This window comes from Pseudoliparis swirei, chromosome 23 (genome assembly GCF_029220125.1).
Source record: "Pseudoliparis swirei isolate HS2019 ecotype Mariana Trench chromosome 23, NWPU_hadal_v1, whole genome shotgun sequence".
Taxonomy (NCBI): Eukaryota; Metazoa; Chordata; class Actinopteri; order Perciformes; family Liparidae; genus Pseudoliparis; species Pseudoliparis swirei.
Window position 1 is genome coordinate 14,455,192 of NC_079410.1, and position 72,089 is coordinate 14,527,280.

The 72,089-nt window shown below is 42.8% G+C and overlaps 1 protein-coding gene across 1 annotated transcript; it reads right to left on the minus strand.

Annotated features, from left to right (window-relative positions):
- Positions 1-12,616: 12,616 nt before the first annotated feature.
- Positions 12,617-29,351, minus strand: LOC130189039 (neurexophilin-1). Its single transcript, XM_056407656.1, has 2 exons — positions 29,279-29,351; positions 12,617-13,393 (listed from the first exon to the last, which is right to left on the minus strand). Exons 1-2 carry the CDS (start codon positions 29,333-29,335, stop codon positions 12,617-12,619), a joined length of 834 nt encoding a protein of 277 aa, XP_056263631.1. The 5' UTR covers positions 29,336-29,351.
- Between the last annotated feature and the right edge of the window lie 42,738 nt (positions 29,352-72,089).

The window sequence follows — 72,089 nt, forward strand, 5'->3', positions numbered from 1 at the left end:
TGTTTTTACAACGCCTTTCTCGGCCATAACTGTATTTTCAGCTGTAGTACACTTATGTGACGTTTTTCTTTTTCATTATCTCCCTCCATTTCTCTGTGTTTTCCCTCTCCCTCCCTCCCTCCCCTGCCTGAAGCCGACTCTCTCTCCCTCCATCATATCGAGCTGTCCGTCAGTGCGGGGCCTGGTGTCTCTTGGTCTTTGATGGATGGGGAACACGTAGGAGGAGCAGCCGTCCTTAATGGACACGGCGGATTGAAATGCTGGGGAAGTAAATGTTAAGGGCCTCATAAAACATCCACTTCCCCGCCCTCGTCCTATGCTGCCCTCCCCCACAGTCACCCTCCCTCTTTAAATCTCCACCCACACACCACCGCTGACTTATCAGTCTCTTGCAAGTGTCTCTGTTTGCAACTTTATGGAACCAGCTTCCACCTTCAATCCTGGAGGCAGACACAGTCGCCTCATTTAAGAGTAGACTGAAGACGTTCCTCTTCAATAGAGCCTATAGTTGGGGCTGAATCAGGTTCACCTGGTCCAGCCCCTAGAGATGCTGCTGTAGGCTTATAGGCTGCTGGGGAACGTTTTAGGATACACTGAGCACCTCTCTCCTCTTCTCTCTCTCCTTATGGATGAATCTTCATATCTCCATTGCACATTATTAACTCTGCTTCCTCCTCGGAGTCTTTGTGACTTCACGTCTCGTAGGGTCCATTGGACCTGGCTGGGTCTGATGCCATGGCCCTGCTGATGTGCCCCGCCCACTCCTCCTCTCTACCTCCATCATGGAGGTCTGGATCGTGGTCCATGACTACTACCAACTATTCATACACTGTCATATTCATTGTATGGGTTGTAACTCTGTAATGATTCCTTCTGGTCACATGACATCTATTGCTTCTGTCCATCCTGGAGAGGGATCCTCCTCTGTTGCTCTCCTGAAGGTTTCTTCCCAATTTTTTTTCTTCTTCTATTTCTGGGGAGTTTTTCCTGATCCGATGTGAGGTCCTGGGTCAGGGATGTCGTATGTGTACAGATTGTAAAGCCCTCTGAGGCAAATTTGTCATTTGTGATTTTGGGCTATACAAATTGAACTGAATTGAATTGAACTGTTTCTTTCTTAACACTCATATTTCTTTCTATATGTAGGGCTTTGTATATGTGGTTGTGTGGACATGATTGTTTTTATATGCATCAAATCTTCTCTTCCTGTGGTGTGATAGTCGTGGTGGATGGAGACAGAGGAGAAAGGACCTCCTTCCACCTCAATCAGATGGCTGTGAGGGCCGTAGATCAGATTGCATGGCAGTTTCCAGCAGTGAGATGTCACTGCGTGTATATACAGCGACCGTGGCGGCCCTTTGCCCCTGACCCGAGGTAACCCTCTGCTTCTACTGGATTGTCGAGATGTAGGAGGGGGATTAAGAAGACACGGGTAGAGTTGATTTATTTTGTTCGCCCCAGGCAGAGACAAAGAAACCATGTTAAGGAGCCTCCATCAATAAGCCGGCCATGTGGCAACCATGTTTGCGAGAGGCGGGAAGGTCAGCTTTTAAAGTTTTGGCTGCTGGCTAATGGCTGTAAGACGGAATAACTCAATTTTCCCCAAGGTGGCAGAGTCAAGAGGAGTCAAGGACAGTTGTGAGGAGGGAGGAGGGGGAAAAGTGAAGTTGGCAGGAAGGGAGAGAGTTGCTGTTTCATGTGGAGCAGTGACCCTGGTCATAATACCAATTGCCTGACTTGTTTGATGCAGAAAGAAATCCTTCAGTGTAAGGAATTGCCTTCCCCCAGCAGCTCCATGGTGTGTGTGTGTGTGTGTGTGTGGAGGCATTCTAACCGTGATTTAGATCTTCAGAAACACACTCGGAATATAAAACCGCACAAATATTCGAAGCAGTTTTATATGTATGTTTCTGAAAAGACAACCTGAAGCCAATACGAGGGCTCTGCAGATTCAGCCATTAATCATCATAACGCAGGAGGCATCCAGCGATGAATTAGAATCCCCTGGCCCATGCAACTTCAATAATCCAATTATTTAAAAGCCAAAATAGAAGTTTTAGCAGTATGGTAACATATTTAAGGTGAAGGTCGACACATTACAGCTTTAAGAGGTAAATGGCATCAGCTCCCAGTGGAAGTGTTTCATAGCTAACGTCAAGACGTGTACAGCCGGCTCTTGTTGAGGTCATGTTTGCAGCTCAGCCCAGAACAGAGAATGAAGTCACGTTTGGTCGGATCACGTCATAAAATCACGAGACATTCGCAGAGGGTTTTACAACCCTGTCGCCAGAACAGAAGTGTTCGCATTGTAAATGTCTTTATGCACACAATGCCATGTGGTCAACATTTTCAAATGATTGATTAGGTTTAGGCAGCAAGACTAGTTGTCTAGATAATAATAATGTAACTGAATGAATAAAAACAGCGCTTTGTGAACTTTACCTTTTTTACGATACGTAACAATAATAGATTTGTGTTTAACACAGGAGAAGTATTGTGTTTGTTTGATCCTCACACTCACTTGTTATGCTCATTATTATAACACGTAACTTTCCCGATGCTCTGCGTCTCTTGCCTGTTGTATTACGTCTCTTGCTGGGAACAAATGCAGAAGCCGTGACCTTCAACACATCCGTGGTTTGCAGAAACGTTCAATGGCAACATTCTTTCCCGGAAGGGCTGTTATTTTCCGACCAATGTGCTGATTTGGTTTGGAGTTGTAATCCTGTCTGCCAGCACGATGAGGTTTGAGACGGTGCAGGCAGCAGACACAAGCTGACGTTATTCTGCAGGTAATGAGCGCGAAAACATTTGCTGAATAGAGATTATAGATCATTGAAATGAGCAGCGTGTCAGCACATTATAGAGAACACTCTTTGAGAACAGGTACAATGGCAAAACTACCTTGGCTGTAAATACTAACATAAAAGCTGGTCGGGTGGAAAGTAAAACATGCCTGTTGAGGTACTGAGTGTGTATGTACACATTCTGCTGTAGGATATTTGTCATCTTTCACTTCTCTTTTTACTCTCTAGCTGAACTATTTTCGTTCAAGGACTTTTTGCATTATTGTGCCATGTTGTGCTTCTTTGAACTCCTACTACACATTTCATTGTACTATTTATGTAGTATCTTCTCGTCGACCGTGGAAGATTGAAGAAATGATGATGAAGAAGGAAAGTTCGAGCGACTCAGCACTTGATAGGAATACAAAGTTTATTCTACAAGATACAGGTCAACAACAGACGCCTAGAACGACTGGAGACTTTCAGGAGCCGGATTGCGAAAGTCTAAAGATGTGACATTCTGCTACAAGTTATATAGTTAGAAGGAAGGGCCGTTTAAGGTCACAATCTATAGGCCGGCCACGTCAGTTGGGGCTAGAAGTGTGCTTCTGACCCCCACCCTACATGGTCATCTTCTGCACCAAGGCCTTCACCCCGCAGTGGGCTTCTATTCTCAGAGCTTCCCCCGACCTACAGCATTGATACTTGACACCTTTGTACTGAGAAATACACCACATTTACTCCATTGCCTCGACTGAATCCGAGAGCTATAGTTGTTACGTTGCAGTTCACGACTTAAGATTTAAAATGAAGTGTGTATAAAAATGACACTAAATAAACAAATTGAGTCACTCTGTATCAAAACTATTTTTGTCCCTCATCACTTGTTTACTGATCAGCAATAGATGACATGGCATGTAGTGAGAAACCCAAAGAGATTGACTCTTTACTGTCTTTCAGCTCCTTGTGTTGGTTCTAATGACAATTTTACATCTTTTACATTTTAAGTCTCTTTCCTTTTTTTCATAAGCATCGGTCATAGCTGCAGTTTTTAGAAAAAACAACTGTATTCAACACCAAATGGCAGACGGATACATGTAGGGATTATCTGGTAAACATATACATTTCAGATGATAGTATGTCAGTGTTGATGTTGAGCTTTCATTGACTGTTTCATTTTTATTGAGCATCTTTTACTTAAATAAAGGATCTAAATACTTTCCCACCACTATCATTCACACTGGAGGAGCTGCAAAGGTGCCGTTAAGTCGGTGTCCTTTTTTTCGCAGACCTTTTAGACATTTCAATTCTATATGGGAAATAATTAATCAACAGCAGGCTGTGATCCTCTTCTAATTGGCTAAAATGTCAGACTCGGACTGACCGTCCATTGTCATTGAGAGGTCACATTAAAGTCTAGTTTTCCAATTACCTTCCCGCAATGAACCTGCTCTCCATCGTAGCTTTCTCTTTTTACTGAGTTGTAAACGGGAGAGGCGGGCTTCGGATTTCACTTCTTTCATTAAGCCATAAAATGTTGCAGCAGGAAGTTTATTCAGACATTTTACAGAGGGACCATAGCCATGTCTTGTTCATTTGATACGGAGACGCCATCTTAGCGTATGTTGCCACGTCTTTTGGGAAAAAATAGCTCCAGAGGGCAGCCAACTGTTTGTCCATCGAGAGCATTTTAATGCTGCAATGTGAGTGGAGCTTTACTTTTATAGCATCCCTCCGTTGGCAGCGAGTGCCTGTGGCGTGTTTTGGAGCATCTTTGGGCCTCAGACATGTTTCACAACCAGCCTTTTAGCAACACATCAACTGTTCACAAAGAGAAGAGAGAGAGCAACATAAAGCTTCTCACTAGAGAGCTCCGTGTTTCCTCTTCCCCAAATAAGCAGGAAAGTATGACAAGAAAGAGGCAAATGAAGACTGATTGAGGTGTTGTGTGAATGTCTGCAGCTGAGTCTGCACAACATCTCACGGAGGAGGGCTGTGTGTGTGTGTGTGTGTGTGTGTATGTGTGTGTGTGTGTGTGTGTGTGTGCATGTGCATACGTACAGGGGGTAGCTCCCTGTGAATAGACCCAAAGATAATGAGACGCATCAGGGCCCCACAATCTGTCTTTGACATATCAAGCAACCACAGTAAGGACTGGGATGTCAGCAGAAACAAACCTGCAGGAGTGTGTGTGTGTGTATTTGTTATTTTATTGTGTGTGTCTTGGGGCTACTTGGAAACTTAGGGGCAAAAGAGGGAGCTTGAGGGAAATGGAGTGTTGGAGAAAGATAGGAGCCCAACCAGTCTGCTTCTGAAGGACAGTTTCCCAGTGAGAGGCTCATCCTGTCAGTTAAGGGCTGGACTTCAGCCTGGGATCAGCAGAAGATAGCTCCTCCTCCGGAGAGCACACCATCTCTCCGGTTGAAGGTTATCGAGAAAGAAAAAAAAATTGACAAGACGAGGGAACAAGCCGGCAAGAGACAGTGATGGAGCGTTGGAGAGCTAACCTTTACCAACTCTAGTTTTATGCCTTCCTCTCACTTCCTTCTCACGTCTATAACCCGATATGAGCCCGTAACCGAGCACCCTTTCTCTCCTCTGAAGAGTTTGGCATAAACACTTCTCAGTTACATGAGAAAAGGAGAAGCTGTAACATTTCACACCTCCCTCCCTCGCTCCCTCCCGGTTCAGTCAAACACACACACACACAGATACCGACACACTCCTCGCCAAATGCAAGTGCACGCGCATGACCACACATCCACACCTGATCGCCTTCTGAGGGAGTGAATAACTACTTTGCCAAAGGGCACAACTGTGATCGCTGGCTGGTATTTAAAGTCTTGTCAGTGAATTTAAATCACCCCTCCTCTCCATCGCTTCCTTTAGTTAAGTGGAAATGTCCTCTTTTCAGGCTAATGCAGAGATCACAGAACGAATGTCTTCATCATGGCCTCCAGCTAATACTGACACAGACGCCCACAGAAGTTCCACATTGACGTTGATGTGTGAAGGTTTATCTGTAAAAAAAAAAAGTATATTTCCTGTTATTGTGAGAACCCTGAGTTTTTTTTAATTCGTATTTACATCTCAAAGTCTGAATGTCTGTGTGTAAGGATGATCTTTAGATTTAAAGCTATTTTTCAAGCGGAGGTAGGGAGTGACGACTTGATGGAGGTGTGTGTGAAATTCTTCCCCTCTAATTAGTTTATTCAGTTATTCTTTCCTCTACCCACAATGCTGTAGCCCTGTGCCATCTGTGCTTTCTTTTGCAACAAGCTCCCACTGCCTCCACCGCCCCCCCGCTGTTACCTCAACTCAACCCCTTTGCTGAACTATAATTTTAGAGCCTCTCTCACGGCCGCCGTCGAGCATGTGTGCCCCGCGTTGTGTATCCGCTCTGTGTGGAAATACAGCGATGGGGCCCGCAGCACTCCGTCATGAAGGAGCGGCGACGGGTTGAGAGGCTGATCCTGTATTTGTCCTCGTCTGATGTAACTCGTCTCCCATAATGCTCTTTGGCGGAGACTTGGCCCACCTGCTAGTCAGCTCTACTCCGGGTTCCATGATTGGCATGGTGGGCCAGAGAGACTATTAGGATGCTGAAGCATGAAACCACTTAACGTGTGTGTGTGTGTGTGAGTGTGTGTGTGTGGGTCTGCGTGTGCGCGTGTGTGGGAAGCAAGCGAATGTGTACATTTGCTTTTTTCACAATTCTGCCCATAGTCAGAGCATGACCACCCCGACACACAACCAAGAATATCAAAGAACATCAAGTGGATTTGAATTCAGTGAGAGTGCAGCGAGGCACGGCATGACAAATTGCATCTGGATGGAGTTGTAACAAAAACCCTTATCAGCTTCTATAGGATCTGCAGACTTGTGTGCAACATGATGTGGAAACAGATGACAGAGAGTTTGAATGTTTTTTGGCACGCAAACATATATATAGGTTGGTCTTTTCTTTTGTATCAAACATAAGTGCGCCGCATCATTGAAGTGGAGGTACCCTCAGATCCATTAATATATGTGCTGGGGTCTATACCAAGAGATTTAGGGGACACCAATCTGAGGTATATTCTACGTATACTTTTAATGATTGCCAGAAAAACAATAATTCTGAACTGGAAAGATGCAAAACCACCAACCATAACTCAGTGGAGACAGAGATTAAACCAGGTCCATACAATGGAAAAAATGACTGCAAAACTACAAATGACATTAGATATCTTCAGAAGAAGATGGGCGTGCGTGACATTATATCTAGAGTCGATATTGGATGTAGATGTTATAACTGAGAGGGGTTGAGGTTGTACATATACAGTGCAACTGCAAAAAAAAGAGGTCTATGAAAAATCTGGGTATGAAATTAATGTCTGTTGATTTGTTATTTATTTATTTATTTTGTACTTTTCACATTAATGCCTTTTACCTTTCTTTAGTTATTTTACTTTGTACTCCATGCTTATCATTTGGTGGTATGTAGTTTGATTGTTTGGTCCTTCCCTCCCTCCTCATTGGGTCCTACTCTTGGAGGGTATAAACATGTGGGAGGGGATGGGTGGGAATCTTTGGCGGGTGTTTATGTGGATATGGATGGATTTGGATGTGTGCTGATTTTATTTTGTTGTAGATATATATATATTTTTTTCTCGATGTCAAGGAATAATCTGTTTGTGGAAAATGCTAAATAAAAAGTTATAAAAATAAATAAATAAGTGCGTCGCATTTTTTCATATGCGACAAATTTCATTCTTCTCCGAGTGAAAACCCCCTGAAAGCACATTTACACTATAATGAGACACAAGAACCTCTGAAACCCCAGACTAATGAAATTTTCAGAAAGGTTTGCGGCTGACCCAACATGCGTATTCCATACAGAAAGATATGTTGGAATATATTGGTCATTTAAATGAAGAAATAATGTGCAAAAACGGATTAAAAAGCAAAACTCTACGAAAGATTATCCTTATTGAAGGTTTCCAGGCTGACAGAGACACCCGTATCATATTAGTTACAGTTGACTGATGAAATCTGATTTTTAATAAAACCTCAGCAGCACTCTGCTCCTGTATATCATCAAACCGGTACAGCAGCCTAATCCTCGTCTATGATTTTAAATGAGAGCGCAACGGTTAAGATCTGACTCTGGCAACACAGTTTGCGAGGGGATGATGCTGCACAGTGCAATATCTACCGTCAGAGCACTATTTTATTACACTTTGTTGTCTAACATGTCACGGAGGTAAAATTAACCAGATAATTATTATTCTGCAGGCTAAAATTGCAAACCTGATAGTCTTGTTATTAAAAATAAAGCGCTAACACTGAGTCAGCGCCGTACCCTTCTGTCTTCTCTCACTCTCCTTGTCTCGTGTTACATAGTTTCTCCAGACACACACGTTTTCATACCTCAAGGTTATTTTCTGAGCGTCTATTTATCATTTTAAGCTCTGCATGCCTTCTCCCTCCTCCTAACGCCATGACTAGTTATTTTCTCAATTGACTATCGTCCAGCTTCCCATAACTCATGCTGAAATGCCCTTTCCTCTGTGAGAAGCTCACACTTGAATTGTTTTCTCTTTCATAGACAACCAAAAGCCCCTGTTCTTCTTGGAAAGACGTATGTCAAATTATCAACGATTGTTGCCTGCAGTGCCCCTCCCCCCCCCTCCCTCTGTGTGCATGTTGCAGTATGTGTGTCCCTGTACATCTTTGACCCAGTATGCTGCTCTCACATATTTCACATTAACCTCAATCCGGCTTTCTTCCAAATTAGATTTCCATTCCTCTGTCTCCATGTTGACTTATTTGTCTCCCTTTCATCATCTCCGGCAAGGTTATCCCGAGGCAAGCAGCACTTTTTATGAGAACAAGGGGGTGTAGAGGAAGGGTGGCGGGTCTGGCTTTGCCGGCAGCCATGCCTTAATCGATCTTGTTTTAAGGGATGTTGTGAGCTGAATGTTTGAACCCCGGCCCTCGTTAACAGTTTTCTGGAATTAAATTAAGAAGTAGTGTGAATTTAATGTCAATACATTTTTAAAGGAACGGGGAGTACGGAGATGCGCAACAAGGAAACAGAAGAGGGGAGAGGGGGTGCTAATTAGGGGAAGGAGCTGTGTTCATGCATCATTCCAGTGGAAACATTTCCTTCCTCTCAACCACATTTCCTCTCTTTTCCCCCTTTTCTCTCTGCATGGATATATCTGCAAGTGCCATGAGCAAAAAAGAAAAGAAAAAGAAAAGTCACATCTTTTCTTTGCCGTAGGCAGTGGCACAGTATGTGTATGCAAATATGAGAAAATAGAGACTTCAGCATTGACACCCTCTTCATCCACATGAAGCACAGCCAGATATACGAGTCGGTTGCACTACAACGGAAGTGGTTTAAGTACTTCTGGGTACTTTATTGATTTTTAGAATATTGAAAACCACATTATTGTCATCATATCATCCATACAGTATATCATCCACATGACATAGAGAAACAAAACCATGAGGAACAAAAAGTTCAAACAGACAACCTCCACTGCATCACCCACATTTAAATACAACTTTATTCAGATCTGAGGACCTTTAGATTTTATATATATCCATATATATATGGATATATATATACATTTTTATATATATGTATATTTATGTTTTTGACAGTCAGTTTCACTATACCTTGCTGGGGGGACCAGTGTTGTCGTGCAGTCTCGAAGGCCAAATATCCACAAGTCTTTTGGCATCAGATGGGTCAACAGTAAGGCTGCTGCCGTGACAACACTGTCCATCCCACAGCAACACCACTGTTCGTTAGTCTTAGTCCAGCCGCCTTTCTTTACCTTCAGAGAGGCAGAGAGGGTGAGAGAGGATGGAGTCTCAATGAGAGTATTGCTGTAAATCAGAGAGAATCGATGAGAAGCAGAGTTCGGGGCTTCCTCCCAACATGTAGCCCAAGTTGTGTCCTGTTGCTTTGCTCCACAAGTCCAGTGCCGTGGGCTCATGTTGGCCAGCTTTGACTCCCAACATGTGTGAGTATCCAGCTCCCCAACGGACGCCCTGCCGGAGGCGAGGAGAGGAGTATTGAGGTTATTGAGGCGTATCTGTTTCGGGCACTCCGTTAGCATGCTCTCGAGGAGATTTCCTGTCCTCACAATCCAGGGGCTTATGTAAAATGCTTTGAACAGGAAAGAGGGAAATACCTAAACCAGAACATCTTAAGACGGTGTGTGAACACACATTTATTTGATGGGATATAGATATAGAGAGAAATAGATAGATAGAGAAGGGGAGAGGGGAGTTCTCGCTGCTGACGTTCAGTCGGCCCGGCATTAAGCTCACAGAGATTAGCCAGCTCAGCGCAGCGCTGTGCGCAGGAGGGCGGGCGGGGCAGCACTGAGGAACGACCCACAGCGGGGGTTCAACGCCAGGGTGAGGGAGGCAGAGAGGGTGTGGAGGCTTAGGCCAGTGAGCCGGGTCACATACTGGGAGAGGAAAAACAAGGCGACGACGGCGGGGCATGTGGCTGAGTAACATGCATGTAGGGGGAAGGAGGGGAGGAGCTGGAGGAGGAGGAGGACATGAGGAAATGAGCGAGCAGAGCAAGAGGCTTGGTTCATTCATGCTGGTTGAATGCATTTTACAAGCTTGTATCTCATCCATCAGACAGGACCTACATCTATATTGCATGTTCCACTGGGACTCTTTATGCACGTTTGCAAATAAATACTGCATCACTGAGATGTGGCCGGAATCAGAATGTGCTCAAGCTTTCTCAGAGTCTGCACTTGATGGTTTCCATTAAACAATCACATGCACGAGGAGACAGAGGTTTGCCTTCGCCAGATGAACAGCCTTTATCAGACTTGTGCACTGCTGCCATTTGTTCTGGGTCACAAGTTGATTAATTATAGAGAGGAGCTATAGAGAGGAGCTAGAGAGAGGAGCTATAGAGAGGAGCTATAGAGAGGAGCTAGAGAGAGGAGCTATAGAGAGGAGCTATAGAGAGGAGCTATAGAGAGGAGCTAGAGAGAGGAGCTAGAGAGAGGAGCTACGCCTCAAATGCCCCCGCCGACCCACAAAAAAAGCAGAGCTTTGATGTGCAGATTTACAGCTCTTTGTTACTATCTTTAGCCCTGCTACTTTGTGTTTCCCCTCCTCTTGCTCCGCAATCTCACACAAGGCGATGCAATAATATCTGGCCTACCGCTCCCCCCCCCTGTAACAGGAGGACATGTTGACCCGCTCACTGCTGCCCGGGCCCTACTGGGACATAGTGTGCACAGATACCGGCTGAATCCCTGACATCACACTACATTAGCGTGAAACGGGTTACTGTTTAACGACTCTTCACACCTGTCTCGTGACTGTAATCCAAAAGGAAGTCATTGTTCCCTCTCGCCAACCGAATGTCAGGCTGTAATTCGTGGCTCCATTGTGCACTTCTCTCCACCAGTATTGTTTGTGAGAGCAACATGAGATGGGCCAGCCAGTGGCCATTTATCTTAATGAGAGCAGTTAACTCTGGGCTGAGCTTTGGCTGCCGGCTTCATATAAAAAAAACACACCACTGAGCCCGGGAACGTCCTCTTATTCTCCTGCCCGCTGACTTGATTTCGAGGAACACATCTCGCCCTCTAGTTGAAACCATAATTAGTTCGAAAGGAGATTAAATTATATGTAATTATTATGATAATATTTTCATTTATTCAAGATAACGGAGCGACTTCAGAGAACACAGTATTTGTCGGGAGAGAGCAATCTGCCTCACACAGTCAAAGCTATCAAGGCGTGAAATCAGGAATCCTGACGGCAACAAAATGTAATCTTTTTCATACAGAGGGGACAATAGAAGGAGCTGCATACTCTAAGTCTCCTTCCCCACTTTAATTAAAACAGCTCACTGAATCTCTCCTTCTCTCACCACCCAACCTCTCTCTCTCTCTCTCTCTACCCCTCTTAAGTATGGAGGGCCAATTTTATCTCGATGCAGAATCTAGTTATTTCCCGCGCACTGAACTTGTCTTAAGCCCTTGCCCAGAATCCTTGAATTGCTTTTCCTTGCAAATTGTCATCATTCTTCCTCTCCCTCCCTCTCATCCATACTGAAATGCGGTTGACATGAAAGAGATACTTTGTGATTTGATATGGCAGGTGGTAAACTACACGTCGACAATGGACGGCGATGGGCAGGAAGAGGAATTTGATGACTTATAGTTCACATGAAAAAATAATACTGAATAAAAAAATGAAATACTTCAATGATCTTGTGGCTGGTTACACTTTACATTCATCTGCTCTTTGTGAGAAAAACAACACACTTTGTTTTTATCGTGTGATTTGAAACGCTGTATGATGTTGGGAATACGTCTGAATTTGTATACAACCCTCCAGTGGCTTGTAACGCAGCATTTAAATGAATGCGGCCTTGTGACTTAGTAAAAGAGAGCGATATAGTAAAGGGTCGATTAGAAGGACATTCAGACGACATTCACAAATGACTTAATGGAAGAGAGGGTTAGCTGGCAAAAGAAGTTGGCATTTAGAAACTGGATTGAGGTAAGAATGTGCGTGTTTGATTTTCTCTCCCAGTCCAGTTAATGAATGCTGCAGTTACGCATTCTAAATACCTCATTATCTGCATACCGTCGTTTTTGTTTTGCATATATGTTTTTACATCTTACAATAGTCAGGCTACAGAGCGGACTTTTTTTTTAAGGTGTCTTGCTGCCTCAATGGCATTAAGGAGGATTCACAGCCCTGGTTTTCTCCTCATGTGTTGCAGTCACTCCGACTCACCTCCCTTTTCCTCTCCCCTCCCCCCTCTCCTCCCCCCTATAAGTCTAGCCCGAGGGCAGGTAGGGCATCTCATTGTGGTAGTTGTAGTCCGGGCAAACCTTCTGGACCAGGCGGTAGTCCGTACTGTAGAAGGAAATGTAGATACAGATGACCTTGAACGGCTTTGAGCAAATCCAGGACACGTGGCTCTGAATCTGCTCCTGGAAGCAGGTCTTGGACGGGTCGTAGTTGCACAGGGAGGTGCGCTTGCTGCGATCCACCTTCTCATAGTCCACACGGCAGTTGAAAATCTTTGAGTCCTTAGGGTAGACCACGCTCTGGCGCTCCAGGTCAAACTCCACCGCCTTGACAGGTGGCACCAGGCTGACGGAGATGTTTCCCTGGCCCGTGGAGTTGTGCCGGAAGTAGACGCTGAACGTGCCGTTACCGTGGTCCACGATCTTGCCGGTGATCAGCAGGTTGAGCCTCACCGTCTTGATGTTGGAATAGAAGTCTCCCCAGCCAAACATCTTCTTGAACTTGCCGGTCTTGACGATGGGCCGACGCTTGACCCTGGAGCTGGAGGCGTCGGGTTTGAGCAGGTCGCTCCCCAACATCTCCCAGAACTCCTGTTTCGAAAACTCCTGCTTGGAGAAAGGGACCGGGGAGCGGTAAGGCAGCTCCAGAGAGGTGGTGTTAGCAGCTCTGCTCTTACTGTGAAGCATCCAGCGGCTCAGGGGCGAGAGGTGAGCCTGCCCGCTCAGAAGGCCCACCACCGTCTTGGAGGAGTCGTCTGAGGAGCTCTTGGGGATGGAGGAGTCGTCTTCTTGACCCAAGGCCACCTAGAGAGAGGAGGTGGGGTATTGAAGAAGAGAATGGAGAGAGAAAGCAGGAGAAAAAACAATTAAAGGCTTAATCGATATTTCATTTACTGTTCACACCTCTAGTGGTAGTAACCGTGACATTCTATCAATGTTATAAATATAAATAAATGGTTGACATTTCTGAGGTTTTGCTATTATTACATTCTTTTGTTTACCCCGGGCATGAGAGAAAATGCTTCTTTATGTCTCGTTTTCACAGAGCCCATGTAATTCCTTAAGCTCCCTATAGTAATGGGATCATGTGCCTCCTTCAAACTACTCGAGGCCAGAGGGATCAAAGAGCAGATTCAAATAGAAAACCAAAACCAAAACTGAATTCACATAAAGAATGTTACTCCTGTGGTTGTAGGCAGTTTAATCAATATTTGTGAGGGTGGACAATTTTCTACAGAGCCTATAATCCTGTAAAACACTAAAGCTCTGTCATTACAAAATGCTTTCTAAGGGGTTTTCTCTGACAACAGAGGTTGATTTATGTTCTCATAAAATGTCTGGATGAACCAAAAGAAGCTACATTTAAGCAAAAACTATTTCTACATTTCCAAAACATCCTCCTTTTAATGTTTCATCTCATTTCAGTCACATAAGGCCACTTAAAAAACATCTGATTGGAGATAAATTGCTCGTGTATAAAATCTTAAAGAAGGAAACTCCGAGCAAAGAGCAGACGAAGCCGCGTTGCAAGCGTGTTGCTTCTTTCGCACCGCGGTGTGAGTCTGAGAACAGGGGAAATTATTAGCGCCTCGAAAGATTTGGTCGGAGGATCAAAGTGTTTGTGGAAGGGGAGGGGGGGGGAGGCGGGGACCAGATAATAAAGTGTTATGTCCAATTAAGATTTTTTTAATTAAAGAAAATAATCTCTATCGACACACACACAAAGCTGTCAGATGTTAACATCAACTGAGGAAAGGGGAGTGAGGGAGGTACGCTAGTGCTGCTGTGCTCAGCAGTAGGTTTGTGACGAGTGTGTGAACGTTAACGCAAAGTAATGGGTTATTATTTAACGCTATTGATCTATTAACAGGTAGCTTCTGTCTAAGGCGCCATAGCAGTCGGAGTCTTTCTGACTTCACGTCTCATAGGGTCCAGTGGACCTGGCTGTGTCTGAAGCTGGTCCTGCGTCACCCTTGACCCTGCTTCCTGTATCCTCTGTCCTAGACCTGGCCTCCTTCCCAATGGCCCTGCCTCCTTCTCTGTGCCTTCTGCCTCAAAGCCCGACCTTAATTGGTCTGGCCTCTTTTGTGATGCCTCCTGCCATGGCCCTGCTCATGCGCTCCGCCCCTCCTCTCTACCTCCTTCTGTTTCATGGATCATGGAGGTCTGGATCGTGGTCCATGCCTACTATTCATTATTCATACATTTCTGTCATACTCATTGAATGTGTTGTAACTCTGTAATGATTCATTCTGGTCACATGACATCTATTGGTTCTGTCCATCCTGGAGAGGGATCCTCCTCGGTTGCTCTCCTGAAGGTTTCTTCCTTTTTGGGGAGTTTTTCCTGCTCCGACATGAGGTCCTGGGACATGGATGTCGTATGAGTACAGATTGTAAAGCCCACCTGGGCAAATTTGGAATTTTAATTCTGGGCTATACAAAATAAACTGAATAGAAGTCAACAGAATTACTGTGTCCCTTGGACTTGGCAGTGGAGAACACACAGGCGCATAAACACGCACACGTCGCTTTCAATTTTTAGTTGTAAACGTGAACAATAAGTGATGCAAATGCGGGATAAGTTTGTGTTTGTGCGCTCTACCCATAGAGATTTTAAGATGATGCATAATGCATGCACTCCTATCTGTGCTCTGATCCACCGACTGGCTGCCAGGGCTTCCTTATACAGGCTTAGTCAGGATTATTAAGTCTGACTCATTTTTATTCCATTTTATGCAGGTTTTTCCATCCGGCTCAGATTTGTTCACTTGCGCTGCAGTCAGTCAGCGATATTGATTGTCTGTCTCTCTAAAAACACGTATTTCCTTTTATAACAACGTGTATTGCATTTCAACTGAATTTGCGAGGATTCCCGCTGATGTGATTGTGGTCTGGAGTTGAGAGGACCCCCTTCTTCCTCTAATCGGGCCCTCTTGTCGAAGTGTCCTTGAGCAAGACACTGAACCCTCAGCCCACTGCTCCTTAATAACTAAGGATGTGTCAAATGCAGAGAAGAATTTCCCAAATAAAAGGATCAATGAAGGATACAATATTATTATTATTACTCTAGTTACTCATCAGCTGCTTCGTGAAACTGCCGCTCATATCGTGCAGCCTCCCCAGGGGGGCCAATAACTGCCTTGACGAGGACTCCTTCCTCTTGAATCAGATAGTTCTCATTTCTTCTTTGAGAATTCCAAATTCATTAATTATGTACCCCAAAAAAACTGAAGATGTATTGATTTGAATCTTTTCAGACGTGTCTTTGTTGGGAGTGGGAGTTGAGGGCCGGGGATAACTTTGATGACGGATACACCGTTCCCCACAGCTCTTATTGAAGGGCTGGTTTGTGTTTGATTTCTCTTCACAGCACAGAGGCTCGCACTCTGCCGGCCTCCCCAGATAGCACTCCAAACAGGCCCTTTAGGGCTCATGATAAAACGTCACTCTTGATTTCTATAAAAACTGCCCCTTACTTTTAAGATCCTGATTATTCTGCCAAAACTGCCGCTTGTCTAGACTCTAGAGTCGAGAGTGACTCTCAGATGGCGCCAACACTCGTATCTGAGCAAAAACATATTGCAGAAAGCTTTACAGTCGCTGACATATTGAGCAAGGCAGGCCTCCCTCTCTTTTGCAGTCTTCATTAGAATGCCTGAGAGACCCAGCTGCAGTAGGGGATGCAGTGAGCATGGTGCTATTGTTGAACAGAAGATGTGTCTGGCACTGCTGGAGGTGTCGGATTCAGTGTGCAGCATCATTGTCAAGACACATTTCAGAATGAGCCTAATGTGGCTCTGAAAAAAAAGAACTAAAAATACAATTATTACTACATTGAGAGACCACATAATGTGTGGTGTGTCTTGGTTTTAATGCGTTTTAATGGAATTGTGTTTAATTTCTACAGGTAAATGTCAGGTTTTCAAACCCTGTGAAATCTAGTGGACAATCAATGCATCTCTGAGGTCACAGAGGTCACATGTTCTACTGTAGCACACCAGTTATTTTTCATCATTAAATATTATAACAATCACTAGTTTTACACCCCTCTCTGAAAAAAAGGCATACTGCCACAACTCTCTCGCCTCTCTGCATTTAACGGGGGAAGTATATGAGGTGTAAGATTTAACTATCAGCATGCTTCCCTGGTTGCACTTGTGCAATGCAAGCAAGATGAGATGGCGTCGGAAAAACCCAGTTCACTGCTGTTTTCACAACGTTCCAAGATGACTGCATTGCTTCACTATAGTGCAATATTCTCACATCTTAGCATGGACACCTCAACATTGTTTTGTTAACAGTTGAGCACTAGTGTATGGTGTGCTGTGGGTTTTCATACCGCCCACTTGTTTTCATATTTAAAATAAAGCACAAGAAGTTATCCTTTGACGATGCACCTCAAATAATCTATATTTTTCAGTCACCGGTATTGTTTTGAGTTTAAAAAATATAGTATTTCCAAAAACTGTGGCTCTAATGTCAGAGGTTCACTCTTCACTCTGCCATAATGAAATATGCACCGACTACATTGTGTAACATTGTAAAATGTTGCTTTCAAAGTCCAGAAAAAGTGACTTCTAGACTAAGTTTGTTTTGTTTCCGTGAAGCTTGGCAAGATGTATCCCAGCTTTAAGTACTGTAGGCAAAGTGTGGGCGATGGGCAACCGGGTCTTAGTGAGGGGGCGGAGGTTCGGGGTGATTTTGTCATTTGTCACGTGCGCTAAGTGAGTCAGTGAAACGGCTGGAGAGGATGGGAGGTGGCTGCAGGCTCGGTCGCTGTGGTAATTGTGACTCATTCAGCCTCAGCGAGCACAGTCCCCAGGCCTCTCTCCCAGCAGGGAGGTTGGAGGAAAGGAGCGAACCTCACAAGCCTGCCAGCTCCACAGGCGATGATCAGCCTGTTACTGTGACAGGTACAGCGCTTTAACCCCTTTCCCCCGGTGACAAAGGCACACCACGGCCATAACGCAGCAGAGAAATCTGGGAGACACTTAGTTGAAACTAGAACGGGCACTCGGTAGAGCGCATACCTTCGCATATCACAAGATTGGGCATTGAATTATGAACATTTTGGCATTAGTTGCATGCCAATTGGACAAAAATTTATCGTGCTATGGTAAAAAAAAGATGTTGACCTTTCCATGACCTTGACCTTTGACCCGATTGATCCCAAAATCTAATCAAATGGTCCCCGGATAATAACCAATCATCCCACCAAATTCCATGTGATTCAAGAAGATTTGACCTGTTCATGACCTTTGACCTTGACCTTTGACCCAATCGATCCCAAAATCTAATCAACTGGTCCCCGGATAATAAACAATCATCCCACCAAATTTCATGCGTTTCGGTTCAATACTTTGAGTTCTGCGAAAGATTTTGACCTGTTCATGACCTTTGACGCGATCGATCCCAAAATCTAATCAACTGGTCCCCGGATAATAAACAATCATCCCACAAAATTTCATGCGATTCGGTTCAATACTTTTTGAGTTTTGCGAATAACACGCATACAAATAAATAAATAAATAAATGGCGATCAAAACATAACCTTCCGGCATTTTCAATGCGAAGGTAACCAGGGCCATAACTCTCACTACAGAGGTCACGCCGACGTCACAGGTAGCGAGGTGCAGAGGAATCAGTGTAGATAAACAAAAAGGCGCTCTTTAATGAGGCAAACGTTTCCACACAAAAAACTAGAATGGGCACTCGGTAGAGCGCATACCTTCGCATATCACAAGATTGGGCATTGCATTATGAACATTTTGGCATTAGTTGCATGCCAATTGGATAAAAATTGACCGTGCTATGGTAAAAAGAAGATGTTGATCTTTCCATGACCTTGACCCGATTAATCCCAAAATCTAATCAAATGGTCCCCGGATAATAACCAAACATCCCACCAAATTTCATGCGATTCAAGAAGATTTTGACCTTTTCATGACCTTGACCTCGATCAATCCCAAAATCTAATCAAATGGTCCCCGGATAATACCCAATCATCCCACCAAATTTCATGCGATTCGGTTTAATACTTTTTGAGTGAGGCGAATAACACGCATACAAATAAATACGCGGCGATCAAAACATAACCTTCCGCATTTTCAATGCGAAGGTAACAACAAAGTCCAAAAAGGGGCAGGCAGAGAATCGGGGTTCAGGGCAGGCAGGGTCGAAGCAGGCAGGATCAGGTAACCGCATGAAACACAGGACGACGGAAAAAAGACCACAATCCAACAACAGACAAGGGAAAGAGTGGCACAATATATAGGAGGGAAAACAGGTGTACGACATGAGACGGTAACGAGACGAGAGTGGCTGAGGACAGGTGCAGGGAATGAAACGATCAAGGAGACAGGAGAGGCTGAGGGCAGGTGAAGGAGATGAAACGATCAAGGAAACAGAGAAGACACAGTAGACACCGAGGAGACGGAGTAGAACGAGTAGACACAGAACAGACACAGAACAGACCCTTACAACAGAAGCAGCGGCGTGTCAACCAGACGCTGTTGTTCCAAGAGTAGACTCCCACTCCAGTTTGATCATCCAGACTGAGCTGGTGGAGTTCCTGGAGTTGAACGAGGTTTGCAGACATCCCACCGACAGCTGCTCACTTTTGAGGACGTGGAGGCTGGAGCTAAAATTGTTGTTGATTAGTCAATCAAAAACTATTTTGAATGACTGTGATTCAAGTCATTATTTCTGGCAATTATTTCTGTCCCTGTTTTTTAAAATCGTAAATCAAATTTATTTGGGTTTCAGATTGTTGGTTGGACAAAACAAGCAATTTTAAGACATCACCTTGGAATTAAAAAATAGAAATTAAATATAATAAATTACTTAAAGCATCATTTAACGGTACTTATTTTTTTAACAAAAATCGATTCAAATATCATGTTAATTGTTTAAATTGTTAATTTGGTCGGTCAAAGTGATGAGAATCATCATCTTATTCTGCATTTTCCCACAGATTGATATATTATTGAGGGTGGTTTGTTTTGGCCCCAAAAAGCATTAAACAAGTTAATAACTGTTGAACATAGCGCAGCATTAAGCAAACAAAGAGCCAGATATTAACCCCACAAGTTGGTAGAGACCAAACTAGAGCTAAAAAGAGAATGAATATTGGATTTACATCAGATAGCCAGAAACACAAGTCCAGATTAATGCCAATAGACAAAAAAAGTTCAGAGTATTGTAGTAATGGAATAATGGCTCAAATATTTATTTCACCAATTTACATTAATTTAAATTTGCAGTCTTTACAATGTTCTCCCCAAGTTATTGCAGATAGGCCTATATACCAAGAGAATAAACAGTAGATGAACATTAACATCAGCTCTGATGGGGACAGATGTTGCTGGTTTTTCATACTGGTATTTCTATTTGTATTGTCTTTATTATCACTTTCCTGTTATATATGTATCACAATAAGCACTGATTAGGTAAATATTTGGTATAAAGATGTTTCAAAATGTAGATTAAATATAATTTAGTATGTGACCATATTTAAATGTTTAGGTCTGCATGGAACACATTATATGTAAAACAATTCATCATCTCCTTCAGATCTTAAAAGTCTTGAACATCAACACATGCTTAATACGCTGTGTACTGTATGTATGTATTTCGCGTGCTGTTTGAAATTTATTTTTATTTATTTTATAATCTGGATTAAAGTAAATGAACCGATTAATACAGATGGATCTTCCTCTGGAGACACCCAGCAGGGCTGGAAGCCGGTGCTTGTCATGGGGATCTGACAAGTTCAATAAGAACTCCATTTTCCTTTCGCTGTTGAGTTGAACATTTTCTTCATCTCTAATATGACATCACTTTTTAATTAAAGACCCGAGCAGCTCAGATTTCTTAAGTGTTCGGCAATGCTTTATTCTTTTTTTCTCTCTGTCGTCTCTCCTGTTTCTACATCCAATATGCTCACTTCAGGAGACTTCTCTGTTACATGATTAAAGTCTGAAATGGCTGTGCCCTTATAACTAATTATTCTTCTGGCTAGTGTAGATACAGAGGTAAAAAGGTAATTACACAAGAAACAAGCCATTTGACTCTTAATGAATAATTTACTCCGGCTTCTTGGGGGTCACTGGAACTTAGATCTGCAGTCGGAGGACAAACTCACGACACTAATACTTTTTATTCTAAACTCTTGTCCCGATCTTTTCTTTCATCCTCCACCTGCTTTCCCAGCTCATTGTGGACATGTTCAGTTGTGAGGTCCCAGTGGAGCTGTGCTCATTTTGTATGCTGAGAGAGAAGCTGGAGTCTGAATTGACTATCAAGCATTTTACATTGCAGGATATTGACAAGCTGGCGGTGCAAGGAGGGAGCCGAGGGTACTCTTCCTCCTCAGGTTCTCCACAATTTGGCTCCAGGGATCAGGAAGCAGAGCTGATTATTAAAGCGCTGCTCCAGCATTCACGCCTGTCTAGTAAAAGCTGGAAGGATGTTGCTGTTGTCTAATAGACGTTCAGGTATGAGAAGCTTCATTTGAATGCCTTCTTATCATTGCTCCAGTCCTTCTGCTGGATTTTGACACCTGGAGCTTAAAAAGCATGAATATTTGAGGAGTTATTTGTTTCAATCCCCAACAAAAAAAGCTAGAAATGTGTAACTATGTGAACAGGCTATCACTGGAAAGATTTAAATATGGATGTGGTTGACAGATGTGTATATGGTGAACCCAAAGCATCTCTTAATCAGGTTGACGCTCCGCTCAGCTTTACAGGATGCAACATACAGGAATACGATATGCCACGCGGCTCACAGTGACGCGCCAAACTAACACAGCAAACTGCTTCTTTGGCTGAAGTCAAACTTTTTGTGTGTGTTTAGCAGCAGTCTCTAACGGATAACACTAAATGTGAGCATGGAAGTGTAATCTGATCCCAAGTGCTTACTTGTGAAACATTTGACACGCATACTGACAATAGGTGTGAACTGTAGTCCTTCTCAGCTGCATTCGGCTGTCACCAGATGAAACGACGTTGTTCGAGCGCTTCAAACAACGTGTTAAGTGACAGACATATTTATAATTTGTTCACGGAATGTTGTGTTTTGTTGTTATCCGGCTACTGAAGGGAGGAATACTTGGGGATGGATGGTTAGACCTACAAAGAATGTGATCTTAATTTAGGATAGGAATATATAAGCATTTTTTGCTTCTACCAATACTTTTTCAGTCTTTCTGTTTTGTATATTATAGAGAATTATATTGTATTGTATTTGATTGAGTGAATATAAATACACAACACAACAACAACAACAACTTTGACAACGTGTGGTGATCCTGTGTATTCTTCCAAGAGTCAATGGTGGTTAACATTAACCACGTATCCAAACCTACAAAAAATAATGCACCCTAATTCATAGATATACCACTAAATTATACGTTAGATTAATAAACTCAGTTTGCTCTTAAAGTCAGGGGAGCTTTCCAAATGAAGAGAAAACACTGCAGCTCCTCACAGCATGACTGCTCAAACTGGAAAAATAAAGGTTCAGATAATTGCTGTGCTATATTCCATGGGAAATGACTGAACTCTTCAACAAATAAATACATGTTCCTATTATCCATTTATCATAATTAAAATCATTTTTCAAGCTCGGCCAAATCTCTTTGGCTGTGCGCTGCTTTAATTGGAAGCCTCCCCAAAAGACCCCCAGCGGGCCTTGTCTGGACACGTGCACCACCCTGACCCTGAAAAGCACTGAACCGTCACCGGGCCGCACGCCGGTGAACTGCACACCACGTGTTCATTCACGCAGAACAGACTGTTTACAGATTGTAAGAGAATATATGTATATTTGGGCTCTTGCTCCTAGCGGCTCTGGTCACGCCGTGATGAGGTCAGCGTGAACCTCAGAGCCTGCGGCATCAGAAAAAGCCGGAGTTGCCTCTCGTGTTAAACTGGACTGACAGCCTGATGTTCCCCCTTCAAATGAACCCACGTCCCCTGGTCCCACATGGCCGTTCTAATATTGTTTGGATGCCGACTTGAAAAGATGAAAATGTCGTTCTATATTGACAAATTCCACAACATTTTCACAACGCAGTAAAAGCACTTTTATTGTCAGTTCTGGCAGAAGCTCTCCGAAATTAAAACTACTGTTATGGATTTTCCCACCCTTCGTTATTCCTTTGCGTGAAAGTCAAGCGCATCTTCATCTGGATCCCGTGGGAGTTATAGCCACTCATTCTGCCTCAGGCGATGAGTCACTTCTCTTTAAGCTGTGTGCTGTAATCTACCCTCCGCTATCCGAATCTGCAGGCAGACCTACAAATAGTCTTCCAGGATCTGCTCTCTCCCTCCCCTGCAGACTACCAGAGAGCAATGCCACAGTAAATTGTGCTGGTTTTGAGCAGACAACGTATTCTCTCTCCGGACAGCCCGGCGCTTTACTTTGAAGGGCTGTCAGTGTGTCAGCGAGCATACTTCCTCTCTGTCCGTCTCTCTCAGCCTCTCGCTGTCAGTCTAGGTCTGGGAGCCTGAGGGGGAGGACAGGCGTTCCCCTGCCGGCTCCCTTGGCGGGCGGTCCGGAGGGGAAGCACCTCTGGAGTCGCTCGTGCTGTGGTTGTGCATAACTCAAGCTTGTTTTACGCCACAGGCAGGAGGAGGCCACAAGGTTTTCCATGATATCATTCTGACGCTTCTTCGTGTTTTATGTCGCCGTTCATTCCAAAGTAAACCAACCAGATCTTTCCACAATTTCCCTCAGCCAATCGTATCGTTGCTGTCAAATGTCATTATTTTCTTCTCTACTGCTGTCAGTGGTCATGTCAGTATGAACCGATACGAGCCTCCTCCCACATCACACCCCTCGTCCTGCCCCATATCCCATCATCAGATATCCATCCAAATCCCTTCATCACACCACTAGCGTCTCGACTGGACTGCGTCCCGTTGGGGTCTATTCGTCTTATCATGGAGACTGTAATGAATTATTGTCCACTCGAAATAATCTCTCTGCTGAGGGAAATTCTTTCATAAATGCAGATCCACAATGAAAGGGTACAAGCAGTTGGCATTCATAAATGTCACGGCCAAAGCTTTGAAATGATAATGTGAACAATCTTCAGTTTGAGAATTCGGAAAACAGAACTGGTACAATGCGGCTGTAATCAAAAACTATTTCTAAAATCTATATTTCTAAATAACTGATGACTGTTGTCTCGATTAATTCGGTAATTAAATTGTATCTCTAACATTTGCCGTATTATTTTTGTTTGTCTTGTCCGATTAACAGTCCAAAATCTGAAGATTCACATTTTACTGTTGTGTAAAAAAGACATTTTGAGAAGCTGGAGGCTGTGAATGTTTGACTTTTATTATTTAAATGAGTGAAAGGGTTAATCAAAATGTTTGCTGAAATATTTTATGTTGACCGACTATAAATGGGCCCCATTAAAAGTAGGATGGGAGCCAGAGCCTTCAGTTATCAAGCTCCACTTTTATGGAACCAGCTTCCACCTTCAATCCTGGAGGCAGACACAGTCGCCTCATTTAAGAGTAGACTGAAGACGTTCCTCTTCAATAGAGCTTATAGTTCGGGCTGAATCAGGTTCACCTGGTCCAGCCCCTAGAGATGCTGCTGTAGGCTTATAGGCTGCTGGGAGACGTTTTAGGATGCACTGAGCACCTCTCTCCTCCTCTCTCTCTACTTATGGATGAATTTTCATCTCTCCATTGCACATTATTAACTCTGCTTCCTCCCCGGAGTCTTTGTGACTTCACGTCTCGTAGGGTCCATTGGACCTGGCTGGGTCTGATGCCATGGCCCTGCTGATGTGCCCCGCCCACTCCTCCTCTCTACCTCCATCTGCCTGATGGATCATGGAGGTCTGGATCATGGTCCATGACTACTACCAACTATTCATACACTCTGTCATATTCATTGTATGGGTTGTAACTCTGAAATGATTCCTTCTGGTCACATGACAGGGATCCTCCTCTGTTGCTCTCCTGAAGGTTTCTTGCCTTTTTTTCCTGTGAAAGGTTTTTTTCTATTTCTGGGGAATTTTTCCTGATCCGATGTGAGGTTCTGGGCCAGTGATGTCGTATGTGTACAGATTGTAAAGCCCTCTGAGGCTAATTTGTAATTTGTGATATTTGGCTATACAAAATAAAATGAACTGAATTATGGTTACTGTATCATACATTAGATACTATAATACATATCATGTAAATGATCAAGCTTTTGCAGTTGTGTATGGTGTGTGCTCCCCCAGGCTGTATTTCAATCAGTATAACAATAGCTGAGCAAATGATTGTGCTACTCGTGATGAAGATGACGTCATAACCCTCTCATATGAACCCATCGTGGGGGAAAGAAAGGACCAACACACTCTTCCTTATGATATTAATATGTCAATTATGAATGAGTTTTGTGTTTCATGTGTCCGTGTGGAATGTGAGGTAGAGAGGAGGGGCATGCAGATTACAACAGTGATGGCGGAGAGGAAGAATCGAGACGGCGAGAAAGCCCCCCCCCCCCCCAAAAAAGAATAATAATGTACTCCACTGCTGCTGCCGCGGTCTCACATTTGTGTCTCCATGCAATATCAGGAAGAGAGTTTTCCCTATTTGTTTTCTCAGGATGAAGGTGATTGTTCTACAGCTGAGATGTATCTGAGTGGGCGTGGTCAGCCACCCTGCCAGGAGGACAGGTACCCTCAGACACATGAACCTAAAGCTTTGCAGAGCGGCCGCTAATTTGTAATCTTCCACACAAATACTCCGGTGTGCACAGTGTGTGTCTGGGCATGGTGGCGCCGTGTGGTCTGGTGGGGTCGCCAGACAAACTACTGGCACTTCTGCTTCGATTGTGCCTTTTGTCGTCTCCGTTGTTGAACTGCTCAGTTGCGACGACAATGCCCTCTTGGTCATGAAAGGGATTTGGACTCTGGGAGGCTTTCAGTGGAAGAAAATGTTTTGGGATTTATTTGACGTGTGAAATGAGTGCGGGTCTCCTTGCTGACGGCAATGTCAAATAGAGGGTGATGGTAAAAGTGGAGAACAGCACTGGAGAACCAGACACGTGTCATGTTTTCTTTATATTTTTTGAACTTCCTACTTTCCTAGAAACCTTGGAATATATACAAATCTCTTCATTGAAATTCAATCTGCAAAATAAAAACGCCATTCTGTTCAGAAACTGGGCTATCGGGCCCGATGGTCATCGTCTGCATGTGCTCTGGAAGCAATCAGAGGGAGCATAAAGCCGTCCCGTCTCTCACGGCCACAGAGAGGCTACCTGTGTGAGAGAGAGCAGCTGTGAGCTCGACATGAGGACGTCTGAAGAGCCGAGCGCCCGAGTCCCCAGCGGCCTCTGTCTCCGGATGAAGGTTAGAGCACATGCAAGGGTAGAACTCTTTCATTAGTCAGCTTGTTTGATGGCGAGCACGTGAAATAAGCGCAAACATTCACGGGTCCCGAGTGAAAGTATAAATACGTATGAAACATATGACCTATTTGAAATAACCAGGCGAGTTGATTTAGAATGAATACTTTTAGTGGTGTGATTTTGCGGAGGAGAGGGGTTCTGCTGTTCACTGGGGCAGTCGGGTTCAACGGGTTCTGTTGCTCTTCATTCTTCTATTAGTTGTGATTTAGACTGTTGACCTCATCTCTCTCCGATCTCAGCAGCTGGCGTGTGGATTCAGATCTTGTGCCGTGAGCGGATTAGCCATACTGCTGCAGTTGTAATTATATGTGGATTAAGCGCATTTTCTTGGATGCTTTTGTGCAGAGGGAAGGAATAATCTGTGACGACTGTCAATGAGGTGTATTAACCTCTGAGGCAGACGTTTAAACTTGTTCCTTTTTTAGCTCTTTATGCATGCCTCCTCTCACGTCCCTCATCACCGTGTCGTCTACTGGCTCAGTTTCCAATGTGTCAAAGTCTCTCCTGGCATTCCTCAGTTCACCTGCTGCTGCATCTGTTCATTCATACATTTTCCTTAAAAAACTGTCAAAGTTGACAGAATAATCAGCAACTTGTTCCGATAATTGATTAATCAGTGAGGTGATTTTTCAAGCAAAAATGTAACATTTGATATTCCAGCTTCTGAAATGTGATGCTTGCCGATGAACACCTTTCATTATTTTTTGACACGTTATACAGCAAACGATGAGCCATAAATAATTACATTATAACGTGGATTAATTGTCAATGAAAATAATCGTTAATTGCAGCTATATCTAACATCTTGGCTCTGCTTAACAAATAATTGAAAGGACACTAGATTCAAACTATCCTCCTGAATATTCCACGGATTATTATTATTATTATCCCCAAATATGCATAACAGCCACTTAGTTCGCTAAAACAAATCCAGTCAGCTTGCCGAGCATCACAGAAGAAAAATAACTCTAACCGCTGCCAAAAATAAACATAATTTCTCAGGCAGTCAATTATACAATTGAGATGGTTAATATTATTCACAACCCTCTATTCAAATAAAGAGAATAATTAACATTTGAGACACATCATTCATCACATACACAACAACCGGAGTGGCACCTTGTGTTAATAGTCCTCTATATTAGTAGTCATTTAGTAAAGGCCGCTCGAGACCCAAACCCTTTCTGGGAATTGCGTAGCTATTACAACAGAATATCATCCAAATCGAATTTTAATGCATAGTAGGCTTATACGATTATTAATCACAAAGCTGTTGCAGAATAAAAAGTTACTTAATTTATTAATTGCTCCATAATTTATCAATGTCACGGGGCTAATGAATTACCCAAGATCTCCTGCTGAGGGATGTCATGTACGTTTTTCATAGATACATGGTCTGGAGAGGGAGGAAAATACCCAATTATATTATCATTATCATTAGGCGCAGACCTTTTGGGTTACAATAGGCTGGCCCTGCAGCTCCCAGAACCAAGACAACACAAGAGCCAGTGTTAAGCCTATTATCCCACACTCTCGTATCTAGTTATACAATGGCTGCAAAGGCACTCATCCCGCATATTATATGTCAGCGTGTGGTCTCTTCTCTCTCAGATTTGTTGAAACAGCTGCCTCTAGACTCAATAAATCTGTGTGTTTAGTCTTTTACAAGCCTCGTCTGTCAGACCTCAGATCACCAAAAGGCCCATTTCTTCGCTGTGAGCATGCATACTTTAAAATAAAAAACACAAGGTCATCCTTCCAGGGATGCTAACACAAACGGGTGCATCAAACAAGAAACCTCACTTGAATATTTCCACTGCACCGACATTTCTTTTTGGGTTCTTTTTGGGGGGCGGGGGAGTTTGCTCATTTCCTGGGTCCTGTGATACTCAGCCCAGGGGTTTCCAGAGCAGAAGTGTTCTCAAGTGTTCTCGTGTGAATCAAGAGCTGATTTCTCATTAAAGGCTGTTTTTTTTTTATAAATCTGTGTACATGAAAGGAGGAGTGGGTGATCCAAATTTGATAGTATGGTTATGTAATGTTGGAGATATTCATTAAGTCTGCCGAACAGCTCAGATGTTTCCACATCTGGTATTATAGGTCAGTGGAGGTCCTTAGGGAAGGTAACACAGTTTATTTAGGTTAGGTTTTTAGTATTACCTCATTTATTAATAGTTAGCACAATAGAGAACAGAGGTTGTGAAGATCATTTTCATTCACTTCAAAGTCCACAGAAAATCCTGTATGTAATCATATCAGAATAAAGACTTAACTAAGAAGAGCTGCTTGCCTGGTCTTTGTGAAGTATACTTACTCTATCCTCACTGGATTTTAGATATGAGTAAGTATTACCAGATGTGCATCACTCTGCAACCTTATGATGATATTTAAATTGCATGGAGGCTACACACAAATCTCCTGAAAAATATGTGTTCATTATTTTAAGCCAGATATGGAAAACCACTTTTTTCACTTGACATATACATTTTGTTCGCAGTTTCTTTGGCTCACACAAGTTGTGATAAAGTACAATGAATTCACACCTCACACTGGTGAAAGCTTTAACGCGAGTCTGCTCGTGTCACCTCTTGTCTTATTGCCTTAGCAACAAACGGGAAGGTCACACCTAGCTCCTTGCAGTTTAATTGATTTAGACACAAGTTCACTTTTCGTGTAGTTATTTAGGTCGGAATGTGTGACTTCCGTGTGCAGTTACATACCTCCACCCGAACGTGTCGACTGAATGTTGGGTTGACAGACTCATGATGTGGCGATAAATCACGCACACTGGAGATGGACACCGGCGGCACGGTGCGCTAAGCACGCTGCCAGCACGAGCATCCGCCGCGCACCCGCCGTAGTACTTGAGCCGAGCAGGGTCACCGGGAATTGTATTTACTTCGTCATTATAAGTTAGTGACCAAATAGCACAGTGTGGTCACTAAGGCGAGAATATGAGCACTTCGGACGATAGTTGGGCTATCTCTACAAGAAACACAGATGACCTGCACGTCTGGTGAAGTATCATTTCGACCAGCATCATCTCAGCTGTCAATTACCGCTTCCACATGTTTTTTTCAGCTGCATTTGTATCTACTTATATTATCTAGTTTGTAAGTTTATGGCGCAAACGATGGTGCAGACACCTTGCCGTTCCTCGTGACGCAGGTAGTAGGCTTCGAGGTGTTACTTGGTTAACAAAAGGTAAATCGGAGGAAGACTCGTAAAGACTACAGCGGGACTTTCCACCTCCTTTACTTACCAAACAAGCGGTTCCGTTGAGGAGGAGCAGGATGAAGCCGCGGTTGGGACGCATCATTCCGGCGCGTAAAACCCACCGCTCACCCCTCCCGGGTAATATACAAAAATTAAAAAAGAAACTCCCTCACACGGGCTTTTCCTCCTTCAGGTAGAGGTCCTTCCTCCGGCACCGGATCGCTCTCGGCTGACGCACGGTCCCATGTCCACGGTAGAGCTGAATTGCAGTTTCCACAAACCTAAAACACCGCTGGAAACCACTTGGAGTCTTTCTGTTTGTCTTTCTTTTTTCTTTTTTTTTTTCTTTTTTTTTACAAATCCCGGGTTTGAGTCAAATTAGTTGTGGTAAGAGAAATCCATGAATGTGCGATAGGCTGTTATCCTCCATGCAAACCAACACAGTTATCCCAGCTCAGAGTGAAACGGGTTGACTGGGAAGTGAGGAGATGGTTTCTGGTCACTGGTTCCAGTGGAGATCCAGGAGTGATGGAGCTGCAGCCTCCTGCAGGAACTCAGCGATGCTGAGACTGGCACGCGCGAACACACGTTTTAACAGTTTCTTTTCTCTCTCTCTCTCTCTCTCTCTCTCTCTCTCTCTCTCTCCCCTTGTGTGCCTCTCTCCTCTTTTCTCGCCACAAAATCTTTTCTCTCACTTTCCCCCCTCCCTTATCTCCATCTCTCCACCTCCTCAGCATCTCCCTCATTCTCTCTTTCAGACACTTTCTCGGATCCCGTCCACTCAATTAATTGTGCTTACAATCAAGTAAAACAACTATTGTAATCAATAACCAGAAGCTACATGACACTACACATCTGTTCCACTTGTATGAGTGCTTTTGCCTCGATTTTCCAATCCCTAACCAATATATCTGACACTACTTTTTAAGCCTGTCTCACTAATCCTCTGGCAACATCGTTGGCATTAAGCATAATTATTGATTGTTATGGAAAGAATGGGTGCGTTCTGCTTGTCACAACAACACATACCTCCTGTCATATGGTACCTGAGGAAGTTAAAGCTGCAGCTATACAAGAATGTGTCACAAAGCCTGAGCCTCACTCATGCTTTGTTCCAATCAGAGGGTTTGTCCTCCCCTCACTCAGGTCGGCCTGTGATCCGGAGCCCGGCTGGAGAGTATCAACGTTCTCCGAGCACCGATGAACCAGTGACCGTCACCTCGGTGTGGTGTGATTGATAAAGACTTTCCCCAATAGCACACAGTTCATTAGAAGCAGGTTAAAGGATAGTGAAATTCAAGATCTCACTACGTAGGTCCCCAGGCTCCCTACAGCTCCATGTCTGCCTAATTAGCCTCATAGATGAGTTTATCTCGCTCTCTCCGTCTCGCTGAGTCTTTTCATTTGCTCTTCGTCCTCTTCAATCCGGCAACCACCACAGAAGAAGACCGGGGCTGTATCTGTCCGTCACCACGTCAGACCCTTTTCTATCAGTGTTATTTGTTGGGATCAGCCCATCTTAAACCCTTTTGATCTGCTGTTTTTTCTGCACCTGCTAATAAAGCATGGGGTGTTATCGTCTCTCACTTTTGTAAAAGGGTTAATTGGGGTTAATTGGCTCTGTGGGGCCTAACACTGAGGGACATGACCCCCTGGAGGGGCAAGGTCAGGGCTGAGGGGGTCACCAGGCCCTGTCAGTCCAGTGTGACCAAGACATCAAAGATGTTGGCTGCAGGGAAGTCTTCAAGACGGCGGCTCTCTCCATCCCATCTGACTGTGTGCACACATAGAGAAGCACCGCTCATTACGATGCAGGAGACGCTGATGAAAGATGGGAATGAGCTCATCGGCTAAGGAGGTTGCTTGATCTCTCTTCTTTTTTTATGAGATTATTTCAGAAGCTAAACGTGTCTCTGTATAATGCGAGCCAGCCTCTTCAGTTGCCCAGGGTATCAGGGAGCTCTCTGGGAGAGGAAACAGCAAACCTATAAAGGGAGATCCGCTCCCCGGCCTACGATCTGAAGAAACAGCAACTACAATAAAACGCCTTTTAAAACGGAGCATGTTCATTCATACACACACACACTTTCACTCCTGCACATAATTATAGGGCCATAACTCAATCTATGTACTCTGTTGGGAGGAGCCAGACAAGCGGCTGCTATTTTTTACTCGCTTGGAAAAAAAAACCCTGTGTGCTAAGATACCCATCATTTGACTCCTAGGATCGACTTATCTTCTAATGTCTCTTTACAGAAGGCTCATCAGCATGACAAATAGCAATGCATGTTTGTGTATTCTCTTTTTGTTCCGCCTCCCTGCCAAACTACCAACAATTGTGCTCAATCATTGCATTGCTCAACACGTAATCCTATTTCACAGTGTAATTCAGTTTGAATGGGGAGCTGCAGGCAACAGACAGGCCGGCGGGGTGTCAGAGAGCTGGACTGCAGAGCTCATAGACGAGTGTTGGCTGCCCTCTAGTGGTTGATGTCGGTTCTGCAGCCCCGGAATGCACCGCTTCAGAAGTGGTGGTAATGGGGGATGGAGGCTCTTTAAAGGGTCAGTTTCACCCAAAGTAAAATACTCCCTGTGGTATTTATGCATGCAGATAGTTTGGGTTTTATTCGTCCAGGTTTTGTGATTTTTTTCTGCTGCCTCTAAAGCTTTTGAAAACCACCCGATTGTTGAGGTTTCTGCTCGAAATAACATCGCCAAACTAAAAAGGGTGTAGCTCTGCAACCACAAAAGCTATTTGAATAATGTTGGTGTTATAATAAAGGCGACCTATGTGAGCTTTTGTTCAGATGTGTATGTATGAGTATATATGTTACTGGCTAAGAGTAAAAAAGATGAAACACAGCAAAAATAGAAGTTTCAGGTTCGCCTAGAAAAAAAAAATCACTTTCAAGATGAATATCTTTTGGAAGGATGCACAGCAAAGGAAGTGGATTTAGTTTATTGTGTGGTGCTCACAGCATTGAACATTTACATTTAAAATGCAACAGCAGCATCTCCTTCCAGAAAAAAAGTGTTCGTATTATTCTTATACATAGAAAACCAATTCAACAGTTAAAGTCCACAACACTGTTTACTATGATGTGAGAATTAATCAATTACAAACATGAAAGGATTAAATAGGACTTTGTTTATATTCAGTATAACATTATTTGGTCCAACAATGACTATGGTTTGTCTCACAACCAGGAACAGACCAACATAGCAACAACCCTGGGATGATTTAGGTAGAATGTGTCTACTCTTAATGATTGGACAAGAACAAAAGTGATGCAGGCCATTTCTGGCCCTCTGTTTAATTGATTTGTCAGGGACAAGCCTGCAACATGGAGGCTAACCTTGCTCCAGAGCAGGGCCAGCAAGCCCTGGGCTAAAGTCAGGGTTATCCAACTGTCCTGAAGATTCAGATGATTCTGAGGATGTATGGCCTCGTGGGACATTTGAACTGGGCCTATTTCTCCTGTTAAAACTAGATCCCATAAGGAAAAACAATTAATGGTTATTGTGAAATGTTAAGTGGGACAAGATGGGTTAAATTCATTGTCATTTGGGTGGCCCTTTAAATACCACAAACAATCACCCCATTGAATCATACATAAACATTATTAACTTTCTTTTTGTTTACATTTGTTTTATGTTGAGGATTATATTTATAGTTGCAGATTGCTCTAACGGTGCGTATTCAGATGTGATACAGATGTGCTTGTAGTTTGAAGTATTGCATTCATCCAGATGTGATTGAAGAGTGAGGAACAAGTGTGTGCTGTTGTAACCACTAGGGGGCGCTGCAATCAAAGGAAACCAGCAGGAGTTCATGATCTCTCTGGCTCTGTGGACTCCTCTTGCATGGATATCAATAACCATCCATCAGACATGGGAGACTGATGTCTGACAACCACACAAACACCAACACGGTGTTGTGTCTGTGTGTTCATTTGCTGCAACGTTTTCCTTCATGATGAGAAGCACATTGGCTGAAAGGAAATACATCTTTCTATTTCTGGCTGCACCGGGATTAGGACATTTAGCTCGTATCAAGCTTCATGTCTGGAACATATCTATAGCTCATAACAAGCTTCATGTCTGGAACATATCTATCTGGTTTCAGTGTGACTCCATGCTGCACCATCTGTAAACCACAGTCGAGAGAAGGAATTACAGTCACTGTGAAGACATGTCAGATTAACACCGGCAGTTACTTTCTCTTTCTATGTCGCAGCCTTCCCCACTCCGTCTTAATCTTTAATCTCCAGATATAAATATATGAGGCACTTCAGGCTTACAATGGACTGATTGAATCTCCATGAGCTGCCCCGTGACAGAGCAGTCAATCACGTGTCCTGTGTTAATCAATGTGTTTCTTGAAAACAGGACAGGGCACAATAAGAGAACGGGTCAGGAGGGAATTAGAATGATGACAGACGCATCATTAGAAATATAGAGAGCCGAGGGATGAAGGGAGGTTTACATGTGGATTGAGGGATGAAAAGAGGGCTGGATGAATGGAGGAGAATCAAATCTCCAGCTCTGGGGAGGGCCACACACTCAGGAGCCATTAATCCTGCACAGATCCTCCTTTTCTTTATGTTTCATTTCCTCCTTGTTCCCTGAGAAGACAAAAAAAAATATTCAGTTTTGTTTGGCTTTCCCATAATCATCAACGTTATCGACTGCTCAATCATTAATTTTTGACTCTGGCTTCTGTATTTTAATGCCTTTGTGTATTTTCTCTCCCTCGTTCCTTTTTCCGAAATTGTGTATTCTAATTCTAGCTTTGCCCTGGGATCTGATGGTCACTTTAAATGTACCACAACGAGTTAATTGAGTTGCAAGAGGGAAGGGATACACATTTGGGACTTGTCAGCTTTATAATTCCCCCTCTTTCGCTCCTTATTGAAGAGGAGTGGATTACTTCCAGACCTCCACAAGGAGACAGAGAGCCAGGTTCCACTGAAATGCTTCTCCAAATCGTTGCAGCCACACGCGGGGGTGAGGATAGTCGACCGGTCTGATGGTCCACTTTGGTCCAGACAACAAATGGGTTGCTATTCAATTTGGTATAAATATTCATTGTGCCCACACAAATGGAGACTTTGCCCCTCTACTTTCATCCATCGTCACAAACAAGTCAACATTCAGTGAATGAAGGGACTCTTCTAACATTGATAATCTGCTACATGTTTCACACCAGCGTTATAATATCCCATAGTTGTTCACATTAATGTGAATATGCCACTTACAGGCGCAGCATCTGCTGAGCAGGCGTGTAGCTGAGCCTAAGCACAGCTGAGGCTGTCACATTTCAGTTTAGAGTTCAGCTATAATTCAATGAGAGTCGAACAATTGGAAGAATAGCCGCAAATTATATATTAAGATCAGCAGCAGAGACATACTTTAGTGATTTGACCCTAGAGATGATATAAAGTGTCCTCTGAAGAAAAGAAATAGGACAGGGTTACCCAGGCTGTCACTACATTGTAGGGATGGGATCTAGTCTGCCACGTTTCATACATGATTTTTAGTCAAATTGGAGGTAAATATAACTGTAAATAATGTTGCTATGGAAGCACAATAACTTTCAACATTTGGCTTTATCAGCCTGACGGTGAGAGGACCTCCAACCAATTTCTGCATCGGCACTTCTGTCACCTGCCATTCTCAGATAAACACAGCTGAGTGACCTGAGCTAATTAGTGATCTTTGAGACACACACACATACTGGGGTATCATGAGAAAAGGGCTTTTACCTATGATGCATATTTTTTATTAAATAACTTCACTATGAGTATCAGACAGTAATATTCTACCTCTCTTACCCTCTCTCCCTCATCCATCAATCCCCTCCTCTTAAAAATCAAAGCCTGAGAAGGTAACCTAACAGGGAATAATACAAGAGGTAATATTACATTGTTCAATGGCATCTATCCATATTCAATCCATTTCTACTTTTACAACTATCCCTCCTTCTCTATCTCCATACACATTACAGCTAACCAGCAATAGTGTGAAATCAAAAAAACTCTTTAACTACTTTAAATCTTTTATATATTATGATATTTTCAGTGACATTCTTACAAAATTCCTAATACTTCCCATTCTTGTGCATTCAAACCAGCATTACAGCACAGCTGTTCACCATCCATCATTCACATCGCAATTTCTTCAGGAATTGCTTTTCTAGTTTGAAATATGTTGTTCCAAAGAATATAGACCTGCTCTGTAATGTCATCGTGGCATTATTGTGTCCTTTGTGGTTGCTTTGCATATGTCTTACTGGATGATGCATGTTTGGAAAAAAGGGCTTGCTAATTATCCCACATGTGATGGATGTTTATGTTTCGGCATGACACTGAAATTATAATAACTATAGTTCAGCACAGCCTGGTGTGCATCGTTGTCGGTAGAGATGGCTGTCTGGGGATGAATAAAGTATGTATCTATCTATCTAGTGATGATTATTATCTGCTGGCTAAACTTCTAAAATCTTGATCGCACAAGGCATTCATGATGGCATTGATGTTGGGAGCCCAACATGTTGTTTTTTGTCCTCTAATGCATTTAAAATGTTTGTGTGGCTTCTGACTGTATAACAAAAGTTATTTCTGTACCTGTGCATGGCTGCATAGTGTTCTGTGTGCTGTTTCATTGCTTTCTGTACACAGTGAGGCATAAATACAGACCGGCCTTCAGCTCACTGAAGCGCGCGCTCAATCAAGCAGCCAGCATGCTGGTGGAGGTCAACATGAAGCCAGCAGATGGGCACTCAGTTAAATATGCCAGAACAATCTGGACATTATGGTGGTGGTGGGTTGCACAATAGAAGGTCTGAAAGATTGCAGTATTATTCAAAAAGCTGCATTAAAGAAATGCAGAAATATCATTGTTCAGATAGGGTCAGAATTGAAGTAAAGGAAGGAACTTTGCCAAATATTAAAGCAGGAATAACCTTTGACAAAGCTCAAGCTCTGAGTGAGATACCTGAACACTACACATTTAGATACCAGCATGGCCTACCATCAGGCTGAACTAATATATATTTCTAATATATATTACAATCTAAGACTGGCGGTCTGTTTTGTTTTCTAATGTGTAATGAGCGCCTTCATCAATCTGGAAGCATTGCAAAAGACTTTTAGTTTGGTTTCTTTTAGTCAGCAATGTTTTCAGTAAGATAACTTATAGTTGTTGGTTTCTCTGAAAGGAGAGAGAGAAAATAAAAGTAGGTGGCAAGAGTTACACGTTTTCTCTGTGGGCTGAGACAATCCCTGAAACCTATTAGCCTAATAAAACTCATCGTAAAATATCAAGTCCTTTGCAATCAAGATTAAAACAAAGAAAACACTCCTAGTCCTGCAAGACCACCTCCCACTGCACAGTGGCCACTCTTTTAGAGTGAAAGAAAATAAAAAGGGCAGGGAAGTATTTTGAACAAAGGGGAAAGTACAGCAGACTGACGCCTACACTGGACCACACTTCCTCTTTGGAATTATCCGAGAACTGTTCTCACTGTTTCAGCCAGAACGAGTGGGTCATCTGCTCATATGCTTCTGATCAATAGTGACTTTCTGCCTGCTGACCAGTCACGGCTGAGGTTTGGGTCCAGGCGTGTCCAAAGGTGTTAGTGACTCACAGTTGCTGTTTGTTTAAGTTTTGACAACATGGGGGGTGAGAGTGTCCTAACACCAGTGGATTCTAGCTTTGCCACCTCCCCACTGCCTATATCGTTTAACCTCACTCTAATAGTAAAAACAAATATCTCAGGGAGGCCAGTTTAGGATTTCCCCCTGTGAGGCATGATGGTTTTCCTTCAATCTCCCGTAGTGTCAATCGAATGACACACTTTAAACCAATCTGGGGTTTTATGTAACCTTTGACCTTAAACAAGCCCTTTGGACTGCTCGTAAACATTTCCTGGGCCGTTACTGGAGCCATGTATCACGGCGCTGTGCCTCGGGGCTCAGCCTGAATGTATTTGAATTTTTTGTCAAAAGCCTTTCTAAAGGCACTCTATTAGCACTGGGTAATCAGAATGAGGGATGAACATCACTATTGGTGAAGCAATGGAGGAAAATAGAAGAATAGAGACACAAGTGTTCCCAAATGAAGGTGCCTTTTGGTGGTTTAACCTCCTTAACTTATCCATCACCTGGAAAGTGTGAGTTTAAAGTAGACTGAGCAGTATTTAGAGTTATGGCCCATTAACTTGGAACTCTTATCTTGCAATGCTGTCACTGCCCAGTGAAATGGCAATAAAACACAAGTTGACCTCATAAAATGAACACTCTAATTTACAATGATGTGGTAGTTGTTTTTCATCTAACACGATGAGGTGTTAAACATGTCCTTTATTTTAATGAGGAAACTATTCTAAACTTTGACTCTGTCCATCTTTGGCGATACAGATTACATTTCAGATCAAGGACATTGCAAAGAAGAGATGGACACGTCGACTGAAAGCTCACCAAAAAACTCCAAAGGTTATCATTAAAAGCCGTCACATAATGGAAATCTATCACCACACCTTTAAGATCGAGTCTGTCAGCAGGCTCTCTCACATGTACGCCTATAACCCAGAGAACAGGTGAGGCTTTGTTGGGGTCATTGTGTCCTCTTGTCTTTTGTCCCCCAGCTTGACAAGCGAGGCCTGCAATATGTCTCAACCCATATAGAATATAAGAGCTTCCTTTTTAAAGATGGTGCATTCACAGCAGGTGTTTCCATATGGTCTGCATGGGGATGTCGGAGGGAGTGTTGTGTTCCTGATGTGGCGTCCTCGAGTTACGGCGTTTTATCAAAGTGCAGTCACCATCAGCTGGGATGTTCTGAGCATCAGACACACGGGGAAGGTCGTGAAGCAGGGCTGCTGGGAAGGTGTCAGACTTCAAGGCCACTGAGCGGGGCCCTGCGTCATCCACCATTGTGAGGTGGGACAGCCCGTTGGGGGTGGCACAGGGGGGGAGAACAGCAGGGCGCCCTCAGGGATGCGAAGAACCGGCACCCTTTGAAGTGGGTACCGTTGCCTCTCTGTGGCCAACTGACCCCTTCCCAGAACCCCACCCAACTTCCACACATCACATATGGACATCTCCCAAGAAATACCCCTGGGAGCACTGTTGCTCCCCGACCCGGGCAGTGTAACCTGAGAGAGGCTGAAGCAGCCTGTCGGACCACTGATGGAGTCTCCCTATTGGTCCGAACAGGAAGCGAGTGTGACCCTGTGAAAGCCCTGGGGTCGAATATGTCTCTGAGAACAGTGACAATTGGGTTAGTGTCCTATGTAGACCAGACGGCCTTGGACCCCATAAACACAGACACATTCACACAGGTAGAAGAGGGAGCACTGACACGAGCGCATCCTAAACATACAGACATATTCATTTCATCTGCCTGGCTCTGAGGCACACGGGATAACTTATCCGTTATGTCCAGTCAACAGCAGCGCGGCTCATCGAGCTCATGATGTCACCGTTTTTATTTCTGTTTCATGATAGAGAGCCGATAATTGAAAGCGTTATCTGTTTTCAAAGCATGAGTCATCCAGTCCACCATGCTGCCCTTTCTATCTTTAGCCGCGCATTTATTTTTCAACGCAGTTCTTTATTCAGCAATCCGGCAGCAGACACACACCTTCTCTTGCGGGAGGCACATGCGAGGAGTGTTTTATAGCTCGGCTCCCTCGTGCCATTTCCCCCTCCTAATTTGTCTCATTCTCTCCTCCTGTCGTTTCCCTCTCTCTTGAGTAGAGGAGGGCATGCCACCATCACTTAAAAGACAAAAGAAAGAAAAAAGATGATGATAAGACAGGTTTTATGCCAGTGGAGCCGGTTGGGTTGTCTGGTAAAAGCATTTCGCCTCCACGAGTGCAGTTCTACATACGTGCGTACATGTCGTACATGTGCTCATTTGTATGTGCTGCACATACGTGTGTGGTCAAATAAGTGCATGTAAGCATGTGGCTGGCTCAGAGGAGCAGCGGTGCATACACTACCATCAGTCAGAGCCCAGAGCCAGACCTGCTTTAATGGCTGCCATAATTAAAAAAGCTTTTAGAGGAGGGTGTGCCACTGAAGGGGGCAAGGTGGGGGCGGCGCTGGGCTGGTTGGAGGTGCAGAGTGAATAGTGCAGGACTACTGCCTGCCAAAGAAACGGGCTCGTTTTGCATCCTGCAAAGATGGCAGGAAATGTGATTCTTCTGCCTGATGGTCATGCTAACTCAGGTATTGTCCAGCACCAGAATGGCTGGTTGCTGTGAATGTTGACGTGACGATGACATCTTTCAGGTTCATCATGTCCCGTGATCCTTGACTTAAACCGTAACTGACACAGGTTGTGAACACAGCATTAACATATCATCTTAAAGTTTGATAGACTTAACTGCAGCGATTACGGTTACAGGGCAACACTAACCGACTGCCAAGCTTTCAACTCCTGAGTGAAACATCTGGCTTTGTAGCTGCTAAATGCTGTAAGATGTTCACCAGTTAATCTCTAATTACCTGTCTACTGTCTGGTGCTGAGCAGGTAGCGTAAAGAGGAATTTTCAAGCTTTTTTTATTAGAAACATCTGCCCGCTGCGGCTGAATACGATGGCATGAGAGCCGTGATGAAGCTAAAATGGTAAAGTTGTGGGCCGGACAGCTTTACTATGAGCTGATGTCGAGGAGAGCCGCATATTTGAGCTGATCATGCTCTGGATGTTCCTCACTGTGAGCATCAGCGTTCACATTGTCCGGACAATGAAATATAAAATACAGGCAGCCGTTTTTCATAAATGGCCTGTAATGTTGGTTTCTTTAGCGTGACGCGCCTGTGGAGAATCAGGAAATGTATGCGAAGAGGAACATGGAAGTGCTCCGGGCTGTCCGGAGCACAGACTATAGACTTATAAATGTTTGCTATAAGATGTTACCAAGAGGTCATCATGGTGTCCACCGCCCACTAAAGTGGGTTGAACATTTTCATGCTAAATCAATAACTGAATTATTCTCCTGCATCATGTAATAATACTGTAGCTGAACCATCCTCGTTGCCATTAGCTGATGTGTTTACATGTCGAGAAAACATTTATTTTGCTGGCAAAGCTCTGGAACGTAAACACCATGAACGTGCATGGAAACAATTACACGTCTTTGGACTTTCCCTTCGTTGATAACGGTGTACGACTCCAACCCAAACACAGGGTGGGGGCCGGATTAGATGATGAAATAAATGTGATTCCCAGGTTTCTTTCTGTCATGTCGGAGGAAATGCACTCAGCTACGTTCGGCTGCTGGTCGGCGTACTGTACAGAAGTTCCTATTACATTACACTGGCTCCAGCTAGGAGATTCAAGTTACCCCATTTTGATCATTGAAACCAGATTCGTGAATGAAACAGTTGTAGCATCGGTAAGCTATATACGGTTTCACACAGTGCAGGTTGTGCTGTCATCCAATGTGTAGGCGTCGGCCCATGAGGTGTTGCAAAATACTGTTTTGAGACGTGTGGTTGTGATTACCAAGGTCCAAAAACTTCCCCCACCTTGAGAAAACATTTGAAAACACTTTTCATTTCCTTAGCTTGAACTGAGGAGCATCCTGATTCTCTCTCTCTATTCCTCTCTCGCTCTCTCACACACACACACACACATCACTCTCTTCCCTCAGAAAGGTAAATGATCCCAGACTCTCGGAGGAGTCCAGTGGAGCAGACCTGCTTTTCTGTGACCTCTTGGGTCACGTAGAGGAGGTCTGCGCTCGATGCGGACAACTACTGTGGCCCACAGTTTATCTGCACAGACCAGACGCTATTGAATATCACCCAGCAGGGAAAACATCCCTCTGTTGCTATACCCAGAGGTAAAAGCAGCAACTTGGGAGAGAAGGTGTGAGTTTTGGGTTCAGGCGCAGGCCAGAGTTAAAGGAAGAGGTGAAGGTTAAAGGCCTGTGGGTTCAACTGCTTCTCCCTCCCCACCTATACCTTTGCTCACATCTATTTACACCACACTACTTCTGGCCACCTTGTAAATGTACCCATGATGCAAATCTGCACTTTCTGTATTCCCAAATGATCTATAGATCGTGCATGAGGTGTAAAAGTGACTCGTAATGGTTTTCTTTTTACCCTGCTTGTGTATTATTCCGCCTGCTGTGTATTTCTCATTTTTATATGAATGTTTTTAATTATTTTACATCATAAATATATTTTTCATCAGTGCTTTGTTTTTTTGCTGTGATTTGTTTCACAGTTTAAATCGGTTGGTTGTAAAATGTTTAATTCCACTTATTGCTATGAGGCTTCTACATTGTTTTAGCTGCTCGGGGGACCCTTAATATTCCCAGTGGGGAATAGTCCACCATTTAGTTTGGTTCTATGGGTGAACTAGACCACCAAGTCTTGGTCCAGAAATGGGTGGAGGAAGAGGTGAAGGTGTTAAAGTCCTTGGGGCTGATGGAGTCTCCCAGGTGGGGGCAGAGGAACTTTCTGCACAGGTTCTTCTGTTCAGGAAGAGAGTCGGCAGGGACAGCAGGATCTGAGCAATTAGGCTATTTGGGTTACAGGGGAGCTATTTATTTGCGCGGTTTGACATGTTTCTGTTGACTGGGGGAGCTCTGCAGTATGGAAAACCGATAGCACTGAAGTATATTTATTTACTCTGCAAGCGAAGCAGCCAAACAGAGCAAGGCTTGGAAGAGAAACTGGAAAATTATAAAGTCAGATAACACACACACAGAGCAAGAGAAAGATGATTTTCTGAGTTTTATTTATCGGCGTTTGGGTCCTTAGTTGTGTTGCAGCATGCTGCACACTGAGTGAGTCCTGTGGAGTTGTAGGTGGTAGAGAGGACACGTCCTCCATCTGCCTGTGTGACTTCCCAGACCACAACAAGATACTGGCTTCTGACCAACAGTGAGATGAGTTATCTTTTTACTCACAAATCTGTACAAAAAAAGATTCACAAAAATATACCTGAATTATAAAGTTCAAGTTGGTCCTGTCATTCAGTCTGTGATTCATCACTCCACCAAAGTTACTGTTGCGACGCCTGTCAAGCTCTCCAGTCAAGCAGGATATATATTGTGGTATGTTATGTACAGTTTAACATTTACCACTCAAAATACTTTGAAACAATAGCTCTTTAATTTTAGTCAAGGTTGACAAAAGCAGGTTCTCATGTCTTGCTAGCGACTATCAATTCTGACGGCTAAAATCTCAACTGGCAGTAGCACATTGTCTGAGCTGCAGCTAATTAATCTGATTTTAGTTGAAAAGAATAGCGGACTTTTTAATGTTTCCAGCTGAATCATTGAAAGATAATCTCGTAAAAGAGTCTTTTATTAGATAAGTATAAATAATATAGAACTTTAACGGCGGATGTTAAAGCTTTTAGTCAACGTCCTCACCAGCTGATGAGGAAGAAAACAAAGAAATAAACAAGCAGCGTTGTTCTTGTAAAGCAGCGAAGAGTTGAGTTCATATTTCGGTCATAATCAGTTTGAACCTGCAGGCGTTCTGCTGGGTTTGGAGCAGTAGAGTGAATATGTGATGACCAAGCCATACACTATATGTTCACTTAAAAGAATGTAAAGCACCATGTCAAGTCTAGTTAGTAGAAGAAGATGAAGATGATTGCTTATATTTTCAAACAGCATGTTTGTCTTTCACACACACTAAACGGTGAATGTTTTATCATCTTCCTTTTTGACGTAACCTGTAACTCCATAACCTCATGAAGTGCTCCTTGGCTTTGATTGTAACCCAGAGCTGGCCGCATATGTTAACATTTGATGTTTACATCAGAACAGACATGCTGTTAAATCCTTTCCTTCCAATTTTTTGACAATATAGATCCCCTCTGTAACAATCTGTTTGGTTTTTCATATGGCTCGTGGCAGGATATCAAAAAAGTGAAATCCAAATATAAAAGGGATCCAAAGAAAACAGGGCTCCCCAGTGTTAGATGTTTGGCCCTAATCCATCATGGGAAACGTACATCTGCATGCTGTTGCCAGCCTCCTGACTCGACATCACATGAGTTCTGCGTTTAAACAGCTTTTGAGAACACGACACGTCAGTGCCACTCGTATGCGCTGACATGCGAGGTTGCCCAGTGCAGTTTAAATATGTTGTCGATTGTACAGTCAGCACATCATTCTCAATCCTCCGCTTGTCTCGAGCATTGTGTGTGTTTTGTTAAGTGAGCGTGTGTGTTTTCACTCAGACGCCGTATGCTCCCCACCACACTGTGATACAACCACAGAAATGTAAGAATAACTCAGGTACCCTTTCCTTTCATCATCATTCTCTCTCTTTTTCTCTTTTTTCTCAAGATCACATCTTCTTTTCTTCCTTACAGTTGTGCTCTCGTCGTGACCATGTGCATCTGACGGCTATATTACCTCTTGAGTGCATAACTTAAAAATATGAATTCATTTAAATAAATAAAAAATTGTTCTTGCTGACAATGCAATCAGAGATGTTTACAAGCACTATGAGGCGTAATCTCTGTGTTTGTGTTTGAAACATGTATTTCACCATTAAACCTTTGCCCTTGAGTTGCACGTGAGTCCATTCCTTAAACACAGACAGCGGGAATGGAATCAACACCGCTGGTAATATCCTCCAAAAGGAGAAGCTTTTTATATTCATAATTCACCATTCATCCCGTGGTCCGGTCCTCTCACGGTGGGAACGGCGGTCTGCTCGGCATTCCACAGCACGTCCGACATGAATGTGGCTCAAAGGATCTGGATGTGCGTTTGGCAACAGCATCCATATCCTGCAGAGATTCCCTCTTGATGGCTCTCAACACTTATTACAAGCGATTACCTGCCGAGCAGACGACAGGAAATGAAACGCTTCACTCCCGCACCGCATTTTAGTCAAGAGATGTTGATTCTGCTAATACTGATGGAGGATAACCCTGAGGAGCAGCAGAGCCATGCCCCCCATGTGTGTGTGTGTGTGTGTGAACATGTCTCTAACCGGCCCTATATGTGGCAACTAATGACAAAGTCGTACGTGGCGAGCTATCAGATGGGAGTTGAAGTTGTTGTCGAGACTCATAAGGTGCTCATGACGTCGACGATGACTCACGAGTATGATTTATTATTCCTCCGAGTGAAAAAACAACTGCAATCTGGCTATGTTTAAAGAATATGAAGTGGCTTCAGAGTCATTGTTTGATTGTGTCGGGGGCACGGCGGTGGTTTACCTTATCTTTTCATAATTCTTCTGGTTTGACAGAAGAGACGACCCAGTGCACCGACCAGAAGCCTTTCAATCATGATTATTTAGAAAGAATAAAGACATTTACACTTTTATTTATCCCTGTGGGGACATTTTTTTCTGCATTTGACCCATCCTGAGTTATAGCAGTGGGCTGCAGTGAAGCTCCCGGGGGTTCAGTGTCTTGCTCAAGGACACTTAGACATCCAACTATGGGGAGAGCGGGGATTGAGCCGGCTACCTTGTGGTTACGGGATGACCACTCTCCCCATGAGCTACAGCCGACCCCCTTTAGTTATCTATTCTTGATTGTTTTGTTGTTATTCTACAGAGCACATCCCGCTGTGCAGCAGGTCAAACTTGCTGCCTTTTCACTGTCAACACAGTTCGTCCCACTCAGCTGAGCTCATCCTCAAATCTAGACTCGCGCTTGTCAACTCCATTTCTGGGAGTGTTTATAGTGAATGCTTTATTTACATTCCAGCTCTTATTTGACTGATTTATAATCATGATTCGTAATTTGTTTCTGGCACAAACAACACAGTTAATCAAACAGCCGGTCAGGCAGCTGTGTTTAACTTTCAGGTACGATCATAACAATAGCATCGTCCTGCTATGACATCTGTTTTCATTGGATTACATATTCTGGACGTAAAGCCTTTCCATATTTGTGTTGTTAAATAGGAAATTGTTTAATAGGAACATCTGCTGCGTTATTAGTTTTAGTGAGACTCGAATAACAAGTCCTTGTTTCGTGACCGACTTCCTGCTGCCGACAGACTCGTTGTAGTCGATTCAAATGTAAGGTGACGGATCTTCTGCCATTTTATTTTGGAAATTATTATTCAATTATCGTGCAGTCTCCAGTGGGCTCGGGCTGTTACAACTGAATACACTGCAAGACGACGTCCCTCTTCAAAAATAACACGTACAACTTCCAATTGTTGTTCTACATACATGCATCTTGATGAAGATGTTGTGTATTGGCATCAGACATGAGTCTCAGAATAAGTTGAAATTTGAACAGCTCTTTTTGATTTTAACATGAAAATATGTAGTGGAAATAAAAGCCAAACTCCTTTGGCATGGGGAACTTAAGCAGGGTCCAGTTTTAGTAGCCTGCCACTGAAATGCAGTCTCTCTAATAGCACGAGTCAACATTTGACAAATGAGCTGTAGAAATGTTGGCATGTTGGTTTAACCAGTCGTGGGGTTTAATTTACAGCTGCGCCTCCTCTCTTCTCCTCCTGCAGGTAGGCACTTTCTCATCGGATATTATTTGGGTTCGAGGCCTCCGTCCTGCTCTGACAGCCCCAGTGCCCCGCCCCGTGATGGATAGTGCTGAGGTGCTGTGATTGTGATCAACAGCAACACAACCTCTCTGAGGCGCCAGAAATCCACTCGGAGGTGTGGCATTGGCCGTGTTCTTTGATACGCGGCGTAACGCGACCTCTCGTTGCTCACAAGGACGTCTTATTGCAAATGTAAATGAGAACAGCCCTGAGCTTAGAATTTATCAATGTCACATCTGTGACGGCTGGGAGTTTTTTTTTTTTGAAGCAAATAAGGCTGCAAGAGTACAATTTGGCTACAGACGCAGCATTGTTCTGCTGGCGTGCGTAAGGTCTGTTGTTGTCGTTTATTTTCACACCCAGTTTTGCTCGATACACTTATGCTCACCTATTTGTTTTTCCATCACTTGAAATAGGTGAACACGGCCTTGACTCCAGCCGGCTAGCCAATAGGAAAGCAGGGATAAGGGCACGTTCGGCACGGGTGGCCTCGAAAGTGGAAAAGCAGTTAGATTAACAATTTGGGGAGATTTGTTTATCAATGTCAGGGAGTTTCTCTCTTGCCTAATTTGTCTGGTTAATGCTGCTAATTCTGCTCCTGGAGATTGTCCGAGGTCTGCCTGTCTCCCAGCCCGCTCTAATGCCTTCCAGGCTGCAGCCAGAGGGAGGAGAAAATTATTTTTTATTAATCTGTTTTTAAAGGCTCACAGGGTTCTGCTGTTGAGGGCTATCGGAGTGAACGATGATGAGGCCGAGAAAATGGGGTTAGGACGTGCATTAGAGCACCTAATGGTTCTCTACATCTCCCACACACACACACCTACACACACACCCACACAGACATGTTCATACTCGTCATGCTCATAACGCCATCTTCTAAACCAATACACACATGCACCATGTTCTCACTTCTGTCAGTATTCGATCTCAAATGATGCCTTTGTTTAGGAAACAGCTGCCAGTTTCCATTACAGTCTTCTGTTTCTGTTTACACGGAGCAAGGCGGCCATCCAAGACTCAACATAACAGAAGGGGGAAAAAGAGAAAGAAAGAAAGAAAACAAAACCCTCAGCACCAGCTATTGTGCATCCCTCCCTGTAATACACATAATAAGCTCACTTTGGGTCTAAATACCTGGAGTTCTGCTCGGGAGGCTTGCAGTTGTCTGCAGGTCTGTTTACCGCGGTCGCCCTCAGCTTGGAGCTCAGCTTGAAGTCGGTCCAAGTTTGCAACAAAATCATTTATTTCATGACTCTTGCGTCCTGTGTCATTTCCGTGTCTCTGTGACACAAAGTGCTGCCGGTGGACACGCAGCAGTCTGACTTGATGGACGTGCTCACAAAGAGGATTAGCTGCTGAATACTAATGACTGTTGATTATCTCAATTTAAATCACTGCATCCTCTGCCCGAGTCATATGCAGCAACGTGGTGTGTTTGTACATGCGGACTGCTGTTTTGCCTTTGCTTTCTTTAAAGCATTACTTGGACATTTATTGAGGGAACTAATCAAAATATGTTTCTGATTTGCCCCCCCCCTCACCCCCCCCCCCTTTTCCATTCCTCCTCTCTCCTCCAATCCTCTTATGCTTTCACTTTTCCTCAGAGGAAGTGATTTACTGTCAAACACATTCCAACAGCCAACCCCAACTACAGACACTAAGCTATCCCAACAGACTCTGTGCTTTTTGGTCTCCCAATTTCTTGCTTCCTTTCTTCTCCGGCCATGGTGGAACATTAGGGCTTGAACCTCTTTTTCTTCATCTTTTTTTTCTTCAGCTCGTCTCTTCATCGGGGTGTCTGTGATCAACCTCCACCAAGAGCAGTTTTATCTGTCCTGGCCTCTCTGTGGCTCCACGGGTTGTTTGTTATTCCACCGTGTGTTGGTCCCCGTGTTTTCACTGTTGGTGCTTTTGTTAGTTTTTGCTTCTTTTTTCTTTGTTTTTACATGGATTGCATTGATTTGGATGTTGAGGATTTTGACAATTTACATTTACAAATAAGTCTCTTTTGTTTCGCAAATGTCTAACAGTCAAAGAAATCACCGCTTGTGAACACGTGTGAATATCACCACATTGTTATGGCATTTCGAAATCTTGACAAATTGTTCCAAGTGGGCTAAATTGCTTCTTTCCTCTCAGTAACTTCCACATGTCCTCAATGAAACTCATTATCTCCCCTTTTTCTGTCCTTTTTTTGTCCCAATATGTTTTCCTCCTATTCTTCCTCCTCTTCACTCCTGTCTCTGCATCCGAGTCGGAAACATCCTGTTCACGGCTCCATATCGACAAAGACACAGCTGGTCTGGGTCTGCGGGTGGGCTGATCCAGTTGTATTTATGCCCCTCTCCTGTTTGGGCAGCCGAGCTCTGGAGCAGATGGCTGCAGTGTTCAATTGGACTCTGCCATTGTAGCCCTCGTAGTTGGTACTCGTAAGCAAGTGCCTTATTAATTATGCCAAAAGGAACTGTATTAATGCATGGTGAGCCAGTCTTACTCAAGTGTGATTCTAATCAAGTGAGTGTTTTGCTGCATCATGCATTAGAGAATTTGATTTATTCTAATTGTGTGCTTGTAACCAAATGATTTGCGTCTGAATCTTTGGACCAAGTTTGAATGGGGGAAATTAATGAGTAACGTAGCTTCGTCATTATCAGCTGCGTCCTTGTAGTGCCCTTCAGAAAGTGTTTTAAGGTTTTCCACAAACTATTTTTGAAATCCAATTTAGTCCAGATGAGTGAACTTGGATTAAATAAAGACAAAACCATAAGGTCAAAGTTAATTGGAAATATGACGCTGTCTTCCACAGGTGTTAAAGCATATTGTAATCTTTTGTAAACGTTCTCGATGTTTGGTAGATAAACTTACCTCCATGTGCATGCATGGGGGGAAAGTGCAAGACTACGTAGAGTTTCAGTGTGTTGTAATATAATGTAATATAAATATAATGGATGCTCTTGATGAAAATCCATTGTGACAAAAACAAAAACAGAAGTTTCCTCTGTGCTTTGTTCCTTGTTGGCAAGTTGAAATGAAAACAAAGGCTTTGCTGAGAAGGAGTGATACACAACAATAACTGTGGTTTGGAAACATGTTCTTGTGTATGTAAGACATTTTGAGAGGCTAAAAAAATGACCCAAGTTCAGAACCAGCTAATCAGCTCAAGAGTTAAAACACCTCCAAACCTTTAACTGCTCGAGTGGAGCTGCTAAATGATCAACTGAAGTCTGTGAGAAGCTCTGAGAAGCTCTGAGTGTGGATTTGTTTTGTGATTGGGAAACAGGTTTTGTTAGAAGGTAAGCTCTCTTGAAATCCTGCCTTATAGTTCATCTGAAATCAATGCTCTTGCGTCGGTACCCATTGCCATTTTCTTATAAAATACATCTGCTGGTTGTCACAACAGCCGTCCATCCAGTTTCAACACGTGCGTTTGATATGGCGGCCGATTCGGTTGCCATGTTAACGCTTGTCACTGGTGGTTTGACCGCAATTCAAACCCCTGCTGCTTGAGGCCGAAACATTACACTGCGGCTTGCAGATTCACTCCACTGGAACTCACAGGTCGGAGCAGTTGGCAGCGTCGGCTGGTTGTCTCCCGATGTTCAGCTGGTGGTCTCTCGAGGTCATGTCGGTTGTCTCCCGAGGTTTGGCTGGTTGTCTCCCGAGGTCACGTTGGTTGTCTCTCGAAGTTCGGCTGGTTGTCTCCCGAGGTTCGGTTGGTTGTCTCCCGAGGTTCGGCTGGTTGTCTCCCGAGGTTCGGTTGGTTGTCTCCCGAGGTTCGCTGGTTGTCTCCCGAGGTTCGGCTGGTTGTCTCCCGAGGTTCGGTTGGTTGTCTCCCGAGGTTCAGCTGGTTGCCTCCCGAGGTTCGGCTGGTTGTCTCCCGAGGTTCGGTTGGTTGTCTCCCGAGGTTCGGCTGGTTGTCTCCCGAGGTTCGGCTGGTTGTCTCGAGGTTCGGCTGGTTGTCTCGAGGTTCGGCTGGTTGTCTCCCGAGGTTCGTTGGTTGTCTCGAGGTTCGCTGGTTGTCTCCCGAGGTTCGTTGGTTGTCTCCCGAGGTTCGCTGGTTGTCTCCCGAGGTTCGTTGGTTGTCTCGAGGTTCGCTGGTTGTCTCCCGAGGTTCGCTGGTTGTCTCGAGGTTCGCTGGTTGTCTCGAGGTTCGGTTGGTTGTCTCGAGGTTCGCTGGTTGTCTCGAGGTTCGCTGGTTGTCTCCCGAGGTTCGGTTGGTTGTCTCCCGAGGTTCGGCTGGTTGTCTCCCGAGGTTCGGCTGGTTGTCTCCCGAGGTTCGGCTGGTTGTCTCCCGAGGTCACGTTGGTTGTCTCTCGAAGTTCGGCTGGTTGTCTCCCGAGGTTCGGTTGGTTGTCTCCCGAGGTTCGGTTGGTTGTCTCCCGAGGTTCGGCTGGTTGTCTCCCGAGGTTCGGCTGGTTGTCTCCCGAGGTTCGGCTGGTTGTCTCCCGAGGTTCGGCTGGTTGTCTCCCGAGGTTCGGCTGGTTGTCTCCCGAGGTTCGGCTGGTTGTCTCCCGAGGTTCGGCTGGTTGTCTCGAGGTTGGGCTGGTTGTCTCCCGAGGTTCGGCTGGTTGTCTCGAGGTTCGGCTGGTTGTCTCCGAGGTTCGCTGGTTGTCTCGAGGTTCGGCTGGTTGTCTCCCGAGGTTCGGTTGGTTGTCTCCCGAGGTTCGGCTGGTTGTCTCCCGAGGTTCGGCTGGTTGTCTCCCGAGGTTCGGCTGGTTGTTTCCCGAGGTTGGGCTGGTTGTCTTCCGAGGTTGGGCTGGTTGTCTCCCGAGGTTCGGTTGGTTGTCTCCCGAGGTTCGGCTGGTTGTCTCCCGAGGTTCGGTTGGTTGTCTCCCGAGGTTCGGCTGGTTGTCTCCCGAGGTTCGGCTGGTTGTCTCCCGAGGTTCGACTGGTTGTCTCCCGAGGTTGGGCTGGTTGTTTCCCGAGGTTCGGCTGGTTGTCTTCCGAGGTTCGGCTGGTTGTCTCCCGAGGTTCGGTTGGTTGTCTCCCGAGGTTCGGCTGGTTGTCTCCCGAGGTTCGCTGGTTGTCTCGAGGTTCGCTGGTTGTCTCGAGGTTCGACTGGTTGTCTCCCGAGGTTGGGCTGGTTGTTTCCCGAGGTTGGGCTGGTTGTCTTCCGAGGTTCGGCTGGTTGTCTCCCGAGGTTCGGTTGGTTGTCTCCCGAGGTTCGGCTGGTTGTCTCCCGAGGTTCGGCTGGTTGTTTCCCGAGGTTCGGCTGGTTGTTTCCCGAGGTTGGGCTGGTTGTCTCCCGAGGTTCGGTTGGTTGTCTCCCGAGGTTCGGCTGGTTGTCTCCCGAGGTTCGACTGGTTGTTTCCCGAGGTTGGGCTGCTATTTCAACTGTGTGTTAATCTTAGAAAGATCCATCTCGGCTCCAGTGAGCCGGTGCAGTTCGGTGCCATGTACATGTTGTAGCATGAGGTACTTTGCTGGATATCGTCATGGTTTTCTAATCACATCAGGTGGGCAGTATGTGGTGTAGCATCTTGCCTATTAAGCTGGTCTCAAATTTATTTATTCATAATACTAAGTGGTATTAAAACAAATCTATTTTTTTCGGCCTCGAAAATTGCATACACATACTAAAAATAGTATCTCCAAAATGACCATTTGGCACCATTTTTACCAAAATTGTTCACTTGTATATCACTGATGGTCACAGCAATGGATTAGTTGATTCAATGAAGAAGACCTCCTTTAAATCTTTAGAGCTGACGTTGACTCGAGCATCAGTCCCACTAAAACAGAAAGGTTTATTTCTCAGCTCTGGAACATAGACCGAAGAAAGAGCATATGCAAAAGCACTTAAAGTGGAATTGATTTTCTTAATTGAGATATACCTACCAAAAGGTGATTGACAGCACTGTTAGCCAATCAGAATCATCAAAGCGCCGTCCTCTGTCAAACGCTCGCTCCAATTTGCTGAATTTCTAAGTCCCCCCACATGGAAATGGGGACAGTAAACGAGTCCGCAATGTTTTCTACATAAACATTTTCCAATGCGGATGTACCAAGAGACACATCATTTATCAGAAAAAGTAGGTCATATTTGTCTACAATAGCTCTACTAATGAATGTTTGATGCTTGGCTTGGTTTGCTGATATATCGCTGATGCTTTCGCATAATGCTACTTAGCTCGAGAGCTCCAAATGTGGCGAATGGATTGACTCGTGGCAAAATCTGGATATTATTTTTTTGGTGTTTGAGCTGTTTTTGTAGCATGTAAAAACGGCATACATATTATTGTAGCCCAGGTTCTACTGTTTAATTTGATGTGCACTGTCATTATATTAGTTTGTGATTAGTCAATTGTGTCAGATAACTTTTCTCTCCAGCCCCGTTTAAATGGGTCTCTTGGGCTTGAGGCTGTTCCCATGTGTTCTATGCATGAACGTTGTACACTGCATCATGATTTAATCAATTGTATAGCTTTGCAATAATAATTATTTCTGTTTCATCCTGTAATTTGTTATAATTTAACATTTTCTGAAAAGAAAATCTCAGGAGTTTTGATATCAATCCAAAATATAAAATCCCTCAGAGTAAAAAGCAGTGATTTGATTAGTTGATGAAATTAAAATCCTCTAAAATGTCTCGATGCTCTTAATGTCTCAACAGGTCAACTTCTATTAATGAAGAAAATGTCAAGATAACTGCATTATCTATATCATGTTAATGTTTAACTGTAAGATTATCCTATATTGATTATCGTGTGAATGTGTCTGTCCGCTGCAGTACGTGGGTAAGCTTGTGTACTTTACTGGATATCTTGTGTGTGGTGGGCGAGCAGAGCATAGTGGGGGTGGGGGGATTCGTTGGAGCGTGACCTTGTTAGGCCGTGTGCCAGCCCTCGCCTCGTGTGTTTAATCTAACGTATGGGCCCCAATTAGATCCTTGCAGGCACTAATGTGAGAGGCAGCATTTACTATACAGTCACAGCCTCAAGAAACAGTGTTAACTCTAAAGGCTGTGTGTGCTGCTCTGAAAGGCTCTCTGTGGATCCTCTAGTTCTGGAGCGGGATAGTGAGGAGGACATTGAAACAGCTTTCCTTGCTGTAATGGTTCCTCCTGTGATCCCTTCCTATATGATTTCAATGTAAGTGTTCGGGGATCAAATCTAAAGTCATCGTTCTGTGCAAAAATGTATTCCAAAATGATGCTCATTGAAAAAAATATGAGGCCCCATCACTTACAGGAATTGCAGTTCTTCTGTACATCTTGCTGGCTGATGAAAGGGGTTGGCCCCAAAGTAAAGTTAAGATGAGCTGACCTTAAAAGTTCTGCAGCAGAGCAGTGATTATAGAGTAGTGTTATGACTATTCCATTATGACTCGGAAGCTAAGATGCTAATAATGTAGAAATCAAAGACGGTTGGATATCCATTATTATTAAGTTATGAGATCAAGCACGGGGCAATCCCACAATGTGCTAGCAATATTTTGCCATGCTTTAAACAAATGGAAAAGTGTGATAATGTAGTTTTACTGTACAGTATATTGGATACCCTGCTGTGGAAAATTGTCATCCCTGAATATATTTTTCCTTCATGTGGGTTCAAATTGATGTGAGTAATTTAAGATGCGCTTTTCTCTCGATTTCAATACTCTGACGGCAAATTACATCATGAATGTAGCTCTCCAATAGATATTGTAGTCTGTTTTTCGCTGACATTTGACAACTATAATTCTAGAAACTATTGCCATTGGAATTTCTCTCACTGCCATTTTTGAAAACTCCATATTGACAGGCCGAGCAAAATTAGGCAAGGACGGAGGGGCTTAGCAAAGGATAGATTTCCTTAACAATTAAAACAATTGTTGAATGTAAATGAAGAAGCCTTCAAAAAAGGTATTTCTAGTTGTTAGCTCCCATTCAAATTGTCCAATTAAAGGCACCATCATTTGCATGAAATTACAAAGATGGAAACCTCAAGCTTCCGTCTGCAGCTCGCTCTTCACTTAATCTTTCTTCATCTGTGATTGCAGGCAGTGACTTATCCCTGTGTCTGCCATGCTGTCCACTCACAAGACCCACACAGTGACACTTTTAGATGCCGAGCAGGTATCATCATGTCGAACTATCTTTGTCTCTGACAAAGATAAAAAAATGGGTTGTTACGTCTTCAAATATGTCTCTCTATATTTCTTGCATCGTGGCTTGTCCACTTCATCTGGTCCCACTCTGTGAAATAACAAGGTTTTGTCATTCTTGGTCAGATGAAACACAAAAATCTCTAATGATAATTACTGTAATTGCCTGCCGATTTGTCAGCCTCCCCCTCTCCTATCACTTCCAAAGCACCCCCTCCCACTCCCCTATTCTCATTAATTTGCCATCAGCAGAATTTCCCAGAGTTTTCTCATGCAATTATGCAGAGCTGCATGTTATTGGTTTCCATGGTGAGTTTCTAAGATAAACATCAAAGTATGCGATAGGAGAGTGGCTTATTGATTTAAGAGATCTCGGGGTTGCTCTCAAAATGTGTCCACATTTGACCTTTGACCCGTCTTTATGTTCTTTGACAACACAGCAGACTGTGGTTGACATTGTGGTTGAACTGAGGAGACTGCGGGTCTTTTCCCCGTTGCACATACAGTTCGTCCGTCGTCCTTCCACCCCCTCAATTCACAGTCTCTGACTACCTCAGGCCTCACGGGCATGAACTGTCCCAGGACGCATTGCTAGTGGTGACATACTGTATGCAATTCTCTGTACATCAGGATAGGATTTGGGTAGTTTTTTCATGTTTGACAATTAACAGCTCAGGTTGAAAGAGTTATATGTTCACAACAAAGCTCCAACTTAATATTATTCAGTATTCGTTTTCAACAGTATACATCTTAAAGTATACTGTAAGAAAGCACATCATTATTTATGTACATGGCTACACATTCAACACCTGTATATTTCTCCTCAGGTCTTATGTTTGTGGTTTTGGTTATATTGCTCTTGGTTATTCTCTCACCAAGGACATTTCTGAGAGCTGTCGACATTGCTAAGTGCAATGGCTCAAGTTTAAATCACAAATTCCCTCTGTAAACTGTAATAAATGGTTTACGAAGGACAAATAGGTACACATTTAACAGTTTGTCTTATGTTTCCCTTTCCAAATAAGGCTGTCTTACTTGTTTGTTTATCTTGTCTGGTTTTGTGATGTTATTCTCCGAGATATATGCTTTTAATGTTTTGACTACAATCATACAATGACAAACAGAAAACAATTAATGCAAATTTTGATGCATTGCTTTTTGTTTGTTTTTTAAGCACAACAAATAAACAGACAGGATTACTACAGCCACATGATAATACAGAAATATCAGAGACGTTTGTCAAACCCGCAAATGGACCTGGACGATTTATCAAAAAGTGAAAATTCATGCCAATCCATACAAAGTGCTGTAAAAATCTCGTAGACTCTGTCTAGCACACCTGAGAGACCTTATGTTGCTGCATGGAGACAATTTTGTATTCATTTTCTGAATGAATGGTTGAAAAGTGTCAAAGATTTCAAAAAGTCTCCTGCTGACTTCTACGGTGAAAAGAAAGCTGTGAAGCCTACTTGATCTCTGAATGTTTCCGTAAAGTGACCCATGTGCCGTCCTGTAATCTACAGAATTCAACCGCAAGCCTCGCAGAGGCCACCACACACTCGTTTGTCGCAGTGAAAATCCCCTTTCTGCTTTCCACACAATTAAGGAGCGGCCGCAGTCCAGATCTCTCTGACAAACCGATCTCTTCATGCTGTCGCTCTCCCCCTCTCTCTCTCTCACGCTGTCATAGCGCCTTTTCATCACTTTGTGTTTGTGATCAGAGTGGCGCTCACCGCCACTCTGTGGTGCAGGGCAGATGTGGTTTCAGCCCCCAGACATCCTCTCGGGGAGTCAGGGCCCTGTCTTGTCATGTGATTTCCAGGCCGGTCGGGAGGTGGCGTGGGCGTTGGCATGAAGGGAGAAGAGGCTCCAACTGGGTTAACTCTTGCAACCCGTGGGTCGGCTGTGGTTGAGGCTTTGTGAAGGAAGGTTGTTAAATTGGACTTTTTTCACACTTGTCTGCCAAAAACCACCAACCCATGCCTGACCTCCACTCCCACCGCCGCGCCCTCTCTCGATACCTTGTTGTGCACCGACAGATATGCTAGAGAGGTTCATGTCATTTATGTTCGCTTTCTCTCATTCCAGGCTTCCTGATTGTTTTCACCTGTCATCACACCTGTCTCCTATGCTCATCAGTGTCAGCCCCGCCCCTGATTGGTCCCACCTGTGTCTTGTTACCATGTGCTTAAATTCCCCTGTCTCCCAGTGTTCCTTGTCAGTCTGCCTGGTCTTTGCCATGATCAGGTCGGGTTATGTTATGCTCTTGAAAAGTTTTTTGATCCCTCACCACGTGAGCGCTTTCATTTGTTCACTGCAGAACCGAAAAATAAAGTACTTACAAATACTTTATCTCTGTCTCCCGGGTCGTGCAATTGGGTCCTACTTCCTAAGTGTCTGAGGTCGTAACAGAACGAACTGACCACATTATGGACCCAGCCGACCCAAGAACGCTTCACGCCGCTCTGTCGGTACAGGGCGTGACGATTTTTCATCACGAGGAAAAACTGGACAAAGTCAGCCGGAAATACAAGAGCTGAGAGGACGCCAGGCCGGGTTCAGGAAGAATTATCTACACAGATGCAACAACTGGTTGCCCAAATAAATAATTTTTTCACTCATCAACAGACTGCTCCTCCGGTGACGTCATCCACAGCTGAGAATTTGCCTGTCAATACTCCAGCTGACGACCCAGGTCAGGCTGTTTCCTCCCCATTACGGCTGGCTCTTCCGGAGAGATTTTCCGGAGACTCTTCGAATTGCAGAGCCTTTCTGGTACAGTGTGATCTGCATTTTCAACACAACCCAGCAGCTTTTTTATCTGAGCATGGTAAAGTGGCGTTTATTGTGTCTCATTTAACGGGAAGAGCTGCAGCCTGGGCTACTGCAGAATGGTCTAGAGACACCGAACTATGTTACTCATTGGCCGATTTCATAGAGACTATGAGGCGCATTTTTGACCACTCATCGCCTGCTACGGAGGCCAGCAGAAGACTGTTTCAAATACGTCAGCTCAACCGTCAGGTGGTTGATTATGCCATCGAGTTTCGTACAGCAGCATCGGACAGCGGATGGAATGTTCCGCCTTCGTGACGCCTTCATGACAGGACTTTCGAACCGATAAAGGACCAGCTGGCTCCACTGGAGACACCCGGGATCTGGAATCCCTCATCGCTGTGGCCATCCGGATCGATAACCGTCTTCGAAAGAGAGAGGAGCGTCGACGCAACCGAGATGTTATTCCCAGCTTCCAGAATTCGCCTCGGAGGGTCGCGCCGCCAGCGGAGGATTTCCAGCTCATGTTACCGGACCATCAGAGGACTACACTTCCGAATGACTCCGGTGAACCCATGCAGCTTGGAAGAACCAGGCTTTCTCTGGAGGAGAGGCAGCGCCGTCACGGAGGGTTGCTGTTTCTACTGCGGCCAGCCGGGTCATCAACTCGCTTCGTGCCGGGAAAGATCGTGCTCACCAGTCAAAAGGAGGCGCTGGTGAGCAAGTTTCCCACAGACTTCCCTCCTCGACCTGTTACTCAGGTAGACATTTGTATTAACAATCAGACCATTGACCAGGGTGTGTTAATAGACTCAGGGGCTGACGAAAGCCTTATAGACTGGGGCCTAGTCAAACAGCTAAAGATAAAAACTGTCCCGCTATCTCATCCTGTTAGTGCCAGTGCCTTAGACGGCCGCTTGTTGTTCACAGTTACCCATTGCACTGAGCCCATACGGATTACTATAAATAAGGACCATACCGAGAGCATGCAATTTCATATTTTTGAGTCGAATCAGTACCCGATTATTTTGGGGTTTCCTTGGCTGAAGATCCACAATCCTCACATAGACTGGCCTTCAGGGAAAGTTAAGGAATGGGAAGAGGATTGTAAGGCAGGTGTAAACTTTCGCAACCTGTTAATGCACCAACAGACTCTAGTAGGATCATTATAGATCACCCTGACTATCCTGATCTACAGAAGGTACCTTCCTGTTACCATGATTTAAAAGAAGCTTTTAACAAGTCTAAAGCCTTGTCGCTACCTCCTCACCGAGATTTTGACTGTCCCATTGATCTCGTACCGGGAGCCCCCATTCCCAAGGGGAGACTTTACTCGATTTCGAGACCTGAGAGAACAGCAATGGATGAATACATCTCCTCTTCACTCAAATCAGGGATTATCCGTCCTTCATCGTCTCCAGCCGGAGCGGATTTTTGTGGAAAGAAAGACGGGTCTCTGAGACCTTGCATAGACTACAGTCCACTAAATGACATTACGGTGAAGAACCGCTATCCTCTGCCACTCATGTCATCTGCTTTTGAACTGCTTCAAACGGCCAAGATATTCACCAAGTTGGATTTAAGAAATGCATATCACTTGGTTAGAATAAAACAAGGGGATGAGTGGAAGACTGGATTCAACACTCAGAATGGTCACTATGAGTACTTGGTAATGCCTTTTGGACTGTGCAATGCACCGGCTGTTTTTCAAGCTTTTGTGAATGAGGTTTTGCGGGAATTCTTGAATATTTCAGTGTTTGTGTATCTGGATGACATACTGATTTTCTCCCCAGACGCTAAATCTCACGTTAACCATGTCCGCCAAGTTTTGCAGAAACTACTGGATAATCAGCTATATGTCAAGGCAGAGAAGTGCGAGTTCCACACAGAAGAGGTGTCTTTCTTAGGATACATAGTCTCACCTAATCATATCCAAATGGATCCTGCGAAAGTCAGTGCAGTATCCCAGTGGCCCACACCAGACTCCAGGAAAAAGGTTCAGCAGTTCCTAGGATTTGCTAACTTCTATAGGAAGTTTATTAGGAATTTCAGTTCTGTTGCTGCTCCTCTGCATGTTCTGACTTCTCCTAAGGTTCCCTTCAAGTGGACCCCCCAGGCGGATCTTGCTTTCAAACTTCTCAGAGATAGATTCTTCAGCTCCCATACTCACCATTCCAGATCCCCAGCGCCAGTTTATGGTCGAGGTGGATGCTTCCAATGAGGGAATTGGAGGAGTACTGTCTCAACGTTCTGCAGAAGACAACAAGATGCATCCATGTGCTTACCTGTCGCGGAAGTTGACAACGGCAGAGCGGAATTATGACGTGGGAAACAAGGAATTGTTAGCTGTAAAGCTGCCCTCGAGGAATGGAGACACTGGCTAGAGGGTGCAGAGCAACCGTTTTAGTCTGGACAGATCACAAGAATCTAGAATATATAAGAAAGGCTAAGCGTCTCAACTCCCGTCAGGCCAGGTGGACACTTTTCTTTAGTAGATTCAACTTCACACTCTCTTTTCGTCCCGGGTCTCAGAATCAAAACCCGATGCTTTGTCTCGTCTTTACGATCCCGAACCACTTGCGGTAGAGCCCAAGACCATCCTTCCACTTAACCGGGTGATCGGAGCCTTTTCCTGGCAAGTGGAGTCAGACGTTAAAGAGGCAAATGTCATGAATCCAGCGCCTAGCGAGTGTCCCAACAATCTGCTGTTTGTTCCTGAGGCTCTTCACTCCAAGGTCATCCACTGGGCTCACTCATCTGTGCTTGCGTCCCATCCGGCAGTAGCCACACCAATGTTCAGGATTCAACAACGTTTCTGCTGGCCATCCATGAAGAGAAATGTGGCGCAGTCTCTAGCGGCTTGTCCGGTGTGTGCGTGTAATAAGACCTCATCTCAAGTTAAGATGGGCTTGCTCCAGCCGCTGCCGATTCCCCATCGTCCTTGGTCACACATTTCGATGGATTTTGTGACAGGATTTCCCTCATCCAGAGGCAAGACTACGGTTCTAACAGTGGTTGATCGATTTTCAAAGATGGCTCCCAAAGTTAAACCTTTTTCCCTTTTTCCAAAACCCAAAGGGTTTGAAACCCCTTCCGGGTGGGGATTTAAAATTTCCCCGCCAACCCTTAAAAATTTTTGGGAAAAAAAAAAAACCCTTTTTGGGAAAACTTTTTAACAACCAACAATTTTCCTTTTTAAAAAAAAAAATTTTAAAAACCCTTTGTTTTAAAAATTCCAAAAGGCCCCAAAATATAAAAATTTTAACCCCCCCAAAAGGGAACAAATTTTAAAAGGGGAAACCCCCGGGGGTTTTGGGGGGGGCCCAGTTTTGCCCCCTGGGTTTCCCTCCGGGGTTAAAAAAAAACCATTTTGGGGGGCCCCGTTTTCCCGCCCCCCCTTTTTTTGGGGTAAACCCCCTTTATTTTCCCGGGTTTTTAAAATTTTTAAAAAAATTTTCCTTTTAAAAACCCCCATTTCCCCCCTTTTCCCATTTCCCCTTTTTCCTCCCAGGGGGCCCCTTATTTTTTCCATTTCCCCGGGACCCCTTTTTTTAAAAAAGCCCTTTTCTTAATTTACCCCTTTTTTTTATTCCCTTTTCAAAAAACCTTTTTTTTTTTTTTTTAAAAAAGGGGGTTTTTCCCGAAAATTTTATCAAAGCCAAAATTTGTTTTTAAACCCCCTTTTTAAAAACCAAAAATCCACTTTTGGGGGAAAAAAAATTTGGGTTTCCCTTTGGAAAAAAAAAAAACCCACTTTAGGAAAAGGGGAAAAAAGGAAGGGGGAATCAAAAACCTCCCGGGCCCTAAAGCCCTAAGGGGCAAGGAAAAAATTTTGGGAAAGGGCTCAACCTTTAAAAAAGGGGTTTTTTTTTTTGGGTTTGGGGGTAATTTGGGAAAAAAAAGGGGCAAAAAAAAAATTTTTTGGGGGTTTATTTTGCCTTTCTTTACCCCCTTAAAAAAAGCCCAGGAAAATTTTTAAACAAAAAAACAGGGTTTTCTTCCATTTTAAAATTTTTTTGAAACCAAAAAAAAATTAAAAAAACCCCTTTTTAAAAATAATTTTTAAAACTTAATATTTTTTTTTTTTTCTTTTTTCCCCCGGGCCTTATTTTTTTTTATACCTTTCCCTTTTTTCCCCGGGTTATGGGGAAAAATTTTTTCACATGAAAAGTTTTCCCATTTTTGGGAAACCCCCCAAAAATAAAAGGGGCCATTTCCCTTTTTTAATTGGGGTTAAAAGGGTCACCAAATTTAAAAAAAGGGCCGTTTAATTTGGTTTGTGAACTTTTTGGGGGGTTTTTTTTTTAAACCAAAAATTTAAAATTTTTACCTGGAAAAATTATTTTAAAAAAAAGAAATTTTTAATTTTTAATTTCTTAAAAAACCCTTTTAAACTTTTTTTAACCTTTATTTTTTTTTGGGGCTTTTTTTTGGGGCTTCCCCCGGGGTTTAAAAAAATTTTAAAAGGGGCCCCCCAAAGGAAAAGTTTAAATTTTTTTCTTTTCCCCAAACCCAGGTCGGGGTAAAACCTGGTTTTCAAAACCCCCCACCCCCCCCCTTTGGGGCCTTTTTTGTTTAAACCCCAAATTTTCCCCAAAATTTTCGTTGAAAAAAAAAAAAATTAAAAAAATAAACTTGTTAAATTTTCCCCTCCTCCAGAATTTTTAAATAATTTTTAAAGGGGAAAAATTAAAAGGGGAAAATTTTAAAAACCCCCCCGGGGGCCCTGGGCCCCATCTTTTATGTTTCGGGCCCCTTTTCGTTCCCCCCCCAAAGTTCCCCAATTTTTGGGGTTTTAAATTTAAACAAAAAACAAAGACCCCCCAGGGGCCCTTTTTCACGGGAAAAAAAAAACCCAAATTATTTAAAATTTTTAAATTTTTTTTTAAGGCCCTCCGAAATTTTTGGGTTAAAATTTTTTTTTTTGACCTCCCCTTTCTGGGGGGTTTTTTTCCCCCTTTTCCCTTTTTAGGGGCTATGCCCCTTTTGAACAAAACCCCCTCAAAATTTTCCCCCCAAATCCCAAAAAAAGGGGAAACCCCAAGGAACCCCCGGAAAACCAAAATTTTAAAAATTTTTTCGGGGTTTGAGCCCCCCGGCCCCCCGGGGGGGTTTTGGGTTTTTTAAAAAGTTTTCTGAAAGGGTTATCTTTTTTTTTTTTGGGAAAAAAACTTAAACCCCCTAAAAAGGGTTTTTTTTTAAAAAGGGAAAAAAAAACCCCCCTTCCCAAATTTTAAACCAAAATTTTAAAATTTAAGAATTTTTCCCCTGATTTAAAAAAAGGGGGGGCCTTTTGTTCCCAATTCCCCGGGATTTTTTTAAAAATTTGGAAAAACCGGGTTTTCCCCTTTTGAAAACCCCCCAAAAAATTTTTTGGCCGCCTAAAAAACTTTAATTTTACCTTTTTGCCTTAATTTGAAAAAAAATTTATTTTTTTTAAATTTTTATTTTTTAAAAAAAACAAATTGAAAAATTCTTTTTTAAAAAAAAAAAAGTTTTTGAAAAAAATGGGGGGGAAATGGGTTTTTGTCTTTTTCCCCAAAATTTTTTTCCTCTTTTTTTCCCCAAAAACGTTAAAAGAAAAAAATTTCTTTAAAAAAATAAAAGGGGTCTTAAATTTTTTCCCCACCCCAAAAAGGGGGTTTAAAATTTTTTAAAACCCCCCCATCCTTAGCTTTAAAACCAAAATTTCATTTCCCCCCGGGCGCGGGAACATATAATTTTTAAAACCCCTTTTAGTTTTAAAAAATTTTTTTGGGAAAAAATTTTTTAAAACCCTAAAAAACGGGTTTTTTCCCCAAAAAAAAAGCAATTTTTTAAAAGGGAAAAAATTTTCCCCCAAAAAAACCCAAAAAATTTTTTTGGGCCAAAAAGTGGAATTAAAAGCATTTAATAAAGCTTTTCCCCCCTTTTTTGGGGGGCCCAAAAAATAAATTAAAAATTCCCTCCATCGGGTTGTTTCCCCCCTTTGGGAAAAAAAGGGGGCCCCCTTTTTCCGAATTAAATTTAAAGTTTTAAAAAAAGGAAAAGTGGAAAAATTTCCAAAAAGGCCCCCTCCCCCGGGTTTTACCTTTTTATTTCCAAAGGAAAAAAAAAATTTGGGTTTTGAAAATTTTACTTTCCCAAAAATTTTTTTTAAACCCAAATTCTTAACTTTTTAAAAAAAAAATTTTTTTTCCCTTTCAAACCCCAAAAACCCATTTTAAAACGGGGAAAAATAATTTAAAAAAACCCCCTTGTTTTTTAACCCCAAACCCTTTTCCCTTTAAAAAAAATTAAAAAAATTTTGTTTTGTACCATTTGATTTGGTTAAAAACCCCAAATTTTTTTTAAAATTTTTATTTTTTTAAATTTTAAATTTAAAACACCCAAATTTTTTTTTTTGGGGAAATTTAAATTCAATTTTTAAAAAACCCGGGAAATAAATTTTCTGAAATTAAAAACCCCCCCGGGCCCCTTTTTTTTTCCCAAATGGGTTTTTTTAAAACCCCCTTTTTTTAGTAAAAAGGATTTTTAAAAATTTTTTAAGCATTCGGGAAAAGCCTTTTGGGCCAAAAACCCCCCCCCCCCTTTCTTTTTTTTGGGGGAAAACCCCCAAAACCCTTGCCCCTTTCAAATCCCCAAAAACCCTTTAAAAATTAAACCTTCCTCCAACCCCGGAAAAACTTGTAAAACCCCTAAAAACAAATTTTTTTAAAGGAAAATAATTTTGACCACTTTTCCAAAAATAAAAAAAAGGTTTGAAAAAAGCCAAAAAAAAGGGGCGGGGTTTAAAAAACCCCCCTTTTTTTTTCCCTTTTTGGGAAAAAACCCGGGGTTTTAAAATTGTTCCCCCCCAATCAAGCCCAATTAAAAAAAACCCCCAAATTTTTTTAAATTTTCGCCAAAAAGTTTAAAATCCCAAAAAAATTTTTCCCCCCATCTCTTGGACTTTTCCCATTTTAAAGTTTACCCTTTCCCCCTTCCCTTATTTTTTTAATTTTGTTAAATCGCAGTAAAATCTTGACCCAAAAAAAGGTTATTTTTTAAACCTTGTTGTTAAAATTTCGTTTTTTTAAAAAAAATTTTCTCGGGGGGTTTCCCACCCCGGGTTTTGGGAAAAAATTCAAAAAATTTAAATTTTCCCCCAAAAAAATTGGGGTTTAATTAAAAAATTAATTTTTTTTTCTTGAAATTTTTTTAAAAACTTTTTGCCCCCCCCTTTTTCCCCGGGGGAAAAAATTTAAAAATTTATTATTGACCCCGGGGAAAAACCCCCCCCCCAAAAAGGGGGAAAAATTTGGTTGCCAAAAATTAAAAAATTTTTTCCCCCCGTCCCAGCCCTCACCCTACAAGGGGTTTTTAACCCCAAAGGGGAAAAATTTTTAATTTTACAAAAATTTTAATGAAAAAAGGGGGAATGAAATTTAAATTTTTTAAAAAAAAGGGGGGAACATTTTAAAAAGGGTTAGTCCTTTGAGAAAAATATTTGTTTCCTTTTGAAATTTTAAAAAAGGGGAAACATTTTTTTGAAAAATAAAGTCAACCCTCAAAAACTTTTGGGGCCCTTTTTTAAAATTTCTTTCCCTTATTTCCTTTGGTTTTTGCTCTGGGTTTTGGGCCCAAAAAAGGGGGCGAAAAGGGCAAAAGTTTTAAAAACCCATTAAAATTTTTACCGGGGATTTTTCCCTCCCGGGTTTGGGCCGTTCGGTTTTCCCCCACCCAAAACAAAAAAACCCCTTAAAATTACAAAAAAAAATTTAATTACAATTTTCCTTTTTTGTGGAAAAGGCAAAAGGTTTTTTTTGGGGGGGATGTTTTCCATTTTTTAAAGGGCAAAAAAAAAAAAGCTTAAATTTTGAAAAGGGGGGTTTTAAAAAAGGGTTAAAAAAGTTTTAAAAAGGTAAAAACAATTTTATTTTAAAATTGTTTATAAATTTTTTAAAGTTTTTTAATTTAAAGAGTTTTAAAGGGGGTTTTTTTAATGGTTTTCAAGTTAACTGAAAAAGCCCCCCTTTTTGGTAGAAACCTCCCCCCTATTTTAAAACCCTTCCCCAAAACCCCCCCCCTCCCCCCCAACCCCCCGGTTTTTGGGGTTTTTTTCCCCTTTTTAAAAAGGGGGGAGGGTTTGAAACAAATTTTAATTTTGGGGGGAAATTTTTTAAAAATGTTTAACCTCAATTTTAAATTGTTTTTGGGGGGAAAAAGATAAAACCGGCCCCCCCAATTTTTAGGCCCCCCAAAATGGTCGTTTTTTAGAAACAAGGGGTAAAATTTTTGTATTTTTGGAAATTAATGATTTCCCCCCAATTTTGAAAAAAAAAATTAAAAAAATTTTTTTCCTTTCAAAATTAATTCCCCTTTTTTTTTATTAAAAAAATTTTTGGGCTGGCCCCTTTTCCTTTGGGAAATGGGGGGGCCGTTTTCCCCAAAAAACCTGGGTTTAAAACTGGGTTTAATCGGTTTACAAAATTACTTTTTTTTTAAAACCCTCAAGGGGAAAAACCCTTTAAATTTGGGATTTTTTCCCCCCCCAAACAAGATTTTTCTTTTTCCCCAAAAAATTTTGCCCAAACCCCTTTTTAAAGGGTACATTTAAAGGGCTTAAATTGGTTTTTCCCCCCATGCCTTTTTGGGGCCCATGGGGAAAAAAAAATTCCCAAAAAGGGAAAAACCCCCCCAAAAAGTTTGGCGAGAAAAAAGGGGAAAAAAAAAAAAAAACAAAAAGGAAATTTCCCCAAAAAATTAACCCAACAAAAATTCCCTTTAAAAAGGGGGTTTGGGAAAAAAACCCCTTTTTGAAAATTTGCCCTAAAATTTTTGGGGCTATTTTTTTGGGAATTTGGTTTTATCAAAGCCTTTCCTATTAGGGTTTACCAAAAATTAAACCAATTTTTTAAAACATTTTAAATTAAACCCTTTAAAAATTTAAAACCAATTTTTTAAAAAAAAGGGACCCAAAACAAAATTTTTAAAAAAAAGAAAAAAAAAGAAAAAAAACGGGTTTTTTTCCCTTTATGGGTTTTAAATTAAAAAAACTTCCCTCCCTCTTTTTTCCCTCTTTTTAAAAATTTTTTGGGGCAAGGGGAAAAATTTTGGAAACCCCAAATCTCAAAAAGAAATTCCCCAATTTTTCCCCCCTCCCCTTTTGGGGGTTTAAAGAAAATTTTTCAACCTTTTTTATTTTTCCAAAAAATTTTTTAAAAAAGGGGCCCCCTTTAAATTTTTAAATTTAAGGGAAAAGGGGGTTTTAAGGGGGAAAAATTTTTGGGAAAAATTTTTTACAGCCTTTTAAACCTTTTTTTTAAAAATTCATTTCGGAAATTTTTTAAAACCCTGGGTGTTTTTTCCCTTTGTTTTTTGGGTTTTTCCCCTTTATCCTTTCCCATTTGGGCCCAAAATTCCCTTTTAAAAGGTTTTTGGATTCCAAAGGGGGGTTTTCCCTTTTTTTAAGGGTGTCCCCTTAAAAAAGGCCCATGAAGGAAAAAAATTTTTTTTTTTTGGGCTTAGCCCATTCCCAAAAAATTTTTTTTTTAAAACCCTTTTTTCCCCCCCTTAAAGTTTTTAAATTTTAGGGGGAAAAAAAATTTTTTTTAAAAGTTTTAAAGGGGTTTCTGCCCATTAAAAATACTTATCCCCTTTTAAAAAAATTGGGACTATTAATTTTAACCCTATAATGAGTTTTTTTAAGGGTTTTTTCAATTTGTTTTAAAATTTAAAATCATTTTAACTAATTTTCCCAAAAACGGGGCCTTTTTTAAAAACCCCATTTGCCCAACCTTTTAATAATAAACCCTAAACTTTTTTTAAAAGGGTTTTGGGTTTTAACCCAAAAATTTTGAGTTTTGAAAACGGGATTCCCACCTTTGGGCCCTTTTTGTTTTTTCCCCCCCAGCATTTCCGGGGGGGTTTTTTCTTCTCTAGTATATTTTTTCCCCAAAAAACATTTTTATTTGGGAAAATGGCGTACCAAATTTTGGGAAAAATTTTTAAAATTAGCCCTTATTCATTTACAAAAAATTTAAATTTGTAACGTTTGGAAAATTTTTAAACGGGTTTTGAAAAAAAAAGGGGAAAAATTTTTCCCCTTCTTAGATCACATAAAAAGTTCCGGCCTTTTTTTCTTACTTGCATTCAATGTTGGTTTTTAACCGGTCCCAAGAAAAATTTTGTTTTTTTAAAAAGGAAAAAAAAACCCGTCAGGATTTTAAAAAAATTTATGTGAAGATTTTTTTTATTAACGTTAGTCTGTAAATACAAAAATACACACCCAAAAATGTGTAAACTTTCTACAAAACTGACGTGATGATATTGTCAAGTGTTTCGCCATAGAAGCTTGAGTTGGGACTGCTTTGTCTACTGCTGTTTAAAGGTCAATAAATAACTACCAAGCTCATCTTTGCCAACATCTTTAGCCATAAGAACTTTAAAAATCTCCTTTATTATTATTATAATGTCTTTAAATGTTTCCTGTTTAAAAACTGCTTTACCCCGATTCTCTTCTGATACTTATCGATTAATATTAGCAGTATTTGTATCTTAGAAGTTATCCTTTGTGCATATTTGTAACAAGCAATGCTTGTGGATGTTTCCTGGCTGGCAGCTGATGAGTCAGCAACTACGTCTGGTAGAGGATCCTTGAACCAGGCCTGTCCCGTGCCCATCAGACACACTGGCTGTATAATCCAGAATGACAGCCAGTCTGAAAGGGGTTTCCCTCTCAGCCTGTAGACAGGTGCGGTTTGGTGGCTTCTGGGTCCCTGGACACGTGTTGTAGCCCACTAAGCGAGCGGTAATGCAGAACAGTGAGCATTACCTCTGCAGGTGCCTGGTGCTTAACCTTTAGTCCCAAATCAATGCGTTGAACCATGATTTGTTGATATCCTGTAGTAGATCTGGAGAAATAAGTACCGTGTTAAAGTCGTACAGCATGTGTTGAGCCTAACACTTGTAATTGATTTGCAATGCCCAACTACAGATCCTGGGGGGGAAAAGCCTGCTTGGGTATTGACAGTGAAGAATGACTTCCCCGACACACCACCATGTGGTCGATGAAGCCATGCGGCAATATTACATGTAAAAATAATTTAGCCCATTTTTATTAAGTCCTGGTGTCAGGGATGTTGTGTTTCTGTATTTGTTATGAATCGTCTATATCGGCTCACTCTAAGTGGCTCCTTATTAAATAGAGATTTTCTCATTCTGGCTCACTGGGGAGGGAATTGATGCTGTGAAAACACGCTCGCCACCACTGGTTCTTCTGACACATGAGGAGTTGGAGGAAACCAGAAAAGGCTAATGGTGATGTCGCATTCCTCCTTTGATAATATCTGCATGCATGGTTAACCCTCGACACTCACAAAGCTGCTCCTGAGTGTGTTTGACAAGATGTTTTCCTCTCTAATTTGATGTTACCGTGGTGACTTCGTCCACTTTGTGTTTTAACTTGGAGGGCCATGAACACACACACGCAATGTTGCACTCGTGTACATCCTTGAGATGTAAATACCGATGCCTTAAGGGTTTTGTGATTCCTCAAGAGGCAGCAATACCGCACCTCTAAGCACATGTATGCCTTCTGTTAACTCAACATTCGTTATGTCTTAGATCTCATCCCTCTGGGTTAAACGCTTCATCTCTTCCACTCAATTAATAGCCAACATGGGAATAATATTGGTTTATTTAAAAGTGTGTCTTACCATATAGGTCTCCAGGCTATGCCATGATTAGAAATGAGACCCAGTCAGACAGATGGGAATCATCAACCCTCTCCAGGTTGTCACTTCCTTCCTCTTTATTTTCTCGGCCATGATGGAGAGCCGATGGTTATGTCCATTCTCCGATGCCCTTGCCCATTAGAAAGGTCACCCCAGGTCATTAAGGATGTTGCTTGTTGACCAGATTTTAGACCAAGGGAAAGCCAACAGGATATCAATTGCAAATGTGGACTGCAGCTCTACCTGTATTTGTACTTGAGCTTCATACGGAAGGAAAGGCTCAGTTGTAATGACTTTGTTTACACTGTTTGGAAGGCGCTGATCTTGGGATTCATGTAATTTGCCCCTGACCCAATCAATCAAGGTATCAATCAGCAGCCGACGCTTTAAGTAAACATATTAATCGTGTTGGATGTCTGCCCTCCTTGTGGCGCCCAAAGCAAAGGTCATCAGCAACTCTGAGGGAAAAGACTGTTGAGAATCCCAACTGAAGCTCGTGTTTCCATCATAAGCAAACACACTAATTAGTTGAATAAGCAGTGAAACCATTATTAAAGGAGACGTGTTCTGTTGGGATATGCAGGTTAGAAAAGCTGCTCGGTCCGCCTCATAATCAAGGCAGGAAACGGCAGGCTAGAATGACAATGGCTCCACGAAGACTCTCAGTAGTGAGGTATGTGTTTCATTCAGAGGACCATTTACTCTGCTATCCAGTGTGTGCTTTTAATGTTGCAGATGTTGCTCTATGTTTGTGAATGTCTTGATAATAAAGTCCAAGAGGGACATAACAAAAAAAAAGATATTTTCTTAGCCATCTTATTAGTGGCTTAAAGAATGGACTTTAACATGCTTGGCCTGGAGTATCATACCGCTGTGACAGTACTGAATAAAAGCAGTTGACTTTTCCTCTATTGCAAATGGGATGAGGTCAGACATTGTTGGCTCTCCATGTTAAGTATTCATGTTTAATAGCAATGCCTTCATCCAATATATATATATATATATCAATATCAATACCAATATATATATATATATATAACATTATATATATAACATATGTATATATTTATATATATATGTAATGTTTCTGAATTTGAAACAAGATTACGCTGCTTCTGTTACCTTCATTGTGTGTTTTCCTGAGCCTTTATTCAGCACTTAATCACTTTATCATGTATCACCTTTTTTTATCTGTCTCATTTTCCTCTCAGCACCATCAATATGTGACACAAGATATTTCAGTTACATCTATGAAATGATGTCTTCTCTCCCTAGTATTATATTGCTTATCTCTACATTAAATCACAGACCTAAAAATATATGCAATGTTCTGTTTTAATATCCAAGGACAACCCTGTGTCTAACTGTGCAGCATACAACATTACATTACACTATAACTGCACAGTTTATATTCAGTGTATTGTAAGTTAAAGACAGTGATCCTTCTGTTAGGCTCTATTGTCACCTTTTATTTTAATTCTCATAATTTGCAACAGATTATATGCCTGTGAATGTAACCTAATAATTTATTACCATCCCATCTTTCTTGTAATCAAGACTTTGTTCCTGTCAGTTACTTTACCAAATAGTAAAACATACATGAAAGTAAACCACGTTTAGAGTAAAACCTTTATTTCTGAAGTGCCTATTATTCTGTTTGAGAGGACAACATCTCTTTCGCTCTCCTGAATGTCACTCTGTCTCCACCCACCGAGCTTCAACTCAGCCAATGAGATGACATCTTTCTCCAGGGCTGCTCTGCCACCCAAAAAATGTTTGTACAACTCAAATTGCTATCTGCCTCCCTAACACTCACTCACTGTCAGTGACTTTGGTACTGCTGCTATTTTTTCTTTAAATTCTAGGCATCTGAGAGTTTGTGCAGCAGCCGCCCTGGTGGTCTTTCACTTCTCTAATTGCCACCCCCCCCCCCCCTACCTTCCTCCCGCTCCCCTTCTCCAGGCCGTTCCTCCCTCATCACTGGATTTACAGCCCAATCACTGTTGCCATGGCATGCAATATGTCGTGCAACAATAAAACGAGTCATTTTCATATTGGAGACACAAGTGGGTCTGACCTTACAAGCGTAGGTGAATGTTGCCCGTCAGTGGGTTCTCACCTCCGCTCGGTGGGGTCAGTTCTTTATAAGGATTTGTCTCTGACATGTTACACGTATCCCTGCTCCAATGGGGTTGAAAGAACACCTTATAAAGTTAGGCTGAAGATTAAATAACTCCTGCCTTCGTTACAGTGCACAGACATGCCCCTCCAGTCATTAGACAGAGCCCTGCACTACTGTAAGCACACCCAGGCTGACTCAGCTCTCACACACCTCCGAATGGCTTCCCCAGACCGGCCCCTTGGCCGGCCCGAACTCTTGTAATGAAGGGCTTGGATCTTTAAAATGAAAACAGACATGCCGTACCTCCAGCTGGGCACGGTGTTTTACAGAACAGCAGAGCAAAACCAGGAGCATTTAATGAAGTACAGTTAGACTGAAGGGGTGTTGTGGGATTTAACTCACTGGAACATAACCTTGGTGTCCATCCAGACATCCACTCCATTGAATTCACCCCCACATGCATGTACTTCACTCCCATGTTCTCAGCTTCCAAGTACGGCCATCGTTGTGCCGGGTGGCGGGGTTAAGAGTTCGATCGGATTCATCCTTCTTCTTTTTTTTTACCAGAGGGGCGGTGAGGTGGACAGCAGGCCTGTGCCACAACGAGGGATTAAACACATGTCATCACCCCCTTCCCTGCCGGAGCTCTAACCTCTCCATCACACAGACAGCAGGTCCCAGTCGGCCCAAGCCAAAGCCAAACACATGCCAAGCTGCAGAGAGACAGACAGGTAACTCCTCTCTGATATGCAGCATATGTCGCTCTGTTCCAACCTCGATGTCCAGCCTGACTGAATCCCCACCCGACACAGGATAATGTAATATTGGACTTTACTTTATTTATGACTTTACTATGTCTGGCATGGAAAGCATTGACCTCTCATCAACCTCATGAATTGAAGTTCTCCCCTCAGATCACAAGCAGACTTAAAGGCCTTTCCAGACCTTGAAAATTGAAGTTCTTATTAAGAATGTTTATATAAAAGAGGCTAAACCAAAGTGTATTGAACCAATTATGTACCACAATAATGCCCATTGGCATTTTCTTTTCATGTGACCCATTAAGTACATTTAAAAGCAAGTTTGAAGCAAGTTATGAAACCTGAGTAAATAAAGGGCCACATGTTCACGTATTTAGGGCTTCACACCTTTCGTCTCGTGTTAGCGATTCTTCCTCAAACACATTTCCAGAGCTTAGTGGTTGTAGTGTACAATAATCGCATGGTGGTGGTATGACATTGACATTTGCCATGTGTGTACATCTTATTGCCTTTAAATTTAGGAGATTTAAAGGCATCAAGGGAGCAATAAAGAAAACGGTATTCATCGTAAATCAGCAACTTAAATTGTTCCTGTAAATTCTAAAGTTACACAAAAAAAGGAAAATGTAATGCCCTTTTTGACTTCTTTAAATTGGATTTTTATTCCTTATGTGCACAAACATTTTATATTATGCAAAAAACCTACTGAATCCCCCCCTCCCCCCACACACACGCACAAACACACACACGCACACCTACACGCACACACCGACACACGCTGGTGGAAGTGGCGAGGAAGGTGGTCATGTTTCTTGGTGCCCACAGCTGGAGATTGCCCACAAAAAATCCAGGAGGATTAATTTCTCACAAAGCAGGGTTTTTTTGGGAAGGGGCCCCCCCC

Bases quoted from the DNA above. Each gene is read 5' to 3' on its own strand.
- LOC130189039 (XM_056407656.1), bottom strand. From the start codon at position 29,335: ATGATGCGTCCCAACCGCGGCTTCATCCTGCTCCTCCTCAACGGAACC. The intron at 13,394-29,278 runs GTAAGTAAAGGA...TCCTCTCTCTAG, and splicing joins TCAACGGAACCGCTTGTTTG to GTGGCCTTGGGTCAAGAAGA.